General features: G+C 36.8%; 2 protein-coding genes across 9 annotated transcripts; one reads left to right on the forward strand and one right to left on the reverse strand.

Moving 5' to 3' along the window:
* The first annotated feature begins 4,195 nt into the window (after window positions 1–4,195).
* On the forward strand, window positions 4,196–32,333 carry LOC110625315 (protein DJ-1 homolog C). 2 transcript variants are annotated; one of them, XM_021770931.2, is made up of 8 exons: window positions 4,196–4,518; window positions 4,672–4,872; window positions 5,237–5,386; window positions 5,479–5,658; window positions 6,927–7,004; window positions 7,352–7,552; window positions 31,310–31,447; window positions 31,524–32,333. In XM_021770931.2, exons 1-8 carry the CDS (start codon window positions 4,273–4,275, stop codon window positions 31,734–31,736), a joined length of 1,407 nt encoding a protein of 468 aa, XP_021626623.1. In that variant the 5' UTR covers window positions 4,196–4,272; the 3' UTR covers window positions 31,737–32,333. The 2 variants fall into 2 exon arrangements, with proteins under 2 accessions (XP_021626623.1, XP_021626624.1); XM_021770932.2 differs by having other exon boundaries at window positions 5,285–5,386.
* A 1,601-nt stretch (window positions 32,334–33,934) lies between these two features.
* On the reverse strand, window positions 33,935–39,043 carry LOC110624791 (bZIP transcription factor TRAB1). Of its 7 annotated transcripts, none has more exons than XR_006352305.1 (6): window positions 36,347–38,794; window positions 36,134–36,202; window positions 35,999–36,050; window positions 35,348–35,419; window positions 35,240–35,269; window positions 34,276–34,380 (listed from the first exon to the last, which is right to left on the reverse strand). XR_006352305.1 is itself a non-coding variant. In XM_043960957.1 (5 exons), exons 2-5 carry the CDS (start codon window positions 37,496–37,498, stop codon window positions 34,306–34,308), a joined length of 1,329 nt encoding a protein of 442 aa, XP_043816892.1. In that variant the 5' UTR covers window positions 37,499–37,600; window positions 38,891–39,043; the 3' UTR covers window positions 33,935–34,305. The 7 variants fall into 7 exon arrangements, 3 of the variants coding, with proteins under 3 accessions (XP_043816892.1, XP_043816893.1, XP_021625804.1); XR_006352307.1 differs by having other exon boundaries at window positions 34,364–34,380; window positions 36,134–36,241; window positions 36,347–38,793; XM_043960957.1 differs by lacking the exons at window positions 35,999–36,050; window positions 36,134–36,202 and adding an exon at window positions 38,891–39,043 and having other exon boundaries at window positions 33,935–34,380; window positions 36,347–37,600.
* Window positions 39,044–72,089: the final 33,046 nt, after the last annotated feature.

Below are 72,089 nucleotides of genomic sequence, written 5' to 3' on the forward strand. Positions count from 1 at the left end.
TTTCTCTTCTCCATTGCATCTTTTCAAATCTCATAATCCTAATACCAATTCTCATCTATTTCTATCCTTAGATCAATCAGAGCATCATCAAATCATATCCACAAACCCTCTATTCTCAAAAGCTATGAGCGGAAATCAGTGGTGAAGGTCATGACAAAAACAGAAATGAGACTAAATACGAACCGAAGCAAATGCAGAGTGAGTTCACTGTGTGTCCCAGGCATGTTTTGGACATTCTTCATTCTCATCTTGGGATCAGTCAGAGGCCGTGAAAGTGAAATTTAGGATTCGATTCATCTTGTTAGACATTATTGCCTACAGTTTTCATACTTAAAGCCCTTGCAGCAACTAATTCTTTATCAGCAAATTCTGATTCACAATTCTCTATAGCCACACCAACATCATTTAGAATCAGTAGGATTAGAGGCATTATATGGCTCAGCAGTTCAATTTGGAGGTCCACATTCTGCTTCTGTCACTTTAGGAATGGTAGCACCTTTATCTTCCATACCAGACTCATTTTCTAATGTTGTTGCTGGATGTCATTCTAATAAAGGAATATGAGTACATCCATCCCCAACTATATTAGCTTTTTCAGCACTGTGCTCTAGATATAAATCTACATACTCATGCTCACCAATGCCTGTCAAGATGTCAAATACTATCCTGTAATTATAAACAACTTTCAGTACATCTTGAAGATCATAACTTGGCTTATGCCAATAGATTGTTGGTGTCTCATGGTAATTCAACTCTTTGCACATTCTTATAATTCTGAAGTAATTAAGTTTGTCCATATCAAAAAAATGAAAGAGTTTCATTTCACTATTGATGTATCACAAATGTGGATCCCTAATAAAGAATCCTCCATGGTGGAATCTAACATTAATATTAATTATCATCTCCTACATAGTGAAGTAAATTAAAATTAATTAAAAAACATATATATGCTATTGTCTATTAATTAAAGACAACATAGTTATAATGAACTTACATAATATCATAGTCTAATTAACTAAAACCTTTAACCAATCAAAAATTGAACATCATTTAAAAAAGGTAATAGCAATTTATATTCTTTACAAATTACATAAATAGCTATAAAGGTTATGTAAGTGTCAATAATAATAATAATAACTCAATAACTAACAATTAATATCCAAATATTAATATCTTAATAGCTACTTCAATTGTTATCTTTTGCCTAACTTGGAGGCTCTAGTTTTCTACAAGTAAACTTAAATTTTACATGTATCTGAAATAGGTACATGTATCTAAACTACTCTCCACTTATATTGCGTAAGTTTGTTTGTGCAAGATTAATTGACTAACCATAAATCAAATGATATATCAATAGATGGGGTTGCATAGTTTATTTATTGTGACTAAGTGGATTTGTAAAACTACCTAAATATGGTTCCTGTGTGAGGTTTTGCCCGATTTATTTATTGTGGCCAAATGGATTTGTAAAAAGGAAAATAAAAAAAAACTAATGCAACAGAATTATAAAATGAGGAGATGTGGCTACCTGAATTTGATCCCTCGTATATTTGGAATTTTTCCCAACACAAGTTTTCGATGTGGACTGTTGTTCTGTCAAGAAAATCGAGTAATGCAGCTCCTTTGTGATGGCTAAATGCACAAAATCAACTAGCTTCCACAAGATGTCCAACATGCACTTAAAAGGGCATGACGTCAATGAATTTGTGAGGTGTCAAATGTTTAGATTCTTTCCTTCCACAAGATGGCCTCCATGTGCCCTTCAATTGCAAGAGATTGATGGATTTGTGTGGAGATTTTCTTTTAGGGATTTATAGTTTTAAATTAGGTGAAAAATTTGATTTTAGGGATTGTAAATTGGTCTTTTTGCTAAGTATTAATACTTGGCAAATGTATACCTACCAAATAAATTGATGTTACTATTTTAGTTATTTTGCCTTTTTTCTAATTAATTTTCTTCCACATTTACGCACTTGATATAGGGTGTGCGTCTCAAACACAATTTGTTTGATATTAGAAGTCTGAATTTGGCTATTTTTATAAAAAATTAAATTTATTTGAGCTGAAATATGAAAATAGGTTAATTTGGCCTCCAAGTAAAAGGTTAAGAGGCAAATTTGGACTTAATGCCAAAAAGGATCACTAAAATCACTCAACAGTGCCGATGGAAATTTGAGTTACTTATCAAGTTAGATAAAATTTGCCACGAATCGTAGAGTTTGTTATGCTTAAGGAGGCCATAACCACCGGTGAGTTTGCAAACATTAAAAGAAAGACCAAAACAATCATATCAATGCAATATCCTCAGTTTTATTAGAATGGATCAAAGTTTTACATAAAAAGACAATATCTAGCTTTTTTTAAAGTAAAAGCTCCTTAAGAACCCAAGATTGCAGTTGTTGAGTTCCTAGCAGTTCTAACTTAAACAAATCATTGCCCTTAGCAGGCTTGGAGAATAGGACCCATCATTTTTACAATCACAAGATCAATATTATTTATAGGTGGATAAAAAGTCACCTAAAATCAACCCCTTCTATGGTAATTCTGCTCCAACACATTGATTTTTTTTTTTTGTCTCATCTTGTGTATTAATTCATTATCCTCTCCGAAGTTTTTCAGTATTATATTAACTGCCATATGCTCACAAAAATTAGTTCTCTGAGGATATAGAATGATGGTCATCTTTTCCATGCACAAACTGTTCACATAGTATTGTACCTCTTCATTCATGATGTTGCATCAGCCCATCAACTAGTTTGTCACCATGGTAATCCCATAGCCACTTATTCACAATCTTGCATTCTTACATGGTGCCTTTGAAGCCAAAGAGCCCCATACCAAAGAGCCCCATCCCTTCAACGCTACATCATCGAGAATATTAAACAGTCAAGGACATAAAGCATCACTTTACCTAAGCTTCATGCATATGAAGCAAAAGATAGGGAGGTGTTCATACTTGCACTGCACCACAAAGGTTTGATCACCATTCACCACTATTTTCTTGGACCATTTTAAAGGAAGCTTCACGTGTATGGCAACCCTAACTTGAACATATATCTGTTAGCCACTATCGGTACTTAAAGAATCATAATCCATATATTTCCCCACAAAATCACTGAATCAGCATAACCCAAGGGTATATTATGAATCTGAATGCAAAAAACAAAACCTCATACAAAGAGATGGTTGCCTGCACCTCATTGAGCTGACGATGGTGTACCAAAACAAAATGATTATTGAAAAACCATACATCACCCTTCATAGACCCACAATATGAAAGAATTGAATCAAATATAAAGAGTCTCCTAATTCTTGCATATAAATACCCTTACCTACCAGGCCTCAAAACAATGCAAGAGCGGCTTGCTAGTTGCTATGCTCACCGTTTTATTAGTAATTAGCTAGGAGCTTCCCCACCACAATAAGCTAATTATTTTCCGACATAGTCAATGGCTCATCTTGCCCCAAAACCAGTGTTGCCTTCTCCTCGTCCTCATTGTGTAAGGTTCACAAAAGTTAAATCTATGTTGAAGAAGGAAACTCATTAGATCAATGAGAGATAAATATTGCCAAAGCAGTAGACCTATTAATAAATATTAATTTTTATAAATTTTATTTGTTTCATAACTTCAATATATAAACCTTTTAAAAAAATCAATTGACTTTTAACATATACATTTTATAGAGTGTAACGATTTCACGTATACAAGCTAACATGAGTTATAAGTGATCTAAAATATTAGGGTTATACAATTGCATATTTATAACATTAAAAAAATTATACAATATGTAAAATTATCAATGTAAAGCACAAAATATATACTATAAAAGTTAATTTAATAAGAAAATAAATCTAATTAAATCTATGTATTTTTATTTAGTTTAATTTAATTTTTTTATTAATTTAATTTTTTATTTTTTAGAGTCAAATAAGTCTTTACCTAATATTTTTTAATAATAAAATATTATTTTTTAAATTTGAAATATTAAAATTTTATTTTAATTGACATAGAAATAGTAAAATATTTTTCAAATTATAAAAGTAAAATTTTATTATAAGAATATTTATTATTAAAAATATTTTTTTATTATTAAAAATTAATATTTTATTAGTGTAATTAAACTTATTTCCCAAATTTAATGTATTAGCCTATTTTTTGTCTGTTTCATGACCCAGAGGAACCTAACCTTGTCGGGATAAAGTTCATTGACATGTACATAAAATAGAGTCCCATTCTAGCTTAGGGAAGCTCCAGTAGGCACTATTCATCAATGGAGCCTCTGTTCTGTCTTCTGTCGCCAGCTCCTTCGAAGCTTTCTTTAATCAGACCCTCTTCTTCAGTGGTTGCCTCAGCAACTTCCTTTTCTTCTTTGTCATTCGCTTCCATGGCCTGTCCTCCACAGCGAAAAACATCCACTACAAGACAGAGTTCTTCAAAACTCGCCAAAGCTCCATCTCCCACATTGCCTGCAAGTAATGAAGACCCAGCAGCCTTATCCTCCGTTCCGCCCAAGAAGGTCCTTCTCTCTTAAACCCTATACCTCTTTTCTCTATATTGTTTGCATGAAAATCTGCTATTTATATATGATGTTTTGGAAATAAAGAATTTTTAGGTTTTTTGGTTTAGTTTTCAGATGAAGCTTGATTTTGTGGTTTGTTTGGCTGGGCAGGTTCTGGTTCCAATTGGGTTTGGCACAGAAGAAATGGAGGCGGTTATTATAATTGATGTTCTACGCCGAGCTGGTGCAGAGGTGATTGTTGCCTCTGTGGAACCACAGCTTGAGATTGAGGCTGCTAGTAGAATGAGACTGGTTGCTGATACCTCTATCGCCAACTGCTCTAATGAAATTTTTGATCTCGTAGCTTTGCCGGTTAGTTGCTCTGAATTTTACACTTCATGTGTACTGAAATTTCATTTGTATTTCAGAATTTAGAGTGTCCTGTTGAATCTGAAAACAGTCATAACTAATCTCAATTGCCCGTAGGTATTAAATTACATTTGAGAAAACAATGAGATTTTTTGTTTAAGGTAGGGCAGCAGGGAGTCAAGGATGGTACAGTAATGGCTGTAAAGTATAAGCAGAGTATTTGAATGATTTATTTGGTTTCTGTGATATAATACATATTACCAGCAGAATAATACTCTGAAAATTTATGGGAAAGAAATGGTAGTTTCTTTGCTTTGATTTGGCTGTACCTTTCAACAAAGGGTAGTGTTAAGTGCTGTGCTTTTAGGGAGGCATGCCTGGTTCAGCAAGATTAAGAGATTGTGAGGTTCTCCAGAAAATTACGAGCAAACAAGCAGCGGACAAGAGGTTATATGGAGCTATATGTGCTGCTCCAGCTGTCACACTCCTGCCGTGGGGCCTTCTTAGAAGAAAGCAGGTAACATAGTTGAATTGCTTTTCATTTCAACTTTAATGAATGCGGGTCAATGTAGTTTTGTTGTCTAATCAAACTGTTGCATTTGATGTAAGACAACGTGTCACCCTGCATTCGTGGACAAGCTTCCAACCTTCTGGGCTGTTAAGTCAAATGTTCAAGTGTCAGGAGAGCTTACAACAAGCCGTGGTCCTGGAACTTCTTTTGAGTTTGCTCTATCCTTAGCTGAGCAGCTTTTTGGAGAGTCTATTGCCAATGAGGTTGGAGAATTGTTGGTAAGCTCAATTGCTATTCTATTAATTCCATTTTATTTGTCAAGCGTGCCTTTGCTAAAAGTAGCTTCATGGTTTGTGGGGTACTCAAAACTTAATATTTGAAAGTGGAGTCAGGGTAGAAATTCTTTGTTTCAACTGTATTTTTTTTCTTGTACAAGCACAGAAATCATTTTGTTACAAATAGAGCAACTAGTGATCCTTTTGAAGGTAGTCATAGTATTAGTAAATGTGAAAATAGAAGAGAGAAAATTTGTGGAATAATAGCTTGCTATTCCTGAAGCTCAGTGGGTATTTTTATACAATTACAAGACATCCAATGTAGGAAGGTATACTAAAAAGGAAGAGTACAGGTCCTAGGCTAACTATATGCTAATTAGAATAGTATAGATTCTAGGCTTCTTATATCCTAATCAGAATACAATCATAACAAATATTAAGGCAAGGATCATGACATAAATATTCCTATTTTAACACTCCTCAATCTAGGGCATACATGTTGTAGGCTCCTAGCTTGTTACAAACATACTCAATCCTATCCACTTGGATAGATTAAGTGAGCTAATTAGATCCCACATGATACATAGATCTTAAGTTCAAAATAAATAGTTAATATAATTACATATGATTTTGCTCATAAGCGTAAATAAATTGAACTTCCCAAACTTAGGCTTGCTTATTTATCGAAGCTGCAAAGTTTTGCAACAGCCTCATGACAGTGATACTCCAATTACCAAACACCCGTAAGGTCTCAACAATTCAGTTGCCTACCTAGATCCATATTATCTGAGTTGTTGCTGAAATCATATAAATCAGCTTGGTAATATAACTCACATGCAACAGGCAGCAGTTATACTTAAAGTCTGAGATAGTCATTCAAACATTTGGCTCACTGAGGCTTACAAATCATTTATGATCTTTGTTTGTTATTTATTCAAATTGATGTAATAGATCACAGCATTGAGATGACCTACATGCCCCTCATTATCCAGTAGAGATGTTTCTGGAGGCTATAAGATTCTATTTCCTCATAAAGCTTATAATCTTAAAAAGCCCTCTTTGCTGTGGGGCTGATGAAGGATTTAGATAAGACTACTCATAATTTATGGCATGCCAAGGACAAATAATGGATAAGGGAAAACTGAAAAATGGTGTGCTTGGATTAAGTATATGCTGTTTTTGTTTATTTACTGAAAAGGATCTAACCTTTTTCCCCTTATGTGCCGACTCTTTCTCATAAGCTTGCGCTAATACTCTTCTACTTGCATCAGTTGTTACGTACTGCTGATGACCTCTGTAGAAAGGATGAGTTTAATGAAGTTGAATGGTCTATTGACCACAAACCACGGGTAAGTTGCTTCCTGTATCTTGTTTGTGTTCATAACCAAGTTGTTTTGATTATCTGCTTTTCCAAAAGAACTCTTTGTAGTTGGTTTAGAGAATTGGTGCAAAGTTCCATATATTTAATTATTTAGAGTGCAGCAAATATCTAATGTGTTTGCAAGTTCCATTCAGTATAACTGTTCACATAATTAGGTTTCCAAATAAATGTTGGCATGTTTCTCTTACAATACCCATTTATTGTTTACTCATTCAGTATAACTGTTTATGTCTATTTTTGGTAGGTATACCTGTTTATTCAATTTTCACTGTCATTGAACTCTAGACCTTCTATATTTGTTCCAATGTCACATAGGTTCTCATTCCAGTTGCAAATGGTTCTGAAGAGATTGAAATAGTAACTATCGTGGACATTTTACGGCGAGCAAAGTTGGAAGTTGTGGTTGCTTCAATCGAAAAATCTGTGCAGATTTTGGCATCTAGAGGCACAAAGATAATTGCTGACAAGTTAATTGGTGATGCTGCTGAGTCTATATATGATCTAATAATTCTTCCGGTGAGACAAATGTCTATGATTATCTATCCTTGCTTTATTTTCTGATACAAGCACAAGGGTGAAAACTGAAAAGACTTTGAATTTCCTCTACTATGTCGTGTAAAAAGTAAAATAAAATAAAATAAAATTACTATGGATTTTCTGCCTGATATTTCTATGTGTCTTTAGGTCAGATAAAAAATATAAATTTGTTATGGCTTGGTCATATCAGAAATTCAAGAAGACTTCATACACAGTGATTTGCTTTATACATAAATAATTAAATTAAGCATTATTGACCAGTTTTGACTTTTGAGTCCCAATTTTTAGGCCTTGGATGATCTTTTGTGTAACGATCCGAAAACCGGGTTACTACTGGCGCTAGAGTTTAGATCGACTTAAGATCGCTGGAGCCCGTAGCAAGCCTACTAAACATTCTGTTATACCTGATAAAATCCCATACATGATCACACGATAGAACAAAACTTAAATATTTCATGAACCAAGACTCGATCTGTGCATGTAACAAAACTGAAAACATAAAACCCATACTAGAGTTCTCATCAAATGCTCCAGTATGGTAAACATCACATGCCTTAAACTTAGTTCAAACATAACTCATAATTAAAATTTTTATATAAGGATCATGGAAACGGGGATTATAAGGACAACACTAGGGCAAAGTATAATTCTAAAACCATAAAAACAATACATGTCCACATCTATTCTATTACAAAAGATTGTACCAGCAACTCAGTCGACTTTTCTGAGCTAACTCTGATTCTGTAAATCTGGGATTAGGGATAAGGGATAAACTACAAAAGCCTAGTGAGCAGAACGTAAAAACAGTTTCATAAACATATGATCGTATGAATGCGTCACAACACAAACAATTCACATCAAGATGGATTTGTCACTAGTAACCCTCTACAAATTCCAATAGTGTCCGGCCCACGACGGATGCTCCTCAGGACTTCCTCTTAACCATATCATAACATATCCATAATGCCAGGGGCGTAGAATGGTTAGCCCTAGTCTTTCCCTTACATAGTGTCAGGGGCGTAGAATGGGCAGCCTTGGTCTTTCCATATCCGACATAACATATCATACTCGAGAGCTAGTGGGTCATCCAACATCCATCCACAACAACAGTAAATTATGCAATGCATCATATTCGTGAATTCTAATGCAAACAACCTAATATATATACATGGCATTCGTGATGCATGAGCATGCTTAAAAAGTTTGATTCCTTTAAAATAATAGATCAATTCAGTTCTACTCACCTCTAGCTGACGCTTGCCTCACACTGACGCAGTTATCTCACTGCAGGCCTCTGCAGTCTCCCAAGTCCGATCCTACACAGATGGACTCAAATGAGGGACCAAACATAACTTTTATAAAACTCTAAACAACTTCCCAAGAATCCTTAAAAACATACCAAAACATACATAGAAAACAAGTAGGGAAAGACTGGGCAAGGGACTTTCGGCGGTAGGTTTGGCGGCCGAAGGTCCTTCACAGATCCGAAAGTCAAAACTTTCGAGGGCATGTTCGGATAGATCCGAAAGCCAAATTGATGCGGAACTCCAGCCTATTAGAGACTGAAACGACACATACCCTAGTAAAAAGAACTTAGATAAGAAAACAATTCCCCAATCTAAAGCACTCTTAATTAACATGCAATTAAAAACACTTATAACTGATTGATTTTAAGAGCAGCAAGAATAAGTATCATACAAGTTAGTATCAAATCTTATTTGTGATGTAATGTCAAGAACCAAGATCTCTCTTAAGCTCTCAAAGAAGAATCGCATAAAGCAATGGTATTGAATAATTGATAATCTGTCTACAATATGGAAAAAGAGATGCTTTATATACCTAGGGCAGCCTAGCCTAATTAAAAATAATAATAATAATAAGTAAAAATCTAAATAAAGACCCATGATCTTTGCCATTTCCCACTACTATGCATGGACCCATGATCTATGGCACTACCCACTACTCTGCATGGATCCATGATCTATGCCACTATCCACTACTGGATAACTACCCACTACTGGATAACTACCCACTACTGGATAACTACCCACTATTGGTTAACTACCCACTACTGGATAACTACCAACTACTAAATAACTACTCACTACTGAATTAGTGATGGGGAATCTGTTAATGCAAATACAAAATTTGAATCGTCAATAAGCACACATTCGGCCTAATTGACTTGGAATGGCCAGATTATTCTTCAACTTCAAAATGAACTTGCAAAGCTTTAACATATCCTTTCATGAATCCTTGAAGCGTTTCCTTCAACCTCTTAGATCTCAACCTTGTAATTGGTCCTTAAGGTAATGCTAGCTTATCATTTTTGGTGTTGTTGGTTGTGCTTACATCATCTCCTCCCTCTTGAAAAAGATTCGTCCTCGAATCTGTACCAAAATCAAAAGGAGACAAATCAGAAACATTAAAGGTAGCACTTACACCAAGCTCACCTGGCAGATCAATTATGTATGCGTTGTCATTGATCCGTTTCAGCACTTGATATGGTCCATCCCCTCATGCATCAAGTTTTGATTTCCTTTGATTCGGAAACCTCTCCTTTCGCATATGGATCTAAACCCAATCACCTGGTCTGAATACAACTTTCTTGCGACCCTTATTGGTCTGTTTCTCATACATTTTGCGCTTCTCAATATGCTCACGTGCTTTCATGTGTATTGATTTAACCATTTTAGCCTTCACTTTTTCATCTAAATTAGACAACTCGTTCAAAGGTAAAGGCATTAAATCTAATACAGTTAATGGATTAAAACCATACACAATTTCAAAAGGTGAATAACCAGTAGAAGAATGGACAGCGCGATTATAAGCAAATTCAACATATGGCAAACATTCTTCCCAAGTTTTTAAGTTCCTTCCCACAGTAGCACGAAGCATAGTTCCTAAAGTCCTATTAACAACTTCAGTTTGGCCATTTGTTTGTGGATGACAAGTAGTAGAAAATAAAAGTTTAGTATCCAATTTCTCCCACAAAACACGCCAGAAATGACTAAGGAACTTAGAATCTCTATCAGAAACAATAGTCCTAGGTATACCATGCAAATGAACTACTTCCTTGAAAAACAAATCAGCTATGTTCGTTGCATCATCAGTTTTATGACATGGAATAAAATGCGCCATCTTACTAAAGCGGTCTATAACAACAAACATTGAATTTCTACCTCCTTTTGTCCTAGGTAAACCTATCACAAAATCCATAGATATATCAGTCCAAGGTTCAGTAGGTACAGGCAAAGGAGTATACAACCTATGTGACAAGGACTTAGATTTAGCCTATTTACATGCAAAGCATTGAGCACAAATTTTCTCTACATATTGTCGCATATTAGGCTAATAAAAGTGTTCATTCAACATGTCTAAAGTCTTTTGCACCCAAAATGTCCCATTAACCCTCCTGAATGCAATTCTCTAACAAGCAACTCACGCACTGAACAATTGGGTATGCATATTTTTTTCCCCCTAAAAAGAAATCTATCATGCAAATAAAACTTGTTAAACGCCCCATGTTCACATGCCTTAAATATATCAGAAAAATCAGTATCATTTTCATACATATCTTTCAAATGCTCAAACCCTAACAACTTAGAACTAAGCATGGAAGTTAATGCATAACGTCTAGATAATGCATCAACAACCACATTCTCTTTACCTTGCTTGTATTTAATCACATAAGGAAAAATTTCGAGATACTCAACCCACTTACCATGCCGCTTGTTCAACTTACCTTGTCCCTTCAAGTGTTTGAGAGACTGATGGTCGGTATGAATCACGAACTCATTAGGCAGCAAGTAGTGTTCCCAAACTTCAAGAGCCCTAATCAGTGCGTAGAACTTTGTCATAGGTGGAATAGTTCAAATGTGTGCTACCTAGCTTCTCAATGAACTATGCTATGGGTCAGCCTTCCTGCATAAGAACAACACCAATACCAATCCCAGAAGCATCACATTCGATTTCAAAGGTTTTAGAAAAATCAAGTAACCTTAAAACAGGAGCAGCAGTAAGTTTTTCTTTTAATGTGTTAAATGCAAGTTCCTGTTCTTTACTCCATTTAAACCCAACAACCTTTTTAATGATCTCATTTAGAGGTGCAATAATAGTGCTGAAATCTCTAACAAACCTCTTATAGAAGCTTGCTAATCTATGAAAGGATCTCACCTCATTAGCATTCTTAGGTGTAGGCCATTCTTGGATAGCCTTAACCTTTTCAGTATCTACCTCAACTCCACGTGAACTAACAATAAATCCTAGGAATATGACACTATCAGTACAAAATGTGCATTTCTTAAGATTAGCATACAATTCATGTTCACCTAACTTCTGTAGAACAAGTTCAACATGCCTAATATGATCATCCAAGTTTCGACTATAAATCAATATATCATCAAAATACACAACCACAAACTTACCTAGGTAATCACGCAAAACATGGTTCATTAATTTCATAAATATGCTAGGTGCATTAGTTAAGCCAAAAGACATCACTAACCATTCATATAAACCATACTTAGTCTTAAAGGCAGTTTTCCACTCATCCCCTAGCTTCATCCTAATTTGATGATAACCGCTTTTCAAATCAATTTTGGTAAAGAAAACAACACCACAATTCTTAAGCATATCATCTAATCTAGGAATAGGATGACGACACTTTACAGTGATTTTGTTGATCGCACGACAATCAACACACATGCGCATTGTTCTATCTTTCTTTGGAACCAACAAAACAGGTACTGCGCATGGACTGAGGCTCTCCCTGATATGCCCCTTAGCTAGCAACTCATCAACTTGCTTTTGCAATTGTTTCGTCTCCTTAGGATTACTCCGGTAAGCTGGATGGTTTGGAATCTGAACTCCAGGAACAAAATCGATCTGATGTTCTATTCCCATGGGTGGCAACCCAGATGGCACCTCCTTAGGAAATATATCTGCAAAATCCTGTAATGACTTAGAAAAAGAACTAGGCAATTCATCAGTAGGGTTAGTCTCAATCATAAAATTGGAACTAAAACGCAACATAATCAGAGTTCTCTTCCCTAAGTATGCTTTCTTCAACTCTCTCTTTATAATAAATGGAAGACTTGCCGAATTCTTCACTCTTCTCACTCAGCTCTCCTTTTATCTCCACACTCACTAACGTTTTCTCTCCTGCACGTCTCTCATTTTTATCATTTTTTGTGCAGTCACTCTCCTTTGGGCCATTCAAAATCTTCTTTTTACTACTAGCCTCTTTTCCCTCATTCTTTTTACTTGTCTCACCTCCCTTATCCAATTTAGCAGATTGTTGTTATAGAGTGATAATATCTGTTGTTGTATATCACAATAGAGATTACAACCTATTTATACATGAGAGACAATATCTAAGCAGGAAGGAAAATCAAGCCTATGATTATACAATCCTTAAGATTAAGCAACTAACCCATCTATCAATATTTACTTTCTATATTAACATATTTACTTCCTATAACCTATAACACTCCCCCTCAAAGTTGGAGCATAAATGTTAATAATGCCCAACTTGTTACATATATACTCAGCTCGAGTTCCATTTAGAGCTTTAGTGAAGATATCTCCTAATTGTTCTCTAGTTCGGATATGTCCTGTTGATATTATCTTTTGTTGAATCTTTTCACGAACAAAATGACAATCAATCTCGATGTGTTTAGTCCTCTCGTGAAATACTGGATTGGAGGCAATGTGGATAGCTGCTTGATTATCACACCACAACTTAGCAGGCACCGAATTTGAGAACCCAACTTCTTCCAATAGTTGACGTACCCACAAGATTTCACAAACGACTTGTGCCATGGCTCGATATTCAGATTCAACACTAGAACGGGAGACTACATTTTGCTTCTTACTTTTCCATGAGACCAAGTTACCTCCCACAAAAATACAATACCCAGTAGTTGACCTCCTATCAATCTTCGAGCCTGCCCAATCAGCATCAGAAAAACATTCAATATTTGAGTGCCCATAGTTATCATAGAATAGCCATCGCCCTGGGGCCCCTTTAAAGTAACAAAGAATCTGTCCCAAAGCATCTGTCCCAAAGCATCCCACTGGGCAACAATAGGAGAGGACATAAACTGACTTACCACATTCATTGAATATGCAATGTCAGGACGAGTCACCGTCAAATAATTCAGCTTGCCAACTAATCTTCTATACCTTTCAGGATCTGCAAAGGGCTCATTGTCTTCTATGGTAAGTTGAAGGTTAGGGATCATTGGGGCACTACAAGGCTTAGCACCCAATTTTCCTGTTTCTGCTAACAAATCAAGAACATATTTTCTTTGAGATAAGAAGATGCCTTTCTTACACCGCATAACTTCGATTTCCAAGAAATATTTCAATGAACCCAAATCCTTTGTATGAAACTGTGTTTTAAGAAATTTTTTTAGGGATGTGATGCTAGCATTGTCACTTCCTGTGATAACGATATCATTCACATATACTACAAGCAGAATTACTCCACTATCAGAATTTCTATAAAACACTGAGTGATCACACTTACTCATCTTCATTCCAAACTGTTGGACCACCTCACTAAACCTGCCAAACCATGCCCGAGGACTCTGTTTCAAGCCATAAAGGGATTTTCGAAGTCTACAAACCTTGCCTGACTCTCCCTGAGCAACAAAACCAGGTGGTTGCTCAATATAGACCTCCTCTTGACGATCACCATGAAGAAAAGCATTTTTAATATCCAGTTGATACAAAGGCCAATCATGTGTAGCTGCCAAGGAAATAAACAATCGAACAGATGCGAGCTTGGCAATTGGAGAAAATGTATCAGAATAGTCAACTCTATAAGTTTGTGCATAACCATTGGCCACTAAACGGGCCTTGAGGTGAGCAACAGATCCATCAGGATTTACTTTCACTGCAAACACCCATTTGCATCCAATAGCCCACTTTCCTGGGGGCAAGGACATCAACTCCTAAGTCCCATTAGTGTCAAGGGCCATCATTTCCTCTTCTATTGCGGCACGCCAACCAGGATGGGACAAAGTCTCAATAACAGTTTTGGGAACTGAAATAGGATCTAAAGCAGTGGCAAAACCACGAGAAGAAGAGGATAATTGATCATAAGAGACACAAGCTGAAATAGGATAAGTGCAAGTACGTTTACTTTTGCGAAGAGCAATGGCAAATCCAAATCAGACAGTGAAGGATCAGTGGGAGCAGGATCTGTCGACGAAGAAGCGGGTAGCGGAGTGGAGTCAGAGTCCTCTAAGCGTTTTGAATACACATGAAAGATGGGAGGCGACCTGGCACATGAGCGAAAGGTATAGGTGTAGTCTGAGGAGACAGAGAGCGAACGGTGTATAACAAAAGGTCATCTTTCTCACCTTGGGTGTTATAAACAGATGATGGCGGAAAAAAACGGAGTGGACTCAAAGAATGCTACATCTGTAGACACAAGTTACCGATTCAGATCAGGAGAAAAATAACGATACCCTTTTTGACATCGAGAGTAGCCAAGGAAGACACATTTGAGTGATTTGGGATCCAATTTAGTAACCTGTGGACAAACAACACGAACAAAACAAGTACACCCAAAGATACGTGGGTCAATAGGAAACAAAGATTTAGTGGGAAATAAAATATTATAAGGGATATCACCATGAAGGATGGAGGAAGGCATGCGATTAATCAAAAAACAAGCAGTGGATACAGCATCAGCCCAAAAACATTTAGGTACTTTCATTTGGAATAGGAGGGCTCTGGCTACTTCAAGAAGATGTCGATTTTTGCTTTCGGCAACTCCATTTTGTGAAGGAGTGTCAACACAAGAGGACTGATGAAGAATCTCTTTTTGTAATAAATAAGATTGAAATTCTCTAAAGAGATACTCTTTAGCATTATCACTTTGCTAATGGGAACATTGAATTTGGTTTGGATTTCAGCATAAAACGCACAAAAGATAGAAAATAATTCTGAACGACTCTTCATTAAAAATAACCAAGTAGTACGAGAGAAGTCATCAACAAAAGTAACAAAGTACTTAAAGCCAGACTTAGACACAGTAGGACAAGGACCCCAAACATCTGAATGTACTCACTCAAAGGGGGACGAAGCCCGTTTATTGACTCGAGATACTGAAGGCAAACGATGATGTTTGGCAAATTGACAAGACTCACAATCTAAAACAGACAAAGAATGAAACTGTGGATATAACTTCTTCAAAGCCAAGAGAGAAGGATGCCCCAAATGACAATGAACATCAAAAGGTGTTAAACGCGTGGAACATGCAAGTGATCTAGGTAGTTGCTGATCCAAGACGTAGAGACCCTCTAACTCACGTCCTCTACCAATAATCTGCTTCGTTGAAAGATCCTGAAAAATATAGTGATTAGGAAAGAATGAGACACAACAATTCAATGTACGAGTGAGTTTACTAACAGAAAGCAAATTAAATGCGAACTTAGGGAGACATAACACAGAGGATACAGAAAGAGAAGGGGTTAAGTTGACATGACCAGAACCCATGACAAAAGATTTAGTACTGTAGATGGATAATATTTGTTATATTTCACAATAGAGATTACAACCTATTTATACATGAGAGATGGTATCTAAACAGGAAGAAAAATCAAGGCTATGATTATACAATCCCTAAGATTAAGCAACTGACCCATTTATCAATATTTACTTCCTATATTAATATATTTACTTTCTATAACTTATAACACTCCCTCTCAAGTTGGATTATAAATGTTAATCATGTCCAACTTGTTACATATATAATCAACTCGAGTCCCATTTAGAGCTTTAGTGAAAATATCTCCTAATTGTTCTCCAGTTTGGATATATTCTGTTGATATTATCTTTTATTGGACCTTTTCACGAACAAAATGACAATCAATCTCGATGTGTTTAGTCCTCTCGTGAAATACTGGATTGGAGGCAATGTGGATAGCTGCTTGATTATCACACCACAACTTAGCAGGCACTGAATTTGTGAACCCAACTTCTTCCAACAATTGACGTACCCACAAGATTTCACAAACGGCTTGTGCCATGGCTCGATATTCAGATTCAGCACTAGAACGGGAGACCACATTTTGCTTCTTACTTTTCCATGAGACCAAGTTACCTCCCACAAAAACACAATACCCAGTAGTTGATCTCCTATCAACTTTCGAGCCTGCCCAATCAGCATCAGAAAAGCATTCAATATTTGAGTGCCCATGGTTACCATAGAATAAGCCTCGCCCTGGGGCCCCTTTAAGGTAACAAAGGATCTGTCCCAGAGCATCCCACTGGGCAACAGTAGGAGAGGATATAAACTGACTTACCAAACTCACTTAATATGCAATATCAGGACGAGTCACTATAAAATAATTCAGCTTGCCAACTAATCTTCTATACCTTCCAGAATTTGCAAATGGCTCACTGTCTTCTGTGGTAAGTTGAAGGTTAGGGGTCATTGGGGCACTACAAGGCTTAGCACCCAATTTTCCTGTTTCTGCCAACAAATCAAGAACATATTTTCTTTGAGATAAGAAGATGTCTTTCTTACACCGCATAACTTCGATTCCCAAGAAATATTTCAAGGAACCCAAATCCTTTATATGAAACTGTGTTTTAAGAAATTCTTTTAGGAATGTGATGCCATCAATGTCACTTCCTGTAATGACGATATCATCCACATATACTATAAGCAGAATTACTCCACTATCAGAATTTCTATAAAACACTGAGTGATCCCACTTACTCATTTTCATTCCAAACTGTTGGACCACCTCACTAAACCTGCCAAACCATGCTCGAGGACTCTGTTTCAAGCCATAAAGGGATTTTCGAAGTCTACAAACCTTACCTGATAATAAAACCAGGTGGTTGCTCAATATAAACCTCTTCCTGAAGACCACCATGAAGAAAAGCATTTTTAATATCCAGTTGATGCAAAGGCTAATCATGAGTAGCCTCCAAGGAAATAAACAATCGGACAGATGCAAACTTGGCAACTGGGGAGAATGTATCAGTATAGTCAACTCCATAAGTTTGTGCATAACCTTTAGCCACTAAACGGGCTTTGAGGCGAGCAATAGATCCATCAGGGTTTACTTTCACTGCAAACACCCATTTGCACCCAATAGCCCGCTTTCCTAGGGGCAAGGACATAAACTCTCAAGTACCATTAGTGTCAAGGGCCATCATTTCCTCTTCCATTGCTGCACGCCAACCAGGATGGGACAAAGCCTCAATAACAGTTTTGGGAATTGAAATAGAATCTAAAGCAGTGACAAAACAACGAGAAGAGGAGGATAATTGATCATAAGAGACACAAGATGAAATAGGGTAAGTGCAAATACGTTTACCTTTGCGAAGAGCAATGGGCAAATCCAAATCAGACAGTGAAGGATCAGTGGGAGTAGGATCAGTCGACGAAGAAGCGGGTAGCGGAACGGAGTCAGAGTCCTCTAAGCGTCTGGAATACACATGAAAGATGGGAGGGCGACCTGGCACATAAGCGAAAGGTGTAGGAGTAGTCTGAGGAGACAGAGAGTGAACAGTGTATAACAAGAGGTCATCTTCCTCCTCCTGGGTATTATAAACAGATGATGGCGGAAAAAACGGAGTAGACTCAAAGAATGTTACATCCGCAGACATAAGATACCGATTCAGATCAGGAGAAAAACAACGATACCCTTTATGACGTCGAGAGTAGCCAAGGAAGACACATTTGAGTGATTTGGGATCCAATTTAGTAACCTGTAGACGAACATCACGAACAAAACAAGTACAACCAAAGATACGTGGCTCAATAGGAAATAAAGATTTAGTGGGAAACAAAATGTTATAAGGGATATCACCATGAAGGATGGAGGAAGGCATGCGATTGATCACAAAACAAGCAGTTGATGCAGCATCAGCCCAAAAACATTTAGGTACCTTCATTTGGAATAAGGAGGCTCTGGCTACTTCAAGAAGATGCTGATTTTTTCTTTCAGCAACTCTATTTTGTGAAGGAGTGGCAACACAAGAGGACTGATGAAAAATTCCTTTTTGTAACAAATAAGATTGAAATTCCCCAGAGAGATACTCTTTAGCATTATCACTTTGCAATATACGGATGGAAGTATTGAATTGGGTTTGGATTTCAGCATAAAATGCACAAAAAATAGAAAATAATTCTGAACGACTCTTCATTAAAAATAACCAAGTAGTACGAGAGAAATCATCAACAAAAGTAACAAAATACTTAAAGCCAGACTTAGACACAACAGGACAAGGACTCCAAACATCTGAATGGACTAACTCAAAGGGGGACGAAGCCCGTTTATTGACTCGAGACAGTGTAGGTAAACGATGATGTTTGGCAAATTGACTAGACTCACAATCTAGAATAGACAAAGAATGAAAATGTGGATATAACTTCTTCAAAGCCGAGAGAGAAGGATGCCCCAAATGACAATGAACATAAAAGGTGTTAAACGTGTGGAGCATACCAGAGATCGGGGAGATCGAGGTAGTTGCTGATTCAAGATGTAAAGACTCTCTGACTCACTCCCTCTACCAATAATCTACTTCGTCGAAAGATCCTGAAAAATATAGTGATCAGGAAAGAATGAGACACAACAATTCAATGCACGAGTGAGTTTATTAACGGAAAGCAAATTAGATGCGAACTTAGGGAGACATAAAACAGAGGATACAGAAAGAGAAAGGGTTAAGTTGGCATGACTAGAACCCATGACAGAAGATTTAGTGCCATCAGCAAGAGTAACATAAGAAGGTGATGTATGAGACTCAAGATTGGACAAAAGGGTAGAATTACCTGACATATGATTGGTAGCACCAGAATCAATAACCCATTTGGAGGATGAAGACACAAGACATGCAGTAGGGTTACTTGACTTGGCAATTGCAGTGATAGAGGAGGAATTAAAGGATTTTAGAGATGTCTGGTGAAACTTTGATGAAAGGAAGAAAAAGAGAGCAGAAGATTTGAGAGAAAATACTTGATTATTCCCCTCAATTGGGGTATATATACTACTTACAAGAGTACATACTAGGTAAGAAAATAAATTAATTCCCTAATTATAGTCTAATCATATCCCAATCATATCACACAATCATATCCCTAATTACCACTACAAATCTAGGCTATTTACAGAAATAATCTCAACACTCCCCCTCAAACTGGAGCATACATATCATATGCTCCAAGCTTGTTACAAATATACTCAATTCGTGGTCCTCGAAGTGATTTTGTGAAAACATCAGCTAGCTGATCATTTGAGTTGACAAAGCTAGTAGAAATGCATCCGGACTCAATCTTTTGCCTAATAAAATGGCAATCCACCTCTATATGCTTCATCCTCTCATGAAAAACTGGATTTGATGCAATATGGAGGGCAGCTTGATTATCACATATCAACTTCATTTGGCCAGTATCACTATATTTCAATTCCTTAAGGAGTTGCTTCAACCAGATGAGTTCGCATGTTGCTAAAGCCATAGCTCGATATTCTGCTTCTGCACTTGATCTTGCAACCACACTTTGTTTTTTACTTTTCCAGGATATGAGATTCCCTCCAATCATAATGCAATATCCTGAAGTAGATCGTCTATCTGAAGGGGAACCTGCCCAATCTGCATCAGAATAGCCAACAATTTGTGAGTGCCCCTTGTCTTTATAGAGTAGACTCTGTCCTGGAGCTCCTTTGATATATCTAAAAATGCGAATGACTGCATCCCAGTGACTACTGTATGGAGTTTGAAGAAATTGACTAACCACACTTACAGCAAAGGAAATATCTGGTCGTGTGATAGTGAGATAATTGAGCTTGCCGACTAATCTTCTGTATCTAGCAGGATCTTTAAGTGGCTCCCCCTATTCAGGAACAAGCTTAACATTTGGATCCATGGGAGTATCCACATGTCTACAGTCTAACATGCCTGTTTCTTCCAATATATCCAAAGCATATTTTCGTTGAGAAATTGCAATACCTGTTTTAGACTGTGCCACTTCAATTCCCAAGAAATATTTCAGTTTCCCCATATCTTTAGTTTGGAAATCACTGAACAAATGTTGCTTAAGCTGAGAGATTCCATCATGATCATTTCCTGTAATGACAATATCATCAACATAGACCACCAAGTAGATGCATCTATCACCATTATAACGAAAAAATACGGAATGATCAGAATTACTTCGAGACATTCCAAACTGTTGAACTACAGTGCTAAATCGTCCCAACCATGCTCTTGGAGACTGTTTTAGCCCATACAAAGAGCATCGAAGACGACATACTAAGCCTGACTCCCCCTGAGCAACAAACCAAGTAGACGACATACTATGTAGTCTTTTCTGGCATTCGTTAGATTCAAAATTGTTGACTTATTTAACTAATCCTAGCTGATTCTAGAGATTTGATTTGATATGATTAGGATCCTTAATTATCTCTGTAATTATTATTTGATTATTTACTTCCTGTTTAGATATGATTCTCTGTGTATAAATAGTCATGTAGACCAATTGTAAAGATTAAGAGTGAAATACAAAAATACTCAAAATTTTCCCAAAATTCTTCATGGTATCAGAGCTTTTTCCTGATTTTTTGGGTCCAAATTCAATTTTTCATTTTTAGGGTTTCAAAACCCTAGATCTACCAATTTTGGTACTAACCCATCTAGGAGCCTCTTTTTCTCTCACCGTCGGCACTAGGAGAACCGCCGGACTGCCGCCGGCCGATCGACCAGCTCCGACGTCGGAAAAGCCTGCGCGTGAGGCTCACGCGCCACCCCTTCCCGGCGCTTGACCCGTCGCTTCCCGGCGCGTGATCCATCGTCTGTCACTGTTTCGCCGCTCAGATCACCCCGGCGACGATTCCGACCATCTTTCCGGCTCTCCCGTGCTGTTACCCGGTCTTTTGGTGAATCAATTGAGCTTTCTTGTGTGTACAACCTTGGGTACCTCCTATTCTTTACTATGGCAGAAGGTAAAAGGGTCTCGATTCCTAACTCTGATAATCCTTCCTTGCAAATTAGTCCTATAAAACTTGATGGAACCAATTATCTTGCTTGGTCAAGGTTTTGTTTGTTGTTTATCAAGGCTAGAGGATTGCAGGGTTATGTCACTGGTAATAAAAAGCAACCTGATGAGAGTGATCCAGATTTCCCTCAATGGGACTCGGATAATTGTCTTGTTATGACATGGTTACTGAACTCTATGCAACCTCATATCTCTAAGTCCTATTTGTTAATTGATACTGTTGCAAAGATATGGAAAGCTTTGTCCTTAACTTATTCCAAGATTGGGAATGATGCCCAAATTTATGATATTCGGAATAAGATTCATGGTACTAAGCAAGGAGAAATGACTATCTCTCAATTTTATTCTGAGTTATGTGGCTTATGGCAGGAGCTTGATTACTATCAAGACTTCCAGGCAGATTGCACTGGAGATGCAGTCAAATTTCGAAAAATGATTGAAAAGGAGCGGGTCTATGATTTTCTTGCAGGGTTGAATAACGAATATGATCCAATTCGGGTCCAAGTGTTGGGAAGAAATCCTTTTCCTTCTTTAGAAGAGGCCCATGCCCATGTTCAACAAGAGGAAAGTCGTCGACATGCTATGCTCCATACTGCACCAGTTGAAAAGGTTGGGTTGACTACCAGTTTGAGCACACCACAACCTCCTACTTCTGAGAAAGATCACTTACACTGTGACTATTGTGGGAAACCAAGGCATACCAAAGAGACTTGTTGGAAGTTACATGGTCGTCCCACTAGAGGTCGTGGAGGAAAACGAGGTACCTCTAGAAATCAAGCTAAGTTAGCAGAAACTGTGGAGGAGCCCTTTAAGGAGACAACAACGACTGAGTTCCTTTCCCCTAATGAACTTCAGAGTCTCAAGCGCCTCTTGTCTCATATTGACACCTCTTCATCCTCTGGTGCTACATCTAACTTTGTAAAGTCAGGTAATGCTTCCTCTTTTAATAATGTTCCATGGATTATCGATTCTGGTGCGAATAGACATATGACAGGCTCTTATAAAGGCTTTCTCAATTATTCTCCTTCTCTAACCAAAGATAGTGTCAGAATTGCTGATGGCTCTTTTACTCCCATATCCGGAACAGGTTCTGTTATTTGCACATCCAACATTAAATTATCATCTGTCCTTCATGTTCCCCACTTTCCTGTCAACCTTTTATCTGTCAGTGCTATCACCAATGCTCTTAACTGTAAAATTGAATTCTTTCCTGATCATTGTGTTATTCAAGATCTTCGCACAGGGAAGATGATTGGCAATGGTAGGCTGCATGATGGCTTATACATGTTGGAGGGTGATCCGACTTCTTCGATATCTCAAGCCTGTTTTGGAGAAAATAAGGATGTCAATCAGGAAATAATACAGTGGCACCGGCGGTTAGGGCATCCATCATTTTTTGTTTTAGAAAAACTTTATCCTGATTTGTTTGCTAAAACCCAGTTTGGCTCTTTATGTTGTGATGCTTGTGAGTATGCTAAACACACTAGAACATCCTATCCTTTGAGTCATAATAAAAGTCAAATTCCTTTTGCAACTATTCATTCTGATGTTTGGGGGCCTACTCAAATGGTCTCCTTATCTGGTAATCGATGGTTTGTCACCTTTATTGATTGTTGCACTTGAATGACTTGGGTCTATTTGATTAAAGCTAAAAGTGATGTCTTTTCTTGTTTTCAATCCTTTCATAAGATGGTTTGTACTCAATTTGATACTAAGGTGAAAATTTTGAGAACTGACAATGGAAGAGAATACATGGATAGTAGCTTTTCTGCTTATTTGGAGAGTAATGGGATAATACACCAGACTAGTTGTCCTTATACTAGTGCTCAAAATGGCGTTGCTGAGAGGAAAAATAGACATCTATTGGAGGTAGCTCGATCTCTTATGTTCACCATGAATCTACCCAAAACATATTGGGGAGATGCAATTCTTACATCTGCTTATCTTATCAATAGAATGCCTCTCAAGACCCTTGACTTTATGAGTCCTTTGACGGCTCTACAAGGGAAGAATTCATACGTTGTTCCACCAAAAGTATTTGGGTGTGTTTGCTTTGTCCATACTAGGACGGCAGGAAAACTGGATCCCAAGGCCCTTAAATGTGTGTTTGTTGGGTATTCTCCAACACAGAAGGGATACAAGTGTTATCATCCTCCCTCTAGGAAATACTTCGTTAGTATGGATGTTACCTTCTGAGAAACTGAATCCTACTTCAGTACCACCCACTCACCTCTTCAGGGGGAGAATAATGAGCAAGAAGAGGTGATCCCGAATTCTGTGATTCTGAATGATATGGTTCAACTAGAAAGTTTGAGTTCTAGTAGACAGGGGGAGATGTCCAATCAGGGAGAGAGAACTGGTCGTTTGGACAAGCCAGATTTGAGAAGGTATTCAAGGAGAGATAAGGCAGAAGAAGCCATTATGCAGTCTACTCAAAGTCAAGAATCTTCTCCTGGTGAGTTACCCACAACTCTTTCTTCTGGTGAGTTACCCACAACTCTTGAATGTTTCAATGACTTAGATAAACCTATTGCACAAAGAAAAGGGGTCAGATCTTGCAATAAACACCCTATTTCTAACTTTGTTTCTGATGAATCTTTATCTCCTTCCTATAGAGCCTTTGCCTTGTTTATTTCCTCTGTGTCTATTCCACAGGATTGGAAGAAAGCTCTTGCAGATCCTAAATGGAAGAAAGCAATGATTGAAGAGATGAAAGCATTGGCTAAAAATGAGACTTGGGAGCTTGTCACTCTCCCACCTGAGAAGAAACTCGTTGGCTGTAAATAGGTGTTCACAGTGAAACACAAAGCTGATGGCACAATTGAATGGTTTAAGGCCAGATTGGTTGCTAAATGATTCACCTAAACCTATGGAGTGGATTACCAAGAGACATTTGCCCCAGTTGCAAAAATGAACTCAATCAGAGTTTTGTTATCTTGCGCAGCCAACTTGGACTGGGACTTGCAACAGTTTGATGTGAAGAATGCTTTCCTCCATGGAGATTTAGAGGAAGAAGTGTTCATAGAAATTCCTCCTGGGTTCGCTGATGAGAAGACACAAGGAAAGGTGTGCAGGTTAAAAAAGGCTTTGTATGGACTAAAACAATCTCCCAGAGCTTGGTTTGACAGGTTTAGCAGAGCCATGATGTCCTTTGGTTACCAACAAAGCAATGCTGATCACACTCTGTTTATCAAACATCATAAGGGTAAGATCATCATTTTTATTGTGTATGTTGATGATATAGTGGTGACAGGTGATGACAAAGAGGAAATGGCTCAACTAAAGAGGTTGTTGGCCCAGGAATTTGAAATCAAAGATCTGGGAAAACTGCAATATTTTCTAGGTATCAAGGTGGTTAGATCAGAAAAATGAATTTTCATCTCCCAAAGAAAGTACATTCTGGATCTTTTGGAAGAAACTGGTATGATGGGGTGTAAACCAGCAGAATCTCCCATTGAAAGTAATCACAAGCTGAAAGCAGGAACTGGTGAGTCCGTGGATATTGGAAGATATCAGAGATTGGTAGGAAGGTTGATTTATCTCTCACACACTCGACCGGATATAGCCTATGCTGTTAGCTTAGTCAGCCAATTCATGCATGACCCTTGCAAGACTCATATGCAAGCTGTATTTCGCATCTTGAGATACCTAAAGTCTGCGCCAGGGAAAGGGCTTCTTTACTCCAAACATGGTCATCTCCGAATTGAAACTTTTACAGATGCAAATTGGGCAGGATCTCTCAGGAGATCTACCTCTGGCTACTGCACAGTTGTGGGGGGAACCTTGTCACCTGGAGGAGCAAAAAACAAAGTGTTGTTGCTCGGTCAAGTGCGGAAGCAGAATACAGAGCAATGGCCCAAGGAGTATGTGAACTCTTATGGTTACAGAAGTTATTGGAAGAGTTGAGATTGTCCGAGAGAGACAAGATAACTTTGTATTGTGACAATAAAGCTGTTATAAGTATAGCACAAAATCCAGCCCAACATGACCGAACCAAGCACATTGAAATTGATCGGCACTTCATTAAAGAAAAATTAACAGACGGTGTCTTGAGCCTAGTTCATGTGACTTCTACGGGGCAACTTGCGGATGTGTTTACTAAAGAGCTTAACAACAAGATCTACCATAATCTGATTTGCAAGTTGGGCATGTGTGACATCTTTGCACCAACTTGAGGGGGAGTGTTGACTTATTTAACTAATCCTAGCTGATTCTTGAGATTTGATTTGATATGATTAGGATCCTTAATTATCTCTGTAATTATTATTTGATTATTTACTTCCTGTTTAGATATGATTCTCTGTGTATAAATAGTCATGTAGACCAATTGTAAAGATTAAGAGTGAAATACAAAAATACTCAAAATTTTCCCAAAATTCTTCAAAAATGGCTTGCTTTGTTTCAATCTTGCAAAACTTGTTGTAAGGTTTGGACTAAGGCCAAAACATTGTATACTAATGATATACAACACATCTATAAGGTTGTGTTGGATATGATTCACTTACAACAAAATCATCAGGATATGGCTAGTTACTTGGGTCAAGTAGAAACTCTGAGAGATGAATTTAATTCTCTTATACCCCTTACTAATGATGTTGATGCACAAGAAGGACAATGTGATAAATTTTTTATGGTTTTGGCATTAATTGGATTGCGATCTGACCTTTGCTCTGTGAAAGATCAAATTTTGACTGGTTCAGTTATTCCAACTTTAGAAGATGTGTCAGCTAGGCTCTTACGTATTTCCCTTAGTAAGAGTGATGCTATAAATATGGAATCCTCAGTTTTGGCCGTACAAGGAAATAAAGGACAAGGAGGCAGTCGCAAGGGTAAAGGAAAGAAATTTCATTGCTCCTATTGTGATAAAAAAGGTCACACACGAGATGTATGTTGGGCACTACATGGCCGACCACCACGGTCCAATCAATCTGATAATACTGGCAAGCCGGCAACCCATCTTGTCCAATCTAATGAAGAAGGTCTGCTTCCACAACCTACCAATAAATCTCAGGACCTAGATTCAATTACTTTAATTAGAGAGGACTATAAAGAATACTTGCAGTTCCAACTTCCAAGCAGCTAAGCAACATCCTCCATCTACTAGCATTGCTCACTCCGGTAATTCCTTTGCTTGTCTAACTAAGTCTTCACTTGTTGGTCCATGGATTCTAGACTCTGGTGCTTCTGATCACATCTCTGGTAATCACAATCTTTTCTGTACGCTTGTTTCACCTTCTACACCATCTAAAGTCATCTTAGCTAATGGTTCACAAACTCAAGTTAAAGGAATAGGAGACGTACAACTTTTTCCTTCTATTTCCTTAACTACTGTCTTGATTACTCTTGAATGTCCATATAATTTAATCTCCATTAGCAAATTGACCAAAAATCTTAATTGTTCAGTAGCCTTTACTGCTAATTCTGTTGTTGTGTATGATCGCAGTACTGGGAGAATGATTGGAACAGGATCTGAGTCACAAGGATTGTACCACCTTTCCACCTCTCCAGTTGCTTTTGTTTCTACCACATCTGCTGAGCTTATTCATAACCGTTTGGGACATCCTAGTCTTTTCAAATTGCAGAAAATTGTCCCCAGTCTTTCTTCTTTATCTTCTTTATCATGTGAGTCATGTCAACTTGGAAAACAAACTCGGGCTTCATTTCCCAAGCGAGTCAATAACAGGGCCACTTCAATATTTGATATTGTTCATTCAGATATTTGGGGTCCAAGTCGTGTCAGTACAACTTTGGGATTTCAGTATTTTGTTACTTTTATTGATGATTATTCTCGTTGCACTTGGTTGTTTTTAATGAAGAATCGCTCTGAGTTATTCTCCATTTTTCAAAAAATTTGTGCTGAGATACATAATCAATTTGGTGTTCGCATTAAGGTTTTGCATAGTGATAATGCACGAGAATATCTTTCCTCCTCTTTTTCTCATTTCTTGTCTACTCAGGGTATTACTCACCAGACTTCTTGTGCCCATACTCCTCAACAAAATGGTGTTGCCGAGGCGCAAAAATCGACATTTGATTGAAACCGCCCGCACCTTACTCATACATCATAACGATCCGCTGCGTTTTTGGGGCGAGGCGGTCCTTACTGCCTGCTACTTGATCAAGCGTATGCCTTCCTCTATTTTGCAGCATTAGAGTCCTCATTCGGTTCTCTTTCCTAACCAGACCTCCAACCAGTTGTCACTGCGAGTTTTTGGATGTATATGTTTTGTTCATGATCATACCCCTGGTAAAGACAAACTCCAGCCCAAATCAGTTAAATACATCTTTCTTGGCTATTCTCGGCTTCAAAAAGGTTACAAATGCTATGATCCCACTACTAACAGATATTTTGTCTCTGCAGATGTCACATTTTTTAAAACCTCCCCTTACTTTTCTTCTAGTCTAACACACAAAATCTTTGTTCCTAGCGCTTTGCTTGTACCTGCACCTCTTATATCTCCTTGGCCTCATGTCAGTCCACCCTTCAGGTCTACACCCGTCGGCCCAACCCATCTGCTACTAACAATGATACTTCTCTCCCTGATGCAGGTACTTCTAGTGACTCACCTCTAGTTCCATCATCACCTACTTCGGTCATGCCTTCAGTAGCAACAACTACTCCTTCTCTTGCTCTCCGAAAAGGTATTTGCTCTTCTCACAATCCTCATCCCATTTATAATTTTGTGAGTTACCATCGTTTGTCTCCTTCTTATTATACTTTTGTTTCCACCATGGCTGTTGTTTCTATACCCAAGACAGTTAGAGAAGCATTGGATCATCCTGGTTGGTGTAATGCAATGGTTGAGGAGATGACTGCTCTTCATAATAATGGAACTTGGGAACTGGTCTCTTTACCACCTGGCAAGTCTACTGTTGGTTGTCGATGGGTTTACACAGTTAAGGTGGGACTTGACGGCAAAATTGATCGCCTTAAAGCTTGCCTTGTAGCTAAAGGTTACACACGGATTTATGAGCTTGATTACGGTGATATTTTCTCTCTACTAGCCAAAATAGCTTCTGTTCGCCTCCTTATCTCACTGGCTGCAATTAATCACTGGGTCCTTCATCAACTGGACATTAAAAATGTCTTTCTTCATGGAGAACTCGCCGAAGAAGTGTATATGGAGCAACCTCCGAGGTTTGTTGCTCAGGGGGAGTTAGGCTTAGTATGTCGTCTTCGACGTTCATTGTATGGTCTAAAACAGTCTCCAAGAGCATGGTTCGGACGATTCAGCACTGTAGTTCAACAGTTTGGAATGTCTTGAAGTGATTCTGATCATTCCGTGTTTTTTCGACATAATGTCAATAGATGCATTTACTTGGTGGTCTATGTTGATGATATTGTCATTACAGGAAATGATCATGATGGAATCTCTCAGCTTAAGCAACATTTGTTCAGTCATTTCTAAACTAAAGACCTTGGAAAACTGAAGTACTGAAGTATTTCTTGGGGATTGAAGTGGCACGGTCTAAAACAGGTATCGCAATTTCTCAACGAAAATATGCTTTGGACATATTAGAAGAAACAGGCATGTCAGACTGTAGACATGTGGATACTCCCATAGATCCAAATGTCAAACTGGTTCCTGAACAGGGGGAACCACTTAAAGATCCTACTAGATACAGAAGATTGGTTGGCAAGCTCAATTATCTCACTATCACTCAACCAAATATTTCCTTTGCTGTAAGTGTGGTTAGTCAATTTCTTCAAAATCCATACAGTAGTCACTGGGATTCAGTCATTCGCATTCTTAGATATGTCAAAGGAGCTCCAGGACAAGGACTACTCTATGAGGACAAGGGTCACTCACAAATTGTTGACTATTCTGATGCAGACTGGGTAGGTTCTCCTTCAGATAGACGATCTACTTTAGGATATTGTATTATAATTGGAGGGAATCTTATATCCTGGAAAAGTAAAAAACAGAGTGTGGTAGCAAGATCAAGTGCAGAAGCAGAATATCGAGCTATGGCTTTAGCAACATGCAAACTCATTTGGTTGAAGCAACTCCTTCAGGAAAAATGAAATATAGCGATACTGGTAAAATGAAGTTGATATGTGAAAATCAAGCTGCCTTCCATATTGCATCAAATTCAGTTTTTCATGAGAGGACGAAGCATATAGAGGTGGATTGCCATTTTATTAGGCAAAAGATTGAGTCCGGATGCATTTCTACTAGTTTTGTCAACTCAAATGATCAGCTTGCTGATGTGTTCACAAAATCACTTCGAGGATCACGAATAGAGTATATTTGTAATAAGCTTGGAGCATATGATATGTACGCTCCAGCTTGAGGGGGAGTGTTGAAATTATTTCTGTATATTAAGATTATTTCTGTAAATAGCCTAGATTTGTAGTGATAATTAGGGATATGATTGTGTGATATGATTGGGATATGATTAAGCTATAATTAGGAAATTAATTTATTTTCTTATCTAATATGTACTTTTGTAAGTAGTATATATACCCCAATTGGCTTGATGGGAATAATCAAGTATTTTCTCTCAAATCTTCTACTCTCTTTTTCTTCTTTTCATCAAAATTTCAAAAAACATAGTAGAAGAATCAGGAAAACTTTGAGGGATTTGAAGAAAAATCAGCCAAAAAGTCAAACGGGGTGTATGAACTCACTTTTGCCCGAAAATAGGGAAAGAAACCTCACATTTTTAGACGGATGACCTTTTATAGGTGGCTGAGGAAGCCACGTTTGCTGCTAAGGAAGCCACGTTCGGCGGCCGAACTTAAAGTTTTGGCGGCCGAACCTGAAGTTTTGGCAGTCGAACCTTGGGATTTCTCAAAACTCTTTTCTCTTTTCTTTTAACACGATTTCAGACAATAAAACCAAAAATTCATTTTATAAAAACCTTATTTTACCCTTCTAAAGATTTCAGTTTCGAAATTCCGGATTCCGATGGAGATTCCATCGAAAAGTAGGAATTCTGATGCCAGAGTTTAGCCGGGTATTACATTTTGAGTCTTAGTACATTGGCTTTCACAGGCGAAATAATCCTAAACATATATTAATACATGCTAAGATACTTCATACATTATTAATGATAACCTGAATCTTTATACATTTTCTACTTTATTTTTTGAACAATGAAAATAAGTTGGAAAAAAATACAAATTATAATTTATACAAAAAGTTAAAATTTGGTTGTGATAATTTGTTAAAAATTTTCTTACAAAATCTTTTAAGAAGTTACAAAAAAAAAGTTATTCGTTTAAACCATGCATAACTTATTTTCTTTATCAGTAAAATATCTGAAATTTATACAAAGGTATATTTTAGAAAATAGATATTTTTATGATAATTCATGAATTCCATGATCTTGTCTGATACATATAGAATATACATGTAGTCCCTCCAAAAGCAAGAGTCTTCAAGTCCAAAGTGAAATTTTCTTGTAGCTCCTTATGTTGCTTTGCCTGTTGCTGCATAGGGGTTCTTATTAGATGTCGAAAATACTTATTTTGAAAATTATTTTCAAAAATGTCCAATTGAATGATTATTAATAATGAAGAACAATGTGGAAGCAGTTATTTATGCACAATACAGATAAAGAGTATTCAGAGTTTAATGTTTAGAAGTTCTTTTTTAATTTCCAAAGTTTTCTCTCATTATTTGTGCTCATATGCATACTTTGCTTGTAGAGCTTTTTATTTTCCATTCCATATCGTTGAGTTTGGTTTGATTCTGAAATTTAAGGGAGAAATTGCTGGGGCCAAACGGCTACAAAAATCAAAGGTTCTGAAGAAGCTGCTCAAAGAACAAGATGCAGCTGGAAGAATATATGGGGCAGTTTGCTCTTCCCCTGCAGTTCTACATAGTCAGGGTTTACTGAAGGTAATTGAAATTAATTGAATCTTTCTTGCGCAAAAAATATATTCTAATGCCTCCTCTTGCACTGCCATATTTACAGGATAAGAAAGCCACTGCACATCCTTCTGTTGTGAGCCAGCTAACCAATGAAGTAGTGAATGGTGCCAAAGTAGTTATTGATGGTAAATTGATCACCAGCAAAGGACTTGCAACCGTAACAGATTTTGCAATGGCAATTGTGAGGAAGCTTTTCGGCCATGCAAGGGCAAGGAGCATAGCTGAAGGCCTTGTTTTTGACTATCCTTGGACTTAGGTATCCAATTGAGGGTGGAAGTCAATGCGGATGCCCTGAGGTGCAAAGGCTAGCAGCTTACGTAAGACTAATCGTCGAATGCGGGAGAGAAATCTTCTTAGCAGCACAAGGCTTCAAGGGGATGATTCACAGTTTTGGCCGTCGTGTTTGCTCTCTCTAGTACTGAAACCAGAGAAGGATGATAACTGGGTGTCTGAGGTCCAATGCAAATTCATGTACTTCCATATTTGGTTGAGCTGATTACATCTCCAAATGCATACATCATCATGATCCATTTTTCCATCTTGGATTGATGATTTAGTGCAAAGCAAAATAACTGTAAAAAAAAAAGAATAATAAAAATTTTCTATTGTAATGCAGTTTGCAGTTTCAGGTGGTGTTTGTACTGTCAAAGCTTTGAGTTTCCCCTGTATTTTCACTGAAACCCAGGGTAGACCTAATTAAAGACCTCAATATTTATGTACTTCATATATTGTCCATGCTCAGATGAGGATGAGGAGAAGCCATCCCACTGTCTCATCAGAGGAGAGATTATAGAATACCTCAGTGGTAACAACTAGGATTTTCCTAGTTGGTACCACAATCTATTTATATTTCAATGTGGATTGAAAAAGATAGACCTAGTTGGTACCACAATCTATTTATATTTCAATGTGTATTGAAAAAGATAGAAAAGGGTGAGTCCATATTTGTTTTGTTTTATTATCTCTTATTTATTTATTTATTTTATATAATTTCAAGTGTTATGATATTATTGAATTGTTATATACAGATCAGAGGGCTAGATTAAACCAGAAATAACAAGGAGGATGAGGAAAAGAAAACAGGAATTTATTAATGATGTCTCGATTGACGTCAATATCATTTTCTGCAGTGATATTAAAAACAGAAGAAAACCCATTTTTGATGCTTGTGCTTCGGAGCGCTCAAGCTTTTTGTTAAGGTCCATTTATGGTTAAAAAGAGAAAAATAGATAATTTATGAATTTTTTAATAAGAATATTAATTTTATTAAAATAAAACAAAAATAGTTAAATATTTTTTTTTGGGGGAAAATGGTAAATTGGATCTAAATCAAAAGATTTAAGCATATTTGAATAAACTTTTAATTTTGAAGAAAATTGGACATTACGCAAAAGATGAGATGACTGCAAAAGATGAGGGAGCAAGAATTTGCAACATTGTAGATCTCAAACCTCAGTCAGCTGATTTGAGTAGCCTTCCATGTCCCATATAACACTATTATGTTGTTGGGTCAATGGCAAGTTTCAGCTAGCTACTGTGCACCAAGTGTTTGAAAGTCTGAATTGAATTTGCAGGTCTAACCAAAGAATGAATGTGGGTAATAGGCAATAATCACAACGGGGATCATAAATCAGAGATCCCAACTCCTTTTTTATAAAGTTTCATTACCCTATGAAGATCATTCATTAATAATCTTAAATAATTATTATTATTTTTTTTATATTTAGTATCTAAAATTTTATGACTCGACTTATTCAGATTCACATTTAATAAATCCGATCCGTTAAAAATGTAAAATGCTACCTTCTAAAATATAAAAATATTTTATGCCCGAAATGTAAACCCAAAAATCTCTGCTAAGGAGAAAAAATCTGATCATTCCATTTCACCTTTTGAATATTAAAATTTTTAACCCATTATTTGAAATCAAATATTTAACGATTGTTCAATTTGATTTATTTTTTTATTTAATTTATTGTTTAAAATGAAAATTTTGATTTTTTTTAACTCATAAATTTTTTCATCTTTAGAGAAAATAAAATTATAAATAATTTTATAAAAATTCTCTTAAATTCTTTTCATAGGAGGGTAAATTATAAAACTTTAAACTTTCCATAATTTTACTATATTCATTTTTTTGAATTACATTTGACAATCTTTTATCTTGTCAAACCATTTAACTAGGTTTAAATGACAAGTCATTGCTTCAGTTTACAACGTTGGCAGTCCTGGTTTTTAAAAGCAACGCCTGAACTTCAAAAACATGTAATAAGATGGTTCAGCTGATTTCTATGCATTCATGAGTAAGAAAATAATGCTGAAATCTATCCCAAGGCTTCCTGCTTCCCAAATATGAATTCCCCCCAATAAATTTGTTAATCTCATACAAAAAAACAAACACTGGAAAAGGCATGACCACCCCCACAATATAATGCAGAGCCAAAAAGAAAAACATTGCCAAAAGTAAACAAAGATGTCATTTATAAGACGAGGTCTTTTAGTGTTTTAGAAACTAACCCAACTTATTAAGCTAACAGTGTAACACCCTCTAGCACACTAGCTTCCCTATCCTACATGTCCTCTACCAAGAAATGACAAGAAAATAGAGATGACACTAACAATAAAGTTTCATCTATAGTGTAAAAACTAATTTCAAGTCATAATTTACAACTCAACCCTCTGTTCCTATACATACAGCTATCTAACCTTCAATTCAGAGCATAAGATACAAGTCAAAGCTGCAGACCCTCCAATCCTTGCACCACACAAATGGCCAACACTGGGTGTTCCTCTCCTGCTGCAATCCACAATCAATATATGAACCTCTACCAAGGGCCTGTTAGTGTCCTCCTCAAGCACTGCCTCTTTGATCCCCATTGCCGATTTATCGTCTCTAGAAACTGTCAAAACAGACAAGGATCATCAGCCTCTTACTTTGCTGCCATAGTTAATTTACAGCAAATAATTTGTATAGCTTAGGGAAACTTAGTTAGATCACAATTAGACTATTGATTTAATGGTTAGTTTAATCAAGAAGCAAATCCCTTCAACAAGGTAAGTCTAGAATGCCTTTTCAAAAAGAATGCGTCTAAACTGCACTCAGAAAGACAATGGGGAAGAGAGAGAGAAAGACATCAATTTGAAGTTAATCGTTAACTCATTCCCTAAACTACCCTTTCATTTTGGTCAATCTAGATAACTTTATTGGCCTCTGTCATGAGAAAGCATTTAGATGGCTCAGTTTCAAATTGTTGAGTTTATTGCAGTTCAAAATGGATGAGAAATGTTTCCCAGCTCACTCACCATGCCAATCTAAGCAAACTTATAGTCATCTTAGTTTTAATAGAAGAATGTAATGACTTCACATGTCACTGGGCTTTAATAAAACAAGTAAAACTGACAATGAATCATTTTCACTATCAAGAAGTATTTACATTGACTACCTTCATAGGGAACCTAAAGTTCATACCAGCACCCATTCCCACCTTTAACACAGATTAAGGTTGAGAATTAAAATAGTTGATCATCAGTTTTGACATCACAAAAAGGAATAATCAACATAAGTACGTAAACAGAGAACCTTTACTAGTATATAATAGCAACAACTTGCACATTTAACATTCATAATATAGATAATGACTTCAGATGGCTAGTAAATTTGCTTTCTGTTCATGAATCATGATTTTGGATCTTTTATTCTGAGTAAATGTTCTGATTCAATTTGAAAGGTGAGATAATGACTAGCAATGAAGGTCATACCTGATTTTTCTGCATTTCCATAATTTCATCCTGCAGCAACCAAAGCATGGTCAAGTAGGTTGATACAGGCCAAAATTTCTCAGATTTCAATTTAACAAAAGAATTTACCTGTTTGCTCCGCAACTCTTGGTTCAGTTCTTTAAGTTTTGCAACTTCTGCTTCTAGCTCCAATGTATAGGCCTGCAAGAATCGCATAGTGATTAAGCAACTTTTGCTGTTAGTACTGACAAGTATTTTTCCCTCAACAAAACTATAAAATTAGGAGCGAAGCACTTGGTAGAAATTTCTCAGATACAGCAGGAAAAAAATTTTAAAACCTAAGAATATTTTTATTTGCATTTAAACTTTCTTTTATTCAGGATTACTGTTTAGTGAAGTAGTATCATTTTTCTTATTTGTAGCATACACAACAAAAATTACATGCATCAAAATGATGGATGCTTTCAACAAGTATACTTCAAAAGCTGAAGATAATCAGACAAGTAAAACCTCATAAATGGATTCCCATCAACTGCTTGGCATTTCCGTTGACACCATAAATTGGCTATTTATACATTCACCATAAGTGTATATATGAGCAAAATTAGGTCAGTGTCATGTGTTATCTACTACATACCACCCACGGCAAGCACACTGTTCTTCTGCTAAAAATATGCCACTTCAAATTTAGATTTCACTCACAGCAGAAGCATTAATGCTTGCAAATATCAGTTGCATGATTATCATCACATTATCTTATCTTAAATTATTCCTTCTGACCTTAAGAAATTGATACAACAGCAGCTCGTAGGGACATTGTTGAACTATGCGGCTGGTGCAAGTTCATAAAAGACAAATATCATATTTCTGAAAAGCAGGATACTTAAACAAATGAGAGTCGGTGCATCCCAGTACCTAAATGTTACCGCGACGTTTCTTCAGAAAAATTTTGCAATGATAATGGCCTAGCATTGCCAACCATAACTAAATCAAGAGAGGAGTTTTCCACTAACTCATTAGGTTCTAACCATCAAAATTGGGGAAAATATCAAATTACGAAGACAACAATAAGAGAGTTAGATATAGCATTCAGCAAGTGATGGATGAGTAATGGCTCACTGTACTCACTTGCTTGCGAGCCCGTGACCTTGCAGCTGACTCCCTATTTTTTATCATTCTCCGGTGTCTTCTCTCAATTACCTTCTCCAACGCTGCACCGGCTTTTCTTCCCCGGCCAAACATGTTAGGAACTGGTGACACGGAAGGGGTATCTGCATTACTTCTTGTGATCATATCTGGTGATATCTGACTTGTGGGTGATCCCGTTGCAACTGTAACAGCCCCAGCTCCTAAACCAACCATTCCCATTCCTCCACCATGAACTAAATTATTGTTCATAGATGGGTCTGTAATTCCAACAACTGAGCTCCTCACTCCTGGGCTGGCTAGCTGAGCACTGTTTACTAAATGCATAGGAGATGCAAAAGCCACATTTGTGGGCTTGGGGAAGAGTGGTTGCTGCTGCTGCTGCTGCTGCAGCCGATTCTGATGCAGCTGCTGCTGAGGTAGTGGCTGAGAGGATCTGATCCCACCAACATTCAGGGCTAAATTTGCAGGCTGACTAGCAACTATGCCATTATTGTTTTCCACTATTCTTGTTCCCACAAGTCCATTGTTTTGATTTGGCTGCTGAAACCCAAGAGCTAAACCTGTATTATAGTTACTATTGGTATGGCCATTATTATCTAGACGCGAGAATTCATCAAAGAATCCATTATTATTTGTCCCTCCAATTAGCTGAGTGTCCTCTCTCACAACCCCTGCCCTAGCCAAGAACTCCTCCAAAGTCATCTCTCTCAAAGTCTGTTGTCTCTGAGGCACATTTGATCCCATGTTGCTCCCATCTTTAGCACCAATATTGATGTCTTTCATCAAGTCTTTCCAAACCTCGTCAACAGTCTTCTGACTTAGTGTCCTGGGCAAAGTTAAAGATCCCTGTCTCTGCAAATTCCCACCAGGGACACTGCCTTTTTCAGCACTAACAGAACTTGTCATTGCCTGAGTCTCTTCAGCTGTCCATATGTTTTTCAATAGCTCCTCCATGTTCATTGATCCAAAATCCTTCCCAGGTCCTCCGCCCCATGTGTTTTGAAACTCATCAAAGGTCAATGAGTAAACTGAAGGCTGGCGAATTAAAAGGGAACTCCCTGGTGGCTTTGCACTACTCCCCTCCCCAGTTGGGGCATTACCAAAGTTCTTGAAGTTCATATGAGATCCCATTCTTGACAATAGTGGTAACAGCAACAGGTAACCAAATAGAGTTGAACCTTTTTTCCAATTTAAGCAGATCAAAATGAAATCCCACTCCTTCCAGCTTGTTTGCTTCAGATTGAGATCCAAGTATTCACCAAATGAAGTAAACAGGGAGCAAAGAATTAGCATGCTTACATTTTCAATCCAAAATCATGAAATTTCAAGAACCAATTCCTAACAACCATGAACATTAAACTACAGCAGAATATAACTATAAATTCTATAAATTCTGTACGACAGAAGCAGAACTGGCTGAAGTATAAAAGAGCTCAAAGAACATTAAAAATGAAATGAACTCAAGTGATGCACCATCTCAAGGGCAACAAGTTATCATCAAACGAGTAAAATAAAGGTTCAAGTTTCACAAAGCATCCAATTTGGGAAAAAACGATTGAACACTGAGATATAGCTTAAAAGAGTTGGATTTGGGAAAGACCAGAGTTTCACAAAATATCCCATATTCAAGAATCAGTTAAAACAAAACTGAACTATAGCTTGAAAGAGTTGAATCCATAGAACAAGGCGTTTAGAGAAGAATGATTACTCAAGAATTTGATAGAAAGAATCGAAGTAATCGGAAAAGTTATTAAAAACAAAAAGAGCACAAGTACATCAAATGAAAACAAACCAAGTATAGATTTATAGGGGGACGAGAAAATAAAAAGATCCCTTTTCCAAGAATCTGAAATGGTGTATGAAGTATAAGAAAGCTCCAGAATCAAATCAAACAAACAGTCCAGCATAGCCATCTAATGGATTCAGATCAATTAAATCTCATGAACTTCGAACATGTTATTCTCCAATTCCAGATCCAAGAACTCATCAATTTACACAAAAAAAAAAAAAAAAAAAAAAAAAAAAAAAATCCCTGTTTCTGATAACTTTACATATCCAATTCAAATAAAAATCAAACTTGACCCCACCCCCAGGTTAAAAATCCTAATGTAACCCATTTTTTTCCAAAAAATAATCACTACCCAGTGCAGAAAGACAAGAATCAAACCCCATCCATTTCCAGTACTGGGTTTCAATTTTCACCGTCAAAAACACCACCCAGAAATCCCTAAAAAAAAAAAAAAATCAATCCACATCCAAGTTCAAGCACCATAACTCTCCATCAACTAAGAAGTTATCAATTATCAGATCAAAATGGAAAAACAAAAAAAAAAACAAAAAAGAATATGAAAAACCCAAAGTTCTAAGAAAACCCACACAAAACCCAATAAATAAATAATTAAATAAACAAGAAAAAAAGGAAATTAAAAAAATAATTACAGTAAAATACTACAAAGCCACATATAGACATAGAGACAGAAAGGAAAGAGAGCCAAAGAGGCAAGCGTCGAGATTTTTACTTACCTATAATAATTTTAAATTTTCTCTTTTTTTAAGAAAAAAAAGAAAATTAAAATTAAAATTAAAAAATCGGCGTGGAAATTAGGGAGCGACTGCGAAGCGAAGAGTGTCGTTTCTCTGGCGTTGGCTGGTGGAGTCGACAAGTGTCTACTGCCCTCGACACGAGTCGACATTTAAGGACCTAAAGTGCTGGACAATTTTTTATTTTTTTATTTCTATTATTTTAAACTTAGCCACCAAGATCACGCAACGTGTGCCAATAGAAAAAGAGTTGAAAGATTGATGTGACGTGTGGCCAATGACAATTTGCAAGGTGGATTTTATTGTTGCCGTTGGATTGGATGGTGATGGGATTTGGTTTTATTGGTGGGGAATAGTAGTAGCTTCCGGAGATGGGATCCTGTGTATTGCCTGTGTTGTTGGTGAGTGAATATGAACCGTCCGATTTTTAAGATTTTTTTATTCTTCCTCACCAGACGGTGTCTCCAATTTTTGCTTTTTATCTTTGTTTTTGTGGAAACTGAAAACCATTGTTGATAATTGAATCAAAGGTCTACCTGGTCCCACAAAATTAATAACTTTAAGAAAAGGATAATATTAATGGGATTTTATATATGGTAATCATACTAGAAAGTAATTTGATTATACAATAGTAAAAATTAAAAATACTATTGTCCTTCACTCATTGTACTAAATTATTCTTTAAAACTATTACTTTTTAACGCATACTTTAATAAGTTAATAATAATAAACTACAATTAGGAATAACTATAGTTGCAAATAATTTAGACAAAATAAAAAGAAACATATTTTAATGAAACCAAAAATAAAAAGTCCTAAAAGTTAATTTCCTAGATAGATAGAAGTTTGAAAATCGACTGTGATGATCTGAGATTCAGAAAATAGGATTTTACAAGAGTTTTGTGAACTTAGAAAGAACTTGGCCCTAGAGGAGAGTGTTTCCTCCCTTTTATCCTCTTCCTTCTCCCTCACGCGAAATGATCTTTATGCTATAGGACCACCTACCTCTTGGTGCAGGTCCGTACGCACGGACCATCCCTGTGTTAAGCAAGCATTTAATTTCCTTTGGCGTGCGAGTAGACATGGCTGCGAAATGACTGGACCCGCAGTCTTTTCTTCTTATGACCGGGTTTGAGGGAAAAGAACCAGAACCTAGGAAAGGGCTGGCTTTAAGGCTGAAATGGACTGAGCCAATCTGATTGAGTGACTTAAATAGGAGTCCGATCAGGAGGATGGACGGGTTGGGCTTGGCTTATTCGGGGGCTTAGGAGTCTCCTAATTATGGGCTGCTACTGTCGGCCCGGCCTTGTAATGGGATGGAAAATCCATCGGTGATCAGAAAGAATGTACGAAATGTGATTAACTAATTAAAATTATAATCTATAAACTTTATTTTATAATATAAAACTCCTTTACTATAAAACCTCATTTCATATGCAAAAGCAAATTTCTAAGTTGTTTTGCTTATATAATTTCAAAAAAAAAAACAAATTATTTTGCTTATATGATAATTGTTAAATTAATATATATATATTTTTCCTTTCTTTTCTAATATTTAATTAATTATATATATAATTTAATAAATACCATTAAAATAGTAACATAACCGGTAATGTCAAGTTTATAAAGTAACATATCAGCCTACTATTATAGATTATTTGAATTTTTATATTTTCTCCGTCTCACAATTTTTATTTACTTTATTTTTTTACATATATTAAAAAAATTTTAATATAATTTTTTATTAATTTTTTAAGTATATCCATTTTAAATACATCAACTTTTATTAAATATTAAAAAATATTTTAAATATTCACTTAAAAAAATAGATTATTTTAAAAATAATATAAAATTAAATAGAATTAATAGTAAATTTATAAGTTATTATAGTATAAAAAAAGAAAGTAGACAATAATTTTAAGATAACAATGGCACAGAGAGCGTATTATTTAAATAGAAATTAAAGAGTTTATATTGCAAAATAAAATTTATGTATTTTGTTATTGCAAATTTTAAATTGATTTTCAGCCTATGTAAATTATCCAAAGATTGAGTTTCTTTGACAATTAGCGTTATGAACAGAGTTTAAATAAGTGTTATACTTTTCATCAATGTTCAAATAATCTTAAAATCATTTTTTTTTACTTAATAACTCAAACATTTTAATTTAGTGTCGTTTAAGTTCTCCATAATTATCTTGCTTCTTGTGCTTTCTCTTCCACTTTAACAATTCAAAAACCTAGCAACAAAAAGTGTTTTATTTTTATTTTTGAATTAAAAATATTTTAGTCAACAATTTAAAAATAAATAGTTAAATGTTGTTGGCTAAAATTACTTATAATAACTTTAAAAGTTGTTCATGTTTTTTTGTTAAATATTGAAAATATATAAATAATGAGATCTGTAAAATATTGAAAATATATAAATAATGGGATACGTTAAGATCATGATATGTTTGTACAAGATTTAAGAGGAAAGTGTAAATCTTTCCATCTATTCGGATCAGATGGTAAAAAGTCCAACCTATAAAATACAAAGATCAAACTACTAATTAATCAAAATTCAGAATGGATGGGTAGACATTTTCAAAACTTGTATCACAAACGACTACAGGTTGATGTAACGCACACGATAGATAGTGTATAGACTAGCCGATTCTGTATTTATTGTCCAATCGCCTATCATTAATGAGTCGCCTGACATACTTGCCAAAGCATATCCCGTATGATATGATGAGACATGACGCATGGGCTGTCAGGACGATCAAGGTATATATATCTTAGAACCAACACTAATTCGACGGACTTAACTCCCCAAGAACTTCATACTTTCACTACTCCGAAAACCTTAACCTACTTAAACCGACAATCAGCTCTATTAACTCTCCAACCTCCCGCCCTAATCCATTGATTTTCTTGTGAGATCAAATCCTTGTCTAAGTTTCTTCATTTGATAAACCCAACGAATCTCAATTCATCAATTGGCTCCATCTATGGGAACGAAGGAAACTATTCTGTCGTCGGAGTTTCCAAATAAAACCCATTGAAATTCGTATAGCAAACCAGAAAAAGCTAATAACAGCAATAAGAAGGACCAAAAAGAGGAGAGATGGTAAGAGACCAGAGAACCACCAGCTAAATTTAGAAACCATATAGTGAAAGCCCGATAGAAGAAGATGTAGATGTGAGAAAGAATGCAACATGATGGTCAACCGATCGTGGGAGAAAAGTGACGTGCGCAATTTAACTAAATTGTATAGTTGCTTGTCTAGATTAAGACATTTTGTTATCATGGCTAGTCACGTAAATTAAATTCCAGATGAAATCTTTTTATGTTTACACAAACACGAACATTATGGTATTTTAGCCTAGTATAAAATTTTATTATTAATAGACAACATGAACACTCCTGAGAAAATGGATTTATATATTTAAACAAACTACAACATGTATTGAGAAATTTTGAAGAAATTCGTATATGCAAAATACTATTTATTGGATCCCTTGAAGTTGTATGAGTCAGTATCATTAGTCCAAATTAATATTTATATTCATTTGAAATATGAAGCTAAATTTCTTGTTCAACATATTATTTATTTATAAACATTGTCAAATTCACATGTATTCTCGTTATGTATGTATTGTATAAGCTTTTATTTTGCAGATAAGCTTTTAAAACAAAATGAGGGCCAATAAACATGAACATAAAAGCAAGGCCACGAGCCTAAATCACCAGTAAGACTAGTAAGGTCATGAGTCTGAATCCTTGAAATCGCCAGTAAGGCCACGAGCCTGAATTTTCGAAATCATCAGTAAGGCTACGAGTCTGAATTTTCAAAATACAGTAAGGCCATGAGCCTAAATACTTGGAAGCACCAGTAAGGCTACAAGTCTGAATATCGAGTAAGGCTAATAAGCCTAGAAGTGACAAAAAGGTTAAGTTCTTAATTGAAGAAAAAGGCCTAAATGCCCAAACAAAGAATCAAGACTAAAGAGCTCAGAAGATGACAAGGAGCCAGAAGTGCTCAAACCAAGACCTAGGGCTAAGAGCTCAGAAGATGACAGAGCAAAAATGCTCGGATGAAGACCCGGGACTAAAAGGCCGAAAGATGCCTAAAAGCCAAAGTGCTCGGACGAAGACCCAGGGCTAAGAGCCTGAAAGATGCATAAGAGCCAAAATGCTTAGATGAAGACTCAAGGCTAAGAGCCAAGAGGATATCTAAGATTCAAAGTGCTCAGACGAATACCTAAGGCTAAGAGCCCGAAAGATGCCTAAGGGCCAAAATGCTCAGACGAAGACCTAGGACTAAGAGCTCGGAAGATGTCTAGGAGCCAAAATGTTCGGACGAAGACCTAAGGCTAAAAGCCCAGGAGACAACTAAGAGCCAAAAGAGCTTGGACAATGATCTAGGGCAAAGAGCCTAGAAGATGCCTAAGAGCCAAAATGCTCGAATGAAGGCCTAGTGTTAAAAGCTCGGAAGACAACTAAGAACCAAAAGAGTTTGGATAAAGAATTAGGCCTAAAGATTCCAAAAGAATACAGAGAGCCAAAGAGCTCGGAGGGAGAATCAGGGCTAAAGAGCCTAGAAGATCATAAGGAGCCAAAGAGCTCGGATGAAGAATCAGGGCTAAAGTACTCATAAAAATTATTAATAAGGGCTAAAGAGCTCGTTAAAGAGCTATAATGCTCATGAAAAATACTCAAGGATAAAGAACCTCGAAGATGATAAAAGACCTAAAAGGCTCAGAAAAATAATTCAAGTCTTGAAAAAACTAGAAGGTCCTTTCTAAAAGAAATATGAATTAGTAACACAAAAAGAAAAAGTGAAGTATAATCATGACCCTCCGAAATTTTTTAAAAAACACAGATCAAAGATTGTATACAACAACTTGCGATAGTTTTTGTTATGATCTTTATTAAATAGTTTGTCTGTTACTCTTTTCGTTTATATGAATCTTAAAGTATCATTATTCCGACACGTCATTAGGGCTAAAATAAATCATAAAAGACCTACCGACCTAACAAGACATTAAGATCTCATATAAATGACAAGGCTGGGTATGCTCAATAAGAAACTAAAGTCTAATAGAAGGGAAAAAAATGAATATTAACATTAAAAAGCAATAAGAAACAAAAGCAATTTCATTAATAAAAAGATGTGTGTTATAAAAAATTAAAAACTATATACTAACAAGGGCAAGACAGAAACAGGCCTACTATATATTTATAAATAAAAAATTACTCTTGAACTTTCTCAGAGGAAGCAAGTTCACCAACCAAGTTTGGCTTAACCTCAGATATAGCAAGAGTAGCACGGGCAACCTCAACAGTCTGATCTGCAATAATAACATCTCTCAAAAGAGAAACTTGGGCATCTACGGTCTCTAGAGCAATGGGATTGACAATTATCTGACCAACTAGATTACTATCTTTCTTTGAGGCACCTCAAGTGATGCGAACATGAGAATGATACAATTCTTCAACAATAAGTTACACATTGAAGTCTTCACATTCTTCAAAGTTTTAATATGGGAAGTTTTGAATCACGAGGAATCAAGTAGAATTTGAGTCATTCATTCTGAATACCACATTTAGAAGACAAGAAAAAGAAATGGCCTTATTTTTCTTTAAATTTCTAGTTCCAATTTCAGCCATAATTTATTTACTTTTGGAAACTCATATATGAGATATTTTAGTATATTTTGATGTCTTTTATAATTCTATTTGGATTAGGAGTCAAATTAGTAGGATTAGATATAGTTTTTTTTTTATTTAAATAGGATTATCTTATATTTTTCTATTTCAATTGGGATTTTTTTTTTCTATTCCAACTAGGATTAGGAGATATTTTGCTATAAATAGCCTTTACTTTGTATGTAGGGTAGAATAAGTTAATAAGTAAAGATTTGATATTTATCTCTCTAATGAGACCTTATTCTTAGGTTCTTCTCAATTATTTAGCAACTTATCAAGATTCAACTTTGTGGCGTTTTAACATGGATTTCCTCCTTACTTCGTCAACTTATCAAGAATTTCTTGTGGCATTTTCTATTTAGAATCACTTGATTATCTTTGTTTTTAATCACATTGGTTAATTAGGGGTATAATAGAGCAACCTTATGGAAGACATCTTTACCTCATTCTTTTGTTAAGTTGTGTGACAAGATTTTTGATCACGAGTTGATCTTGGGTTTCACATCATCAAGAATAGGAGACAGAGGTCCTCGAGGTAGGAGTCTTAGCGGGCTTCTTAATTGGTAGGTCATCAAGGCCATACTTGATGTAGAACCTAGGATCAACTCGTGATTAAAAGCTCTAAACATACACTTGACAAAGAACGAGGTAAAGATATCTTCTAGAAGGTTGCTCTACTACATCCCTAACCAACCAATGTGATTAGTGTTACCAACATAAAAGGTTTCTAATTAGGAGAATCATATCTCTAGGGTCCTAATTAAGCTTGATTATAGGGATTTTATTCTTATTATAAATATTCCTACTTTAGGTTGATTCTTTGTATATAAATACTTAAATCTTATAAAGATCAATTCAATTGGAATAGAATAAAAACATTTCTCCCAAAAATTCTTCATGATATCAGAGATTTTTCTTGAATTTAGGGTTTAAATTCAATTTTTACTCTTTAGGATTTCTAAAATCCTAAATCTACCTTTTTGGTACTACCCTATCTAGAAGCCATTTTTCATCTCACTGCCACCACCAATAGGGTCGCCAGACCGTCATCAGCCAGCCATCCAACTCTGATGCCAGAAAGCCACGTGTGTGAGGCTCACGCGTGTGGCTTTTCGGCATCAGAGTTGGATGGTTGGCCGATGACGGTCCTGCAACCCTGCTGGTGGTGGCAATGAGATGAAAAATGGCTCCTAGATAGTGATACAGATCCAGTAGGGCAAATTTCTAACAATGGTATGGAGCAAACTTGTGTCATTCAAATGGATCTAAAAGGAGTTCAAAATCATATTCATATGATTCATATATATTTGGGGCGTGCTTCAACTCATATAGGGCATATTTGTTGCAACACTTGCAATCATAGGCTTAGGGAGCCTAATCAAACCTATGGGCTAAAACTACACAAAGGGAAGCCTAAAGTAAAGATCAAGAAAGGCTTTTGTGAAGATTCAACTTTGTTATGATGGACTTGCTATATTTTATTATTTAAATAATTGTTTTATTTTAGCTTTGTTTGGGCTTGTATTCTGGCTATATTTTATCTTTTAAGTTTTAGAGTGTTGGACTATGTTTTGGGCTTATGTTTTAATACTTATGTGTTTAATATGTTATTTTAGTATTTGATTGAACTTAGGTCTTGTGTGTGATTCGGCCAGTCCGAAAAAAAGAGTATCTTAGGGTTTTATTTTCTCTCCTTACTATATAAGGATAAAAAATACTTGTAAGAGGTAGCTTTGAATCTAAATTTTTAGAATTCTTTTCATGCCTTTGGCGTGTATTGCTTTGAGTGAGAGTGAGAGTGAGGATTTGCTTTCATCAATTGCACCAGAAATCTTGGCTAACTGATGCGGAACCCTATGCACAAGCCTCAAACCCACATGCACAAGTAGATATGGAATCCAAAGATTTGATAAACCCACCTCCTATGGCACCCCACACTTAGAGAAGCTGAAACACCAATGATCGAAGGATTTAGATGAGAATTTGACAAACGCCACAATGAATAGTTGATAAGTTAGCCAAGATTCCTAGTGCAATTGATGAAAGCAAATCCTCACTCTCACTCAAAGCAATACACGCCAAAGGCATGAAAAGAATTCTGAAAATTTAGATTCAAAGCTGCCTCTTATAAGTGTTTATTATCCTTATATAGTGAGGAGAGAAAATAAAACCCTAAGATACTCTTTTTCGAGCTGGCCGAACCACACACAAGACCTAAGCCCAATCACACACTAAAATAACACATCAAACACATAAATATTAAAACATAAGAATTTAAAGGATAAAATATGGCCAGAATATAAGCCCAAACAAAGCTAAAATAAAATAATTGTTTAAGTAATAAAATATAGCAAGTCTATCATAACAAAGCTGAATCTTCACAAAAACCTTTCTTGATCTTCACTTTAGCCTTCCCTTTATGTAGTTTTAGCCCATAGGTTGATTAGCCTATGATTGCAAGTGTTGCACCAAATCTGCCTCATATGAGTTGAAGCATGCCCCAAATATATATGGATCATATGAATATAATTTTGAACTCTTTTTAGATCCATTTGAATAAAATAAGTTTGCTCCATACCATTGTTAGAAATTTACCCTATTGGATCCGTATCAGATAGGGTCACGTGCCCTCGCAAGACTCTGCGTCTTTCCCGCGTGCCAGTGCGTGTAACATTTTTCAGTAGTCTTTTTCTATGGTGATCCTTTCCGGCAAACTTATCTTCAAGTCGTGCCTCTGACCTATGTGGACCCGTGACTTGGTTCACCTTTTTTCAGCGTGAGACATTTTTTTGGTGATTTTTTTCGGCAGTGATTCTTTTCGGCAGACTCGCCTTTAAGTCGCACCTCTGCTGGAATCCTGCCTTTTTGCTGGTGAACATTAACTCTTTATTCAGTAACAATAATTTTTCACTTTTTTTAATAGAAAATGGTGGTTTTTTCTTAAAATGGCAGTGACTTATGTGCTAATGTAAGGACTTCTGATAATGTTTTTGTTTCGTCTCTTGTTTATACTCAATGGATTATTGATTCTAGTGCAAATAGATATATGACGGGCTTCTCTGAAGGCTTCTTTAATTATTTTCTACGTCTACAAAAAGACATTGTCAGAATGGCAGATGGTTCTTCAACTCCTATCTCTGGAATCGGTTTTATTATTTGTACTTCAAATATCAAGTTATCTTTTATTCTTCATTTTTCTCATTTTCATGTTAATATTTTATTTGTTAGTGCTCTCACCAAAGCATTTAACTATAAAATTGAATTTTTTCCAGATTATTGTGTTATTCATGACCTTAAAACTGGAAAGAGAATTGACAATAGTAAACTGCACGCTGGCTTATATATGTTATAAGGGAATCTGAGTTTGAATTCACCTGACTCGCGATTGTCGAAGCCGGTCAAAAATAACCTTTCTGGTTATCAATAATTTACAACTGCAGATAGTGGTGAAAGGATCGAATCCACAGTGAATTGAGAACTTACCTATTTTCCTTATCAAGACCAATAAAATAAACTAAAATAAAAATAAACTAAAAAAAAGAAGAAAACTGAAAACGAGATAAACTTAAACGAGATAAAACTGAAATGAGATAAGACTGAAAGAAAAATAAACGGAAAGCAAAATAAACTGAAACGAGATAAAACGAGATAAAACTGAAAGAGAAATAAACGGAAAGCAAAATAAACTGAAACGAGATAAAACTGAAAGCGGAATAAAAATATATTGCAATAAAAGTAAAATGGGGGGTTTGAGATTGATTTAATTAACAAACTACTGAAAGCAATTAAAATAAGCGAATAATAAAATAAAAGAGAAATAAATAATAAGAAAGCTCTAGTTGAAGAATTGGATCAACTTCAGTTGTTGGGATTAATCATTGACACTTAGTTTCTTTTGATTGATTCAATAGATTAGTTATGGAGATGGAAGACGCTTCTCACCACCATGTCTCTCCTTATGATTAAACCAATTAGGGAACGTCCTCTAATTAATTACTAATTAACAAATTGCCAAGGAACGTCCTTGGGCCTTAGGCATCTAACAATTGTTAATTGCATGAAGAAAGAGAGAGATCCAATCCTAACTACTCAAATGCATGAGATGTTGCTAGATCATACAATTTCCTTGGTTTTTACACCAAGTGTTCTTATGTTTGAATAACTCAAGCAATTACGGACTTAAATCATCCAAATGAACATATTATTACTTTGCAATCAAGAATCAACGTAGATCTAAAGAACAAAGCAATATTGAAATCAAGTATGAAATTGCATGAATATTGAACAACCAAAAGTTTAACAATGTTTAATCAAGTCTCCCAATCCATAAAACAACTAAAGTATCACCTAATCTTCAACTAGAATAAAAGATTTCAGCCTCTCATGGCTGAAACAAAACAAAAAATAAAAGTAAAGAAGAAAGGTAGAAGAAGAGATGTGAATTTCGTAGGTGTCTCCCAAGGGGAGCTTAAAGGTTGTGTGGAGGCTCCTTATGTGTCTTTTTATAGTTGAAAGTGCTGCCCTAGGTCATACTTGCTTCCTAATTAGTGAAGAGGCTGCCCAAAGTGCTGAAAAGGAAAGAATCGCATTGCAAATTCTCCGGAAGGAAGGAGGCGCGCGGATCAGGCTTCAGAAGAGGAAGGATGCGCGTGGATTGCAGAAGAGGAAGTGGAGCGCAGTCATTAATGTGTAGAAGTGGAAAGAAATCTGTCCAGTCTTTCCTTTTTAGGTGGAGCTTTCGTTTGAATTTTGAATGCTGAATGAAGAAGAGGCAAGTGCATCTCCTTGAAATCTTGCTGCCTAAATAGGAAGATTTGACTGCTGCAGTGTGTACACATCTTTGAATAAGGAAAGAAAGATCTGCGATTTGAATTTCAAATAATCTTCTGATTGAGCTTTCCTTATTTGCTTTTGCTTCTGTACTTTCCTTATTTGAGAACTTTCCTTTTTTGAAAATTTTCCTTATTTGAAAACTTTCCTTTTTTGGCACTTTCCATATTTGACACTTTTTGGCAGTTTTAAGAGCATTTTCTCCAGATTGTCTCTTTACACCTAATATCTGCAAAACATGATTAAAACCACAAAATTAAGTAGAAAAGGTGTAAATAAACATCAATAAGATCATGATAATATTGACTAAAATATGCTCTATCAAATACCCCCACACCTAGCTTTTTGCTTGTCCTCAAGCAAATAAACATAGTCAAATAAGCTTTATTTGCTCTAGATCCTTATTTCCACTTAAGCTCTTACTCTAGACACCTATTTTGAATCATTGCAGTGAAGAATATATGCATGAAGATTACTCACCTTCTTTCCTTGTTTTCCTTTGCTTACCATGGCTAGGATTTGTTTTACTCAAGAGAGATCATACATGCACATATTATTTGTTCAGATAAGACTTTTTCTAGCTTTCAGAGTGACTTGCCCTTACCTTGAAGTACTTTATTCAGCTTTTTGTACTTTTAATTTTGCTTGAACAAGTCACCAACCTTTTGACGTGAAGGTACATATTTGTGATACCCACCCCCAGTTACTCAGTTGGTCACCTGTCCAAGTGGCTACTAGCTCTGTTCATAGTCTTTTGACCATTGGAACCGTTTTCAATTTGTCCTTTTGAAGTCTAAGCCTTTGTGAATTTCTTTCTCTCAATGATTTGGGCAAATCAACACCAATTGCTAAATCAAGTCATGTTAAGTTCATTCACACAAATTTCAATTCATTCTCTCTAATGAGTGTCATCAATATATTTTTCACCATGGCAAACTCAAAGATTCAATTCAAAAGGCAATTCTCAAACATGAATATAACTCACTGCAATTGATTCAACATAAGTTTAAAGAGTCATCACATCAATGGGGTCATGAAAAGAAAAGCTCATCAACATAGTCTATCAGTTTGAGTGAAGAAAATTGGAACACAAAAAGGAAGAAGACTGTGGTTGTGTGTGTTATTGAAAGCAAAATGAAAAATTGAAAAAATCACACTGAAAATGAAAATAAAAATTCAAACTGAAAATTAAAGCAAAAATTAAAAATCCAGAAATATGCACCCCCACACCTAAATCATGCATTGTCCTCAATGTATAGGAAATATTAAAATGCAAAAGAAACTGAGTACTCCCCTGGGTGTGGTGAGCATGGTGCGATCCACTTGCTCAAGGCTCAAGTAATTGGGGAAGGGAAAAGAGTCCCAACTGAATTGAGTAGAAAGTGTAGCACTCCTTTTGATTTGGTCATAACCCATCCTATTTTTTCCATGTACTCATGAAGTAACATGATTAACTTCTCTTCTTTCAGATGAGGTGTGCCTCTAGCCCTTATGTTTGCATTTTTGAGATGATTGGGCTGAATTCAGGCAAAATAAACTCTACCTTATCCGGAGGTTTGGGAAGGCATTAGTCCGCATGGTCCTTTGGTTTGGGCTCTTGAACTTCCATTTCTTCCTCATGAGCAAGGGCTGTTTGCATTGGAAGGCTAAAAGGAGTTTCAGATTGCTCCTTCTGCACAAGATTTAACTGAAAGGGATGACTGGAAGGGGTTTCATGCGATGGAAGCTGTGGTGAGAGGTTCGGCGGCCGAAAGGTGGTGGAGTTCGACAGCCGAAAGATGGTGCTCCTGCGCAAAGGTGGTCTTCAAAATTTTTTTTTTTTTAATTTGGTCCTAAATGAAAAACAAATAAGTTAAATCAATTCCCCGACAACGGCGCCAATTTTTGACTCGCGGTTGTTGAAGCCGGTCAAAAATAACCTTTCTGGTTATCAACAATTTACAACTGCAGATAGTGGTGAAAGGATCGAATCCACAGGGAATTGAGAACTTACCTATTTTTCTTATCAAGACCAATAAAATAAACTAAAATAAAAATAAACTGAAAAAAAGAAGAAAACTGAAAATGAGATAAACTTAAACGAGATAAAACTGAAACGAGATAAGACTGAAAGAAAAATAAACGGAAAGCAAAATAAATTGAAACGAGATAAAACGAGATAAAACTAAAAGATAAATAAACGGAAAGCAAAATAAACTGAAACGAGATAAAACTGAAAGCGGAATAAAAATATATTGCAGTAAAAGTAAAATGGGGGGTTTGAGATTGATTTAATTAACAAACTACTGAAAGCAATTAAAATAAGCGAATAATAAAATAAAAGAGAAATAAATAATAAGAAAGTTCTAGTTGAAGAATTGGATCAACTTCAGTTGTTGGGATTGATCATTGACACTTAGTTTCTTTTGATTGATTCAATAGATTAGTTATGGAGATGGAAGACGCTTCTCACCACCTTGTCTCTCCTTATGATTAAACCAATTAGGGAACGTCCTCTAATTAATTACTAATTAACAAATTGCCAAGGAACGTCCTTGGGCCTTAGGCATCTAACAATTGTTAATTGCATGAAGAAAGAGAGAGATCCAATCCTAACTACTCAAACGCATGAGATATTGCTAGATCATACAATTTCCTTGGTTTTTACATCAAGTGTTCTTATGTTTGAATAACTCAAGCAATTACGGACTTAAATCATCCAAACTAACATATTATTACTTTGCAATCAAGAATCAAAGTAGATCTAAAGAACAAAACAATATTGAAATCAAGCATGAAATTGCATGAATATTGAACAACCAAAAGTTTAAAAATGTTTAATCAAGTCTCCCAATCCGTAAAACAACTAAGGTATCACCTAATCTTCAACTAGAATAAAAGATTTCAGCCTCTCATGGCTGAAACAAAATAAAAAATAAAAGAAAAGAAGAAAGGTAGAAGAAGAGATGTGAATTTCGTAGGTGTCTCTCAAGGGGAGCTTAAAAGTTGTGTGGAGGCTCCTTATGTGTCTTTTTATAGTTGAAAGTGCTACCCTAGGTCATACTTGCTTCCTAATTAGTGAAGAGGCTGCCCAAAGTGCTGAAAAGGAAAGAATCGTGTTGCAAATTCTCCGGAAGGAAGGAGGCGCGCGGATCAGGTTTTAGAAGAGGAAGGATGCGCGCGGATTGCAGAAGAGGAAGTGGAGCGCAGTCATTAATGTGCAGAAGTGGAAAGAAATTTGTCCAGTCTTTCCTTTTTAGGTGGAGCTTTCGTTTGAATTTTGAATGCTGAATGAAGAAGAGGCAAGTGCATCTCCTTGAAATCTTGCTGCCTAAATAGGAAGATTTGACTGCTGCAGTGTGTGCACATCTTTGAATAAGGAAAGAAAGATCTGCGATTTGAATTTCGAATAATCTTCTGACTGAGCTTTCCTTATTTGCTTTTGCTTCTGCACTTTCCTTATTTGAGAACTTTCCTTTTCTGAAAACTTTCCTTATTTGAAAACTTTCCTTTTTTGGCACTTTCCATATTTGACACTTTTTGGCAGTTTTAAGAGCATTTTCTCCAGATTGTCTCTTTACACCTAATATCTGCAAAACATGATTAAAACCACAAAATTAGGTAGAAAAGATGTAAATAAACATCAATAAGATCATGATAATATGGACTAAAATATGCTCTATCATCACCTCAGACTCTTTTTGGAAGAAATCAGGATGTTAATCAGGAAATCATACAATGGCATCGACAGTTAGGACACTCATCCTTCTTTATTTTAGGGAAACTTTATCCTAATTTATTTTTCAAGGCTCAATGTGGTTCTTTAGTTTGTGATACTTGTGAATATGCTAAGTATATAAGAACCTCTTATCCCTTCGGTAACAATAGGAGTACGATCCCTTTTGTGATCATCCATTTTGATATTTAGGGACCTACTCAAACTATTCCGTTATCTAGTAATCGTTAGTTTATTACTTTTATTGATTGTTGTACTCGTATGACTTGGGTTTATTTGATAAAGGCAAATAGAGATGTGTTTTCTTGCTTTCAAACTTTTCACAAGATGGTTTATGCTCAATTTGATGTTAAGATAAAATTTTTGAGAACTAATAATGGCACAGAGTATATGGATGGACGTGTTTTTACTTATTTGGAGTCTAATGAGATACTACATCAAACTAGTTGTCCTTACACTAGTGCTCAAAATGGTGTTGCTGAAAGAAAAAATAGGCACTTGTTGAAAGTAGCTAGTTCTCTCCTTTTCACCATGAATCTTTCAAAAATGTTTGGATGCACATATTTTGTTCATGCTAGGACAGGTGGAAAGTTTGATCTAAGAGCTCTTAAATGTGTGTTTGTTGAGTACTCTCCCACACAGAAGGGTTACAAATGTTACCATCCTCCATCTATAAAATACTTTGTTAGTATCGATGTTATATTTAGAGAGACTGAATCTTACTTCAGTACTATCCCATCAGTTCTTCAAAGGGAGGACAATCAGATAGAAGAGATGATTCATAGTCCTATAACTCTAGAACATTTTACTCTAGAGGAGATGGTGACCAAATTGGGCATTTGGATAAATTAGATTTAAGGAGATACTCAAGAAGAGACAAAATAGAAGCAAAAAAGACCATTTTGCAGCCTAATCAGTGTCATGATTCTTCCTCTTCTCTATTTGGTGAGTCATCCATAAACCTTGAGCCCATTGATGATTTAAATAAACCGATTGCTCAAAGAAAAGGAGTTAGGTCTTGCACAAAGCACTTTATTTTTAACTTTCTCTCTTATGATTCTTTATCTCCATCCTATAAAGATTTTGCCTTTTCTATTTTCTTTATGTCTATTCCACAGGATTGGAAGGAGGCTCTCAAAAATTCTAATTGAAAAGGAGCAATAATTGAAGAAATGAAAGTCTTGGCTAAAAATGAGACCTAGGAGTTGATGTCTCTTCCACTTGAAAAAAAAAATTAGTTGGCTGCAAATGGGTATTCATTATGAAACATAAAACATATAGATTAATTGAAATATTCAAGGCCAGACTAGTTGCCAAGAGATACAATCAAACCTATGGAGTGGATTACTAAGAGACGTTTGCTCCTATTGCCAAAATAAACTCAATCAGAGTATTACTATCTTATGCTGCCAACCTTGATTGGGACCTACAGTAATTTAATGTGAAAAATGCATTCCTCCATGGATACTTGGAGGAGGAAGTTTATATGAAAATTTCTCTTGGATTTACTTATGAAAAAATACAATGAAAAGTACGCAGGCTAAAGAAGACTTTGTATGTGTTGAATCCCACATCGGTTGTGGGGTAATGTGCCCCTTATATGGGGCATGGGCACTCTTCCCCTTTGAGCTAACTTTTGGGGTAAGTTAGGTTTGACCCAAATTTAACATGGTATCAGAGCTACCTGGATCAGTAAAATTGTGCTGAATTAATGGGCCTACAAGGAAAGGGCTATCCATGCAAAACAAGGTGGAGCCGCCCAAGGCACTAGCGAACCACAATACCTGAGGGTCTGGTCCTGACTTAGCAATTGTACCCAATTCAGTACGACAAGGTTACGATGGGGACTTCGAAAAATTGAGTGAGTGAAAATAAAACATCCCACATCGTTAAAATATGAAAATCAGAATTGTATATAATAACTAGCATGGAACTACTAAATAACTTGGGTTAATTATTTTGAGCCAAGTGGAAAGTAGGTCCAAAATTTATTTGGGTCAGTTGGGACTGGGCTGTTACAATTGGTATTAGAGCCTCCCCATCCGATTTGGGCCTTTCATAAATATGTCACACACCAGTAAAATTCTAAGCGTGAGGGGGTGTGTTGAATCCCACATCAGTTGTGAAAAGGGGTAATGTGCCCCTTATATGGACCATAGGCACTCCTTCTCCTTGAGCTAGCTTTTGGAGTGAGTTAGGTCTGACTCAAATTTAACAGTATGCGTTGAAGCAGTCACCCAGAACTTGGTTTGATTGATTCAACAGAGTTATGATTTTCTTTAGCTATCAACAGAGCAATACTGACCATACCCTATTTATCAAACATCACAATGGTAAAATTACTCTTCTCATAGTCTATGTTAATAACATAGTAATGATAATAGATGACACTGAAGGGATAACTCGGCTGAAAATGTTTTTGGCTCTGGAGTTTGAAATTAAAGACCTAGGAAAATTGCAATATTTCCTGAAAATAGAGGTTGTCAAGTCAAAAAAGGAAATCTTTATTTCTCAGAGAAAATACATTCTGGATCTTTTGAAAGAAACTGATATGTTGGATAGCCAGCAGAAACTCCCATTGAGAGGAATCACAAACTATAAATAGGGATTAGTGAATCAGTGGATATTGACAGATATTAGAGATTGGTAGGCAGAATGATTTGTCTTTTGCATACTCGACCAGACATAGCATATGCAATTAGCTTAGTTAGTCAGTTTATGCATGACCCTCGTGAGTCTTATATGCAAGCTATTTTTTTTATTTTAAGATACTTGAAGTTTGCTCCTAGAAAAAGTCTCCTATTTTCTAAATATGGTCATCTCCGCATACACGCATTCACAATTCCAGATTAGGCTAGATCCCTGATGATAGAAGGTCAACTATTGGTTACTGCACATTTGTAGGAGGAATAAACTCCTATGGTTGCAGAGACTATTGGAGGAATTGAAACTGTTGGAGAGGGGCAAACTCCTCTTATACTGTGAGAACAAAGCTGCCATTAGTATAGCTCACAATTAGGTTCAACATGACTGAAATAAGCACAGAGATTGATCGATACTTCATTAAAAAGAAGTTAATATATGATGTCTTGAGATTAGATTATGTGATTTCCGATAAACAACTAGCTAATATATTTACTAAAATGATCAATAACAAGACCTATCACACCTTGATTTGCAAGTTGAGGATGTGTGATATCTATGGACCAACTTGAGGGGGAGTATTCACCAACATAGAAGGTTCCTAATTAGGAGGATTCAGATTTTTGGAGTCCTAATTAGGCTTGATTATAGGGATTTTATTTTTATTGTAAATCTTTGTATTTTAGGTTGATTCTTTATGAATAAATACTCAAATCTTGTAAATCAATTCAATTGGAATAAAATAAAAAATTCCTCCAAAAAATTCTTCAATTAGAAACGAAGATTATAGAGTGATAAACCAGTTAGAAATGCCACAAGAAAAACCTTGATAAATTTGCTAAACATGGTGGTACACAAAGAAGACTCATCTTTATATTAAGAAAACCAAAATTTTGTTCACAATATCATCTCTATTTATTTTATTGTTTCATGGCTATCACCTTAAGGGTGTTTTAATAGCCTCCAAACCCTAATTCTAATATAGAAAGGTTTAATTACAATATAGGAAGGGTATCGAGTCAAATAGTCAAACCTGAATTATATTAAAAATCATTTTCCTAAATTGTTTTGGAGAAATCTCATTCCTAAATGGGCTGGACGAATTTGACTTCTAATTGAAACCAAATTAATTTTTAAAAAAATCCCATAAAATACTAAAATACCAAAATAACAAAATTGGTCTAAGTGCAATTTGGACATACATGCATTATACGATTTGAAATTGTGTTGCACGTCCACATATGCTGAAGAGTGTGTTGCTTATTTTCTTATTCTTCCATACTTTCCAAATATAATTCTCATCTCGTAAATCTTAAATTAAGCGATAGTAATTTGACTTGTCATGATTTGGAGCTTCTCATATTAAATCTTTGAAGAGTGTGAATACTTCCCACAACTTGTTGTTGAAGAATCATGTCATTCCCATGCTCATATGAATAGTGCACATCCTCACTATCAAAATTGCACTCAGCCAATTGAAGAGCACTGAGAGACTTATTTAGCTCATTTTGACCAGCCTTTAGCCCTAAATTATATCCGTTAGCGTAAAAATGCATGGTAAAACTAAGAATCTTAGACTTTTACTCATCAAACTATAGATATCTCGATACATGGTGCTGATGACACCTTCAGTCTTCTTGCACATATCCACTATAGCTACCTCATAATCTTTACAATGAGTAGAGAGCTCGACCACCTCTAGCTTATACTGATTCTTCATTGCCTCACTAGTGCGAGCATCCTCTTGAGACTTTTCAAAGTGATGACGAATATGCTTCAAGTCTTCGGATATCTTCACAAGTTCACCCTCGAGAAGGGTAGTCCACCAAGAGCAAGCCTTCAATTTTCAGCTCTACATCAGTTTGGACCTAGGACAATCGAGCTGTCACCTCAGATCGCCCTTTGGTTAATTGACTATATAGATGAGCAACCCAGTCATTTTGAAGAAGGCTCTACTTGAGTAACTCATTAAATCTCCCCACCTCTGCCTCTTGTTCTCCTTTTAGCGAGGTGGCACATGAGCAGCCTCCTCTTGCCTGACCCTCTCAACTTCAGCACGAGTAACCTCCTAAGCACCCCTCATTTTCTCCTCCAACTTGACAAAGGCACTAAGGACCTGTAAACATAAATAGACAGTTAGCATAATAATGAAAACAAAAGCCAACAAAATAGGCAAATAAAAGAAGGTACCAAAAGGACTTGTCTTTAAGAATCAGTAAAAAGCTCTTCAATGGGCTTCGAGCTGCTAGCCTCTGACTCAGCAATGGACTTGACCAGATGGCAAAAGGTCCTTAGGAGCCGAGGATCGAAGCTATTGGGAGAATACCCCAAAATGTGGTGACAAAGAAGCTTCGCAATAGAAGTAGGGGTCGACTCCTAATTTAGGGTATAAGCGACCCTCGACTCATGAGGAATAAGAGCTTGACGCAACTATGTGCTAACACTAGCAGACAAGCCCTCCTTACCTCCCCTTACCGCATCAGGAGCACCTCTCCTATGATCACCCGAGGTGGCCTCCTTGCCTTAAGGGTTGCGTAGCTGGCTCTCCTTGATAACCTTCTCTTTTTCTTCTAAGGATGAGAAGGGTCAGACCTCTGGGATGAAACCCGAGATTTTTTCCTAACAAGATCAACCCTTTCTTCCTCCTCTGAGGAACAATCAGACGAGAACACATAGATAGCAGGAGTTCCAGCGGAACTGTGAGGGTTGTTCTGAGCAATTCTAGGGCATCTACTTCGGCCATAGACCTAATAGCTCCCTCCTTTGCGACCCCCCTCAAAATGTGGTCCCACAATCGCTAAAGGAAGCACGTCTTGCTCTCGATGAAGGTCAAGTCCCAATGCCTCATGAACGAGCTCCATGGTCTTTCGAAGAGTGAACTGCTCGACTGCCTGCTTGATAAAATTCCTAGAAAAAGTAAAATTCCTAGGCACTGAAGTCTCTCCTATTGAAATAATTGAAGCTACGAAACCATAAAAATAAATTTTAATCAAGAAAAAGAGAACTAGAAACACAAAAATCAAAGCAATAAGTACCAGCAACATAGCAATCGCTCCCAAGAGGGAGATCGAGACACTTGAAAACATCATATTTGAAGGGAAGAGTGGCTAGCCGAGCAAAGTAGAGTTGCTCCCACTCTGATAAACGAGGAAAAACATAGTAAAAAGGATCAATGTCTGCTCAAGCAATATCAAAACCCCACTCCTGGTCTCTCTTAAATAGACGATGGTGAAACTCTCTATCCAGTGACTAATGGAGTCTTTATGATCAACAAAAAGAGATAGACCCATTCGACCATGGTAACTCTAGAACTCGTTATTTGATTTGGTGATTCTAAAGAAAGATCTAAAAAGATCTAAAAAGGCTAACGGACAACCTGAAGCTCAGCCCCAACACACCGCCTCAAAGACTCTCATGAACAAGATAAAATTAGGAGTTAGCATCCTAGGAGAGACCCCATAAAACTTAAAACCCCAATGAAAAAATGGGAAAGAGGAAAAGACAGACTGTACTAAAACTGTTTCAGAAAGAAAACTAACTTTTTTCCGTTCTGAGCATCCTCAAGACCAACAGAAGGAGGAGAAGAAAAGAGCATGATCCGCTTGGTAGAACAAGAAGCTCGAATATAATAAGAAAGGGTAGATAAAAGCTACATAGGAATAGCCCGATGGACGTTGCTAGAAGTAATATTAGAAGGGAACCTCTCAATCAAAAGAAACTCAATACGAGTTATAGCAGGAAAGGACGTACCTCTAGCAGAGAATCCCAATAAAAAAAATGAAAAATAGGAGAGATTTCGAAGCAGAAAGATAAATTTCAAAATGATGAATTACACTAAATCGTCCAATAGAAGGTTTTGATAGGTCGAAGAATGAGATAGAGTTGTTAAAAGTAAGTTTAGTTACAGAAATATGTCTATTTTATAAAAAAATAATTCTTTAATTTAAAAAAAATTAAAACATGTGTTTATTTTAATTTTTTATGAAAATAAAAGAGTTTTTATTTTTTAAATTTTATAAAGAAAATGGAAAATATAGAAATAATTATTTTTTTATATTTTCTTTATTATATTAAAAAATTGAAAAATATAATTTTTCAAAGTGAAAAACAAAAAAGTTCATTACTATGGACTTTACATATAAAACACTATTTTTAATAATTATATTTATATATTTAAGTATGTATAAGTTTCTCCTTTTATTTTAAATTAATATAAGATGTACCAATTTTTTTAATTAATATAAAATTAAAGTGGAAAGTATTATAAAAATAAATATATTTTTAAAAAAATAATAATAATTTAAACATATTTTCTAATTTGTTAAATTAAAAATAAATTTATAATATTATATAAAATAAAAATGTTTTTATTTAATTTTTATGAAAAATAAAATAAAGAAAAGAAAAATAAAATTAGAGATAAAAAATAAAAAAATATTTTTTATAACTAAAGAAATTTTAGGTGATTTATTTCGAATTAAATTCTGAATGTAAAATATTTTTAAAATGTAAAAGGTAAAATTTTATTTTTTAATAAATTTATTTGATGCAAATTTAAATTAGTTATATAAGGGAAAAGTAAGTTGAGTAAAACTAGTCCACGAGGGTATGTCCATATTGGGACAACCTAAAACGAAATTTGACAGTGTCCCAACAGAATATTTCCCAATTAAGATGAATTAGATGACGTGGAGGATTATATTAAAATAAAAAAATACAACACAATTGCTCAGAAGGAAAATGGGTCGCAACTCACAAGTGCAGTGTCACTGTATCAAATCAGAAAAAAGAAAAAAAAAAGTAAAGATATTCGTACAGAAAGATATGAATACACATTAGAATATTGAATCTTCACACCAAAATCAAGATAACCAATCTCTTGCATTCTGCCACTGATGGTGGGGTTTTGATGCGCCACGTGGTGGCTTATAATGCAACCACGTTAGTGTTGGTATTATAAAAAGAAAAGAGCAAAGCACAGAGGAGTGGCGGTGGGGCCAGCATCTGTATTGGAACAACTAATCCAACTAAATGGTGCCGTCAGGTGTACGTTAGTAGTCTGACAGTTTAGAAAAGTGACACTTTTTTTATACATGCACCCAAATCCATCTGCCCAGTCTCGTGGCTCTCCCACTTTTACATATATAATTTTTATTTATTTTAATTAAAAATTATGATTTTACAAATATCAACTGATTTAGATTTTTTTTTTTCTGATACAACCAAAATAAAGAAAATGTTTTTTTTTTTTAATGTAAATTTAATGTTATGAAAGCCCAGGACCATCAAAGCTGACCTTACCAAGGAGCCCTAAAAGCCCAACTAGTCCAAGTTAAGTCTGGAATCTCACGGCGTGTATTATTTAGTTTTGGTTATTTTAGTAGTTATAAATTTGATTTGGTTCAGTTAAATTATTGATTAATGATTTTTGAAAATTTTAATTATCAATTTAATTATATTTGATTTAATATCTGAATTAAAAATAAACATTTTTTTACTGAATAATGTATTTAATTATTATTCTATTAATAAAATATTATTTATAATGGTTTTTTTAGGAAGATTTACAATTTAGTCCCTGAGTATTGCCATTATTAACAAGTCAATCCCAGTATTTTTAGAAACCTATTAAAACGTCCTTATCTTTTCTTTCCGTCAACAAAATAGTCGTTCCGTATATTTTTGCCGTTAAAAATATAGTAAAACACTAAATTACCCCCCATTATTTTCCTCCTCCTCCTCCTCCTTCCTTTTCTTCTTCATCAATTCTTCCTCCTTCTTCTGCTTCTTCTTCTCCTTCTGCTTCTGCTTCTTCTTTTTCTCCTTCTCCTCCTTCTTCTTCTTATTCTTCTTTTGCTTCTTTTTCTTCTTTTTCTTCTTTCTCTTCTTCTTCTTCTTCTTCTTCTCCTTCTTCTCCTTCTTCTTCTTCTTCTTCTTTTTCTTCTTTTTTTCTTTCTCTTCTTCTTCTTCTCCTTCTTCTCCTTCTTCTTCTTCTTCTTCTTCTTCTTCTTCTTCTTCTTCTTCCACGCTCGATAGCAAGAAGCGCTAGTTAGGAAACTTGAATCTCCTCTTTTGCAGGTCCCTTAAACTGTTCTGTATGCTCTCCCTTCATCCGAACAACCGCAGGGGCTTCCAGCAGTGATAGCTGATCTCCTCCTTCTGCTAATGCGAATATCAAAATTTTCGGTCCACAAGGCATGCAAGCAACCATGTCTCCCGAGTGATGATCTCCACCTTGCTTATGGACCAGCTGCAGAGCTAAGCTTCTTCTTCTTCTTCGTCTTCTTCTTCTTCTTCTTCTTCTTCTTCTTCTTCTTCTTCTTCTTCTTCTTCTTCTTCTTCTTTTTCTTCTTTTTCAGAGGAGGAGGAGGAGGAGGAGGAGGAGAAAAGAAAAGATAGAGACTATTTCGTTGACAAAAAGAAACGATAAGGATATTTTAATAGATGTGAGAAAAGATAGGGACTATTTTGTTGACAAACAGAAACAATAAGAACGTTTTAATAGATTTTTAAAAATATAGGGAGGGACGATTTCGTTGATGGAAAAAAACGACGAGAAAGGACTATTTCGTTGATGGAAAGAAACGATAAGGACGTTTTAATAGATATGAGAAAAGATAGGGACTATTTTATTGACGAAAAGAAATGATAAGGATGTTTTAATAGATATGGAAAAAGATAAAAATGTTTTAATAGATTTTTTAAAATGTAAGGACTAACTTGTTAATAATAACAATATCCAAGGACTAAATAAAGGATTTTATTTGAGGGTAAAATTGGATTTTAAATTTTTTCTCTCTCCTCCTTTATTTAATTTTAACGGAAAAGAGGACGGAAGGATTATTTCGTTGACGGAAAGAAAACATAAGGATGTTTTAATAGGTTTCTAAAAATACAGGGACTGACTTATTAATAATGGCAATACCCAGAGACTAAATTGTAAATCTACCTTGTTTTTATAATTTTCTTACTATAATTAATTTTATAATAATTATTTTACTAAATTTAGTTATATTTATTTTTTTATAAATAAAAATTATTATGATATATTATATTTATTTAATTATTTAAAAATATATTTTTTTATTTTATGATTGTAATGCACGGGTTACTTATTTTTTATTTTAACAAAATCTTCTAATATTTTTTATATGTTAAATTTTTAGTAATTACTATATAAATTTATTAATTATAAAAAAATTAATTATATGTATATAATTTGTCATGCGGTCAAAAGTAAATTTGTGTTGAGATTAGCTAAACTTATAAGAAAGAAAATGTGAGGGGTGGATACCATGGCAGCCACTCCAATACTCAAGTCAGTAAATTGAAGAATAAAATAAATGCAGAACTTTAGAGTAGTTGTGTAAGATAATTGTATACATTTGCCTTTATGATGACTCTCTTTTTATACTGTAAGAAGATAGAGATAAATATAATATTTTTTAATAACCCGACGATGATGTGACCGACTGCTTGATAAGAGATTCTGTGATTACAGGCGTGACGGAAGCCCATTGGATTATTCCTGCTAACGGTAACTTTGTGTTGAGACTCGACCTATTCAAAGGAGGACGAATCTTGATGATGAACTAGGTATTAAGGTGACAGGGTCTTTCTTTCCTCGGGTGCGACCGTGTTACATACTTTATCATATCCTTGCCACGTGACCCTATTCTGTGGTGACAGCTTATGGCTTAGTTTGGGCGATCATTGCCCATTGGTCTTCGATTCTTCAGATTCAAAGGTGACAATTATTCTCACAATCTGAGGCATGTACTCCACTGAGGTTAGTCTTTTTCTTGGTCTTCGATTCTTCATATTCAAAGGTGACAATTATTCTCACGATCTGAGGCATGTGCCCCACTGAGGTTAGTCTTTTTCTACTCACGTCGTTTTGCCTACCTAGCCCTTAAATGATGATTGCCTCGTTTCTTAAGCCACATTTAAAGCCTACCGTCAAAATCATCTTATAAGAGTCCCTTCTTCTTCTCCGAGTATCACTTTTGCTCACATCTGTAATATTTGCTTCTAGAAAGACTCGATTGTTCATTCTTTCTTGCTTATACTCCCTCTTTTTTATGGTAATTTCTATTTTTCATTTCCTTTTATGATGACTATATTTCTTCTCCTTCTCTTGGTGGAAGCCTTACCTCAAGCTCTTTCTCTGATGGTCCCATCCGTACCCCGGCCCCTATCATTACATTGAGGGCAACTCACGAAGGCAAAGACAGCCTAATTAGCAATGTCCCTTCCATACTAATAGAGCAAGATGTGGATCGTTTTCACGACCAATACCGAATTTCTCGAGAGACTTTTTGTGCTTTTGCTACTTCATCGGGCGTTCGTGTGACTAACCAGATCCTTGCAGAGGATACCTTTATTGTCTATGAAGAACAATTGAAGGTGAATCTTTGATTCCCAATGGATCCATTTTTTGTTGAAGTTCTTCGATTTCACAAATTTGCAGTCGTCCAGTTGTGTAACGCCCCGGAAATCCGGACCGCTACCGGTGTAATACCCGGCTAGATTCAGACATCGGAATTCCTACCGTCCGGGGGAATTCGAGGATGTCAGAGGTCTCTGGAAGGGTAAGAGAAAGTTTTCTAAAATATGTTCAAGTGTTTTAAAGGTTTAGTGTAGAAAAGGATTGAGTTTTGAAGAGATATGGCCAAGGAGGCATTTTGCCATGTTCGGCCCCCTAAGGTTAAGTTCGACCGCCTAAAGTTCCCTAGTTTCGGCCCCCGAAGGTTAAGTTCGGCCGCCGAAGGTTGCATAGTTTTGCATGCGATTCGGCAGCCGAACCTGAGGCGGTTGCTCATCTATAAGGGCACCGAGTGGCAGAAAAAGGAGGAGGTTTCTTCTCTCCTTCTGACCTAGGTGAGGTCTTGATCTCCTTAAAGTATTTTCATGGTTTTTCTTCAAATCTTTCACGGTTTTAATGAGTTTTACCCTTGTTTTGAAGAGTTGTGAGCTTGAAACAAGGTTTTGGAGTTTGAAGCTTTTGAAGCTTGGTTTCTCCATATCTTTGAGTTTGGATCATCTCAGCCTTTGTTCTTCAAGAGGTAAGTGTTGATCCATGGTTCTTATGATGTTTTTATGAGTTTTGTAAAGGGAAAAGGGAGCTAGGCATGAGTTTGCATGAGATGTGCATCATAGGGTTTATGAATCCTTTATGTTTGATGTGTGTCTTGTGAGCTTGTTGTTGGAGTTTAAAGTTATTTGAAGCTCCCTTAGGCTTGTTGAAGTGTTTATGCATGTTTTAGAAGGGTTAAATGCATGTGTTGAGGTCTGAACAGGTGATGGAGGGACTGGCAGGCGTCCTTGTGCACGAAACTGAGTTCTGGCTAAACTCAGGTTCGGCCCCCGAAAGTCCAAGTTAGGCCGCCGAACATGCCTGACTTTCGTCTCTGGAGGAGACATTCGGCCGCCGAAGGTGCTGCCGAAGGTGCCCTGTCCAGCCTTCCTTTGCTTGTTTTGCATGCATGTTTTGTGATGTTTTAGAGGGTTTTTGGAGAGATGTTCATAGTTATGTTAGAGTATGTTTGGTACCTCATTTACGTCCATCTGTGTAGGATTGGACCGAGGAACCGAGGAGGCTCCAGAGTTAGAGTTGGCCCAGAGTTAGCCAGCATTGGCTAGAGGTGAGTGGAACTAAACTACATATTTTCTCTTGAGAAATGACACGATTCTAGCATGATCCATGCATCATAAACTGCCATGTTATGTATTAGGTTGTATTGCATTAGACTTCACGACGATGATGCATTGCATATACGTTGTTGTTTATGTGGATGAATGTTGGATGATCCTTAGCCCTTGACAGAGAGCAGAGACAGATTGATGGCATGAGATAGCCATACCAGGTCGCCCCTGGATAGTCCAGGTCGCTCCTGGTACTATGAGTGAGACAGCTGGGCTGTCAAATCAGAGTTAAGTGTAGACCAGGTGAGACCTAGTCTCCTTGGCACAGTTGGTCATGTTATGATAGCAGAGCGATAAGTGTAGACCAGGTGATGACATAGTCTCCTTGGCACAGTTGGCATTATTATAACATGTAGTTAAGGGTTATTGGTGACAAATTCATCCTTGAGATGATATGTTTGTGATGTGATGCATTTCATGAGAGCATGTAATGAATGAACTGTTTTTATTGTTCCTCCTCACTGGGCTGTAGTAGCTCATCCCACTCCCTTAACCCCAGTTTTGCAGGGTCTGAGATAACTATGGGAAGTCAAAGTCAGCAAGAGTACAGAGGAAAGTTATGCATGAATGTATGTTTGTAATAGCATAGTGGACATGATGTAATTAAAAGATTAGTTGTAATGTAATGTATAGATATGTACTATCGTATACTGGATAGACTTGTGCTTTTCCTAGTATTATTGCTATAGTGTGATGTATGATTAATCCCTTGTACATGAATCCTGTTTTACGTTTCTTGTTGAGAAATGTGTGAGTTAGGCTTAATGTATGGCTTTGATGTGATACCAGTGGATTGTGTTACAGAGTAAAAGGGTTTCACTCCCTTGATCCACAGCAGATAGTAGTCCCTGGTATAGGCCCTGAGGGCCATTTCAGATTGATATATCTGAGTAGCAGTAGTTAAGCCTACAAAGTTTTACAGGATTGTTGAGTATCGTTGTCTCATGTATGGGATTTATCAGGTACACAGAGAGTATAGTCGGCTTGCTACGGGTCCCGGCGGCCTTAAGCCGATCTGGATCCTAGTGCCAGTAATGGTTCGGGCCGGTACAGAGGGGTACCGGTTTCCGGGTCGTTACAGATTGGTATCAGAGCATAGGGCCTCAAGAGTACGGTGTGTTGGGATAGCCCACATCGGAAAGAGGTGTTGTCTTGTATAGGAAGGAAAGCACAATAAGTTAAAATCATGTCCACTAGGATAGGATGTGGAGTCCTGTCTTGCATGCTGATGTGAAATGCCATGATGAGTTGCATGTGCATTATTGATATGTTTGATATGTGTTAAGGATTCATGTGTTTTCACATGGATCATTTGATGATATTGTGTGTGATGTTGTGTTTTTCAGAGGCAGGATGAGAGGAACTCGTCGATCTGCTAGATTGACAGGAGCTCCGCCGGAGGATGAGGACATGGATGCTCATCTCCCCGTTCTGCAAAGGGCAACATCAGATAGTTTAAGCAGAGAAGGTACATCAAGGGACCCTAGAAGGTCTGATGATGAGAGTAGAAGGGGAGTTGTCCAGAGTGGTATGTCAGGGTTTATGAGAGAAATGGAGGAGACTGAGCAGAGTAGAGATGGTAGCTTTGGCAGGAGTAGGTTGGGGGGAGATATGGATGAGTCCCAAGGAGGCACTCAGGCCTCGAGGTTTGTTCCACCTCAGTATCCACCCTATCAGTGGGGGGCAGAGTACCCGATGAGAAGTACATCAGAGTTTCCTAGGTATATCCCATATCCCACCTTTATGCCCTATCCTTCCTTTTACCCGCCAAATCCACCGTCATATCCACAGTCTACCATATGTCCACCCTTCTTTTGTTACCCAGGGTCAGTAAACCCTAACCTAGGGCATGTTGCATCTCCTCCACCACCAGGAGAACCAGTAGCCCCAATTGTCCAAACACCCAAGCCTAGTTCACCTGGGGAAAGTATGGTACAGATGACAGCTTATTTGAGGTTGGATGTTCCCAAATTTGAGACTGGTGATGACCCTGTTGAGTATCTTAGAATGGTTAAGCTGATAACCGATGAGTTGGGAGCTAATGAGAGTAGAGCCATACTGATGGCAGGGGTTACATTGAAATGTGAGAAGGCAAGGGAATGGTTCAACCAGTATGTGGACCCGAGGGTAGAAAGCTTATCCTGGGAGCAGTTTGCTATAGAGTTTACAAGATGGATTTGTCCAGATAGCCCAAGGGAGCGTAAGGAGAGTGAATTTGCGCAGCCTGAGCAGACAGAAAACATGAGTGTAGAAACTTACCCAGAGACTAGTGATCGTTTTCCTTTGGGTGAAGCTGCTGCAAAGACTAAAAAGAAAGTGAGAGGCCTGAAAGGGTCAAAGAAAAGAGAATTTTGGAATAGGGTAAAGTTTGGCATAGGTTGTCGCGAGGGTTCGAGTTCTGGTTGGGATAATTCTAGATGTGTGAAGTGCGGTAGGAGGCACAAAGGCGTATGTCGGGCTGGGACAACAGCATGTTTCAGGTGCGGACAGGAGGGGCACATGGCACGAGAGTGTCCCATAACGGTCATGTCAGCACAGTTCCCACAGACATCCGCAGACAATATAATTCCACCAGAAGCTCCAGCCTCGGTGCAGGGCAGAGGTAGAGAAAGAGGGGTAGTCCCTTCTTCAGGAGGTTCCTTCAGTGGACGTCCGTTAGTTCCGGCTCGGATTTTCACCCAGGATCAGCCAGAGACAGACACACGGAACACAGTGGTGCCAGGTAAACTCACTTTTGAGTGTTCTGATGTGTATAGACTAACAGTTGATGTGACAAAATAGTAAAGTGTAATAGAGTTAGATGGTCAAAGACGAGTGAGTCGTTAAAGGTTAGTGCGCCGGGAAAGAACTCGAGAGCAATAGCCGTGGATTATAGAAATCCAAGTAGAGAGAGAGTGATGGGTAGACCTTAAGTACAGAAATAAGGCAGAGCGTAGGTGAAAAGTAAGAAAAAAAAAAGGTAAGTAAGAGAAAAGTAAGCAAAGAGAAGAGTATATGAGGGAGAAGAGAGCAGAGAATAAATAGAGAGTTCAGGTTAGTCTGGGATTAGGTGGCGATTGAGCTTTAATTCAGATTGGTCTGGATACGTGCGGCATGGAGTGTACACAAAAGTAGTCTGTTGGTATGGGACTACGGCATGTATAGATGCGAGCAGGAAGGACTCATGTTATGTGAGTGTCCTACTGCGGCCCTGATTGGCACAGTCCCAGCAGATGACTTCTAGTAGTGTAACTCAGCCTGTAGCTCTAGCCATGTTTTAGGACAGGGGTTGAGGCAAGAGAAGAGAGTTCTCCTTTTCTTTGGTCGGTTCTCGAGGGAAGATTCGTTAGCTTTAGCTTGGATCTTCATCCTGCCTTAATAGGCGGTTAACACATTGAACACGGTGACGTCAAATACGTTCACTTGCGGGTGTTCAGATGTGTAGATTATAGTGGACCCTGATGTTTCTTTCCCTGTTGTTTTGAGAGCCATAATAGAGGAGGGGTTGATAACTTCTGGCTTAGAGTGTTCTCTTTGGGTCAGAGGGCCCAAGAGTGTGATCCATCTATGGCAGAGTCAGTCTGTCAGTTTAGTTCAGAGTCTGTTGCGTATGGTGAGAGTAGTGGATGCAATCCAGCTGACCTTATGGTTCTAGGGGCGACTGGTGATGTCAACCTAGGGCGGATTGGCTAGCTACTCGAGGTACTACCTACGTCTGCAAAGACAAGGTAGGACAGTTCAGAGTTCAGAGGCTCGGATGGGTCAGAGTTAGTCCTTAGAGGGGGACAGTTTAGCATACCCAGAAGTTTGATATCAACCCTACAGGCTCGTGCATTCGTTAGGGAAGTTAGTCAGGAGTTTTCTTGCTCTTGTTTGAGCGCATAGCCAGGTCAGGGAACCAGCCTCAGTATTCATAGACAGGAAAAGAGAAAGAGTGTTATATGTTATCCCAGACGAGTTAGCAGGTTTACCATTAGTAAACCCAGTAGAGTTTGAAAGTTAAGTGAGAATGGAGACTAGATGCATCTTTACCTTTTCCTTTGGAATGATACATGTAGCATGTAAGAGTTGAAACCTATAAGAGATAGAAAAGCAGTTACAGACTGAAGAGTGATAGTAGAACAATGTGCACTTGGTAGTCAAGGATTCTATCCGACTTAGTACCACACACCCTAGAATGTTCCAGTATCGTTGTGAGAACGAAGGATGAAACCTTGAGATTTTGTCACAACTGTGACTAGTTGCACAAAATCACTACCAAGGACAGGTGTTCCCATGCAGAATGGATGATCTATAGGACCAGCTAGTAGAAGCTGGTTGTTTTCCATAATAGATCTAAGAGTTGGGAACTATATGGCCAAAGTCAGTTAGAGAAAAGTCAATTTAGCAGTTGCGTAGAGGTGAGATCTTTATGATAGTGAAGAGTCTAAACCAGAGGTAAGGGGTAAAACTGCTCAGCGACTCTGAGTATACAAGACAGTATGTCCTAGGTGAGGCAGATGAGATGTTAGCTACCCTCAGTCAGAAGTTGCTTTTCAAGTTATCCTACAGAAACAGATAGCTAGAGAGCTAAAGAGCTAGAGCGCTAGAGATAGTCCAGTGTAGTTAAAAAGGGATCAAAAGAGAAGAAGCCAGTATAGTAAAGAAGAAGAAAAGCGGGCAAGGATCAGAGTGCGCAGCAAAATCGTAGAATAGTTTAGAGAAACAGAGAAGCATGCCCGTTATCTATGAAATGTTGTAGATTTTCAGAGAACATGGTATAGAGGTCAAGTTCTGTAAGCTGAGTGCAATTTCAGGGCATGTCTGTTTCATTGTGATGTGTCACAATATAACATTGAAAGTAAGTAGAGAGAGAGAACGTGATAGCCAAGTCATCTAGCATTTCCGTAGAGTTATAAAGCCGAGAAGCATCAAAGAGAAAGGAAGATCCGTAGTCAGATGAAAGATTCAAGTCAGTTGTTGTGTACTGACAGAAGTGATAAGTAAAGAGAAGCAAAGGTTCGTATAACCAGAGTAGTGTAAATAAGCTGAGAAAAGTCAAAGAAAAGGAAAGTTAGTAGTCATATGAAAGAGTCAGGTCGATTGTGTACAAGCAAGAGTGGTAAACAATTAGTGTAGACACAGCTTAAGCAGTGAAGGGTCAGCAAAGTCAGACAGTATAGCCAACCCGGGAGTTTTCCTCCAGGGGTATCTGTGTCTCTTCGTAGAGACCGATGGTAGGCTTTCTTCTTGTTTCCCTGTATGTTTATTGTTGTTGTTTTAACATTCGAGGACGAATGTTTTTAAAGGAGGGAAGAATGTAATACCCGGCTAGATTCAGACATCGGAATTCCTACCGTCCGGGGGAGTTCGAGGATGTCAGAGGTCTCTGGAAGGGTAAGAGAAAGTTTTCTAAAATATGTTCAAGTGTTTTAAAGGTTTAGTGTAGAAAAGGATTGAGTTTTGAAGAGATATGGCCAAGGAGGCATTTTGCCATGTTCGGCCCCCTAAGGTTAAGTTCGGCCGCCTAAAGTTCCCTAGTTTCGGCCCCCGAAGGTTAAGTTCGGCCGCCGAAGGTTGCATAGTTTTGCATGCGATTCGGCAGCCGAACCTGAGGCGGTTGCTCATCTATAAGGGCACCGAGTGGCAGAAAAAGGAGGAGGTTTCTTCTCTCCTTCTGACCTAGGTGAGGTCTTGATCTCCTTAAAGTATTTTCATGGTTTTTCTTCAAATCTTTCACGGTTTTAATGAGTTTTACCCTTGTTTTGAAGAGTTGTGAGCTTGAAACAAGGTTTTGGAGTTTGAAGCTTTTGAAGCTTGGTTTCTCCATATCTTTGAGTTTGGATCATCTCAGCCTTTGTTCTTCAAGAGGTAAGTGTTGATCCATGGTTCTTATGATGTTTTTATGAGTTTTGTAAAGGGAAAAGGGAGCTAGGCATGAGTTTGCATGAGATGTGCATCATAGGGTTTATGAATCCTTTATATTTGATGTGTGTCTTGTGAGCTTGTTGTTGGAGTTTAAAGTTATTTGAAGCTCCCTTAGGCTTGTTGAAGTGTTTATGCATGTTTTAGAAGGGTTAAATGCATGTGTTGAGGTCTGAACAGGTGATGGAGGGACTGGCAGGCGTCCTTGTGCACGAAACTGAGTTCTGGCTAAACTCAGGTTCGGCCCCCGAAAGTCCAAGTTAGGCCGCCGAACATGCCTGACTTTCGTCTCTGGAGGAGACATTCGGCCGCCGAAGGTGCTGCCGAAGGTGCCCTGTCCAGCCTTCCTTTGCTTGTTTTGCATGCATGTTTTGTGATGTTTTAGAGGGTTTTTGGAGAGATGTTCATAGTTATGTTAGAGTATATTTGGTACCTCATTTACGTCCATCTGTGTAGGATTGGACCGAGGAACCGAGGAGGCTCCAGAGTTAGAGTTGGCCCAGAGTTAGCCAGCATTGGCTAGAGGTGAGTGGAACTAAACTACATATTTTCTCTTGAGAAATGACACGATTCTAGCATGATCCATGCATCATAAACTGCCATGTTATGTATTAGGTTGTATTGCATTAGACTTCATGACGATGATGCATTGCATATACGTTGTTGTTTATGTGGATGAATGTTGGATGATCCTTAGCCCTTGACAGAGAG

This window comes from Manihot esculenta, chromosome 10 (genome assembly GCF_001659605.2).
Source record: "Manihot esculenta cultivar AM560-2 chromosome 10, M.esculenta_v8, whole genome shotgun sequence".
In the NCBI taxonomy this organism is placed as follows: domain Eukaryota; kingdom Viridiplantae; phylum Streptophyta; class Magnoliopsida; order Malpighiales; family Euphorbiaceae; genus Manihot; species Manihot esculenta.

Bases quoted from the DNA above. Each gene is read 5' to 3' on its own strand.
- LOC110624791 (XM_021770112.2), bottom strand. From the start codon at position 37,660: ATGCTAATTCTTTGCTCCCTGTTTACTTCATTTGGTGAATACTTGGAT. The intron at 35,270-35,347 runs GTAAATTCTTTT...TGGTTGCTGCAG, and splicing joins AAGAGTTGCGGAGCAAACAG to GATGAAATTATGGAAATGCA. The intron at 34,381-35,239 runs GTATGACCTTCA...CTGTTTTGACAG, and splicing joins TGGAAATGCAGAAAAATCAG to TTTCTAGAGACGATAAATCG.
- LOC110625315 (XM_021770931.2), top strand. From the start codon at position 4,273: ATGGAGCCTCTGTTCTGTCTTCTGTCGCCAGCTCCTTCGAAGCTTTCT. The intron at 4,873-5,236 runs GTTAGTTGCTCT...CTGTGCTTTTAG, and splicing joins TTGATCTCGTAGCTTTGCCG to GGAGGCATGCCTGGTTCAGC. The intron at 7,553-31,309 runs GTGAGACAAATG...CTGAAATTTAAG, and splicing joins ATGATCTAATAATTCTTCCG to GGAGAAATTGCTGGGGCCAA.